The sequence below is a fragment of the Magnolia sinica genome, chromosome 6, assembly GCF_029962835.1.
Source record: "Magnolia sinica isolate HGM2019 chromosome 6, MsV1, whole genome shotgun sequence".
NCBI classification, from domain to species: Eukaryota; Viridiplantae; Streptophyta; class Magnoliopsida; order Magnoliales; family Magnoliaceae; genus Magnolia; species Magnolia sinica.
In genome coordinates this window covers 46,928,483-47,000,571 of record NC_080578.1, presented here as the reverse complement: position 1 = coordinate 47,000,571, position 72,089 = coordinate 46,928,483, and the positions used below count along the sequence as shown (strand labels likewise).

At 40.3% G+C, this 72,089-nt stretch overlaps 2 protein-coding genes across 41 annotated transcripts; one reads left to right on the top strand and one right to left on the bottom strand.

The window, feature by feature from the left end:
* Positions 1-27,952: 27,952 nt before the first annotated feature.
* On the bottom strand, positions 27,953-37,540 carry LOC131248741 (uncharacterized). Of its 38 annotated transcripts, XR_009172384.1 has the most exons (11): positions 37,139-37,540; positions 35,116-35,149; positions 34,619-34,710; positions 33,831-33,930; positions 32,587-32,647; positions 31,180-31,251; positions 30,952-31,018; positions 30,705-30,743; positions 30,539-30,588; positions 29,891-29,961; positions 27,953-28,343 (listed from the first exon to the last, which is right to left on the bottom strand). XR_009172384.1 is itself a non-coding variant. In XM_058249180.1 (8 exons), exons 3-7 carry the CDS (start codon positions 34,643-34,645, stop codon positions 29,899-29,901), a joined length of 279 nt encoding a protein of 92 aa, XP_058105163.1. In that variant the 5' UTR covers positions 34,646-34,710; positions 35,116-35,149; positions 37,139-37,540; the 3' UTR covers positions 27,953-28,343; positions 29,891-29,898. The 38 variants fall into 38 exon arrangements, 3 of the variants coding, with proteins under 3 accessions (XP_058105163.1, XP_058105161.1, XP_058105162.1); XR_009172386.1 differs by having other exon boundaries at positions 30,539-30,743; positions 30,952-31,042; XR_009172381.1 differs by having other exon boundaries at positions 30,539-30,743.
* A 21,692-nt stretch (positions 37,541-59,232) lies between these two features.
* LOC131248740 (probable ribonuclease P/MRP protein subunit POP5) lies at positions 59,233-66,340 on the top strand. 3 transcript variants are annotated; one of them, XM_058249177.1, is made up of 4 exons: positions 59,233-59,639; positions 64,009-64,203; positions 64,512-64,649; positions 65,795-66,340. In XM_058249177.1, the coding sequence occupies exons 2-4, from the start codon at positions 64,026-64,028 to the stop codon at positions 65,941-65,943; spliced, it is 465 nt and encodes a 154-aa protein (XP_058105160.1). In that variant the 5' UTR covers positions 59,233-59,639; positions 64,009-64,025; the 3' UTR covers positions 65,944-66,340. The 3 variants fall into 3 exon arrangements, with proteins under 3 accessions (XP_058105160.1, XP_058105158.1, XP_058105159.1); XM_058249175.1 differs by having other exon boundaries at positions 59,233-59,807; XM_058249176.1 differs by having other exon boundaries at positions 59,233-59,829.
* Positions 66,341-72,089: the final 5,749 nt, after the last annotated feature.

Here is a 72,089-nt window from a genome sequence, read left to right as displayed (position 1 = left end):
TACATTACAATGGGCCTTGCCCATATGCCACGAATACATCACAATGGGCCTTGCCCATGGGCCTCAAATACATCACAATGGGCCTCGACTATGGGTCGCATATGCATCATGTAGGCATCAACAATAGGCCTTGGCAATCGAAATCGGCCTTAACAATTAGGTTCGACACTCGGAACTGGCCTCGATACTTGGCCTCGGCAATCAGAATCGGCCTATACAATTGGCCTTGACAAATCGAAATCGATTGATAGTCGGAATCGGCAAATCGGTCACGTCAATCGGCAATCGGTCAGAACAATCGGGGTCGATCGATAGTCAGAATTGGCAAATCGTTCATGTCAATCGGCAATCAGTCACGACAATCGAAATCGATAGATAATCGGAATCGGCAAAATCGGTCACGATAATCGGGATCGATCGATAATCAGAGTTGAAAAATTGGTCACGACAATCGGATTGATCGATAATCAAATTAGCAAATCGGTCACGACAATCGGAATCGATCGATAATCAGAGTCAGCAAATCGGTCACGACAATCGGGATCGATCAATAATTAGAGTCAGCAAATCGGTCACGACAATCGGATTGATCGATAATCAAATCGGCAAATCGGTCATGATAATCGGGATCGATCAATAATCAGAGTTGGCAAATCGGTCACGATAATCGAGATTGATCGATAATCAGAGTCGGCAAATCGGTCACGACAATCGGGATCGATCGATAATCAGAGTCGGCAAATCGGTCACGACAATCGAAATCGATAGATAATCGGAATCGGCAAAATCGGTCATGATAATCGGGATCGATCGATAATTAGAGTCAGAAAATTGGTCACGACAATCGGATTGATCGATAATCAAATTAGCAAATTGGTCACGACAATCAGAATCGATCGATAATCAGAGTCAGCAAATCGGTCACGACAATCGGATTGATCAATAATCAAATCGGCAAATCAGTCACGATAATCGGGATCGATCAATAATCAGAGTCGGCAAATCGGTCACGATAATCGGGATCGATCGATAATCAGAGTCGGCAAATCGGTCACGACAATCGGGATCGATCGATAATCAGAGTCGGCAAATCGGTCACGACAATCGGATCGATCGATAATCAAATCGGCAAATCGGTCACGACAATCGGAATCAGTCGATAATCAGAATCGGTAAATCGATCACATCGATCGGAATCGGCAATCGGTCGTGACAACGTGGACATTAAACCATCATTGCCCAACAATGTGGCCATTTAACCAACATTGCTCCCAAGGAGTGCCCCATATAAACATCATTACATACATCACACTGGGCCTTGAGTACACAACAGGTGGGCCCTGCAACTGGGCCTCAAATACGGGCCGCGTATACATCACGTCGGGCCTTGCCAAAGGTCACGAACACATCACAGTGGGCCTCCTCATATGGACCTATATACATATCAAGTGGGCCTCATACTTGGGCCTCATGTTTATTAAAGCGGGCCACATCTCATGGGCCCCGAATACATCGCAATGGGCCATGCCCATGGGCTTCAGTATGCAGCAGGTGGGCCCCATCATATGGGCCTTAAATACAAGACAGGTGGGCCCTATCATGTGGGCCTCAAAATACAAGGCAAGTGGGCCCCATCACATGGGTCAAAATACAAACAGGTGGGCCCCACACATGGGCCAAAAATACATCATGATGGGTCTCTATTACAGGCCCAATGCACATCACAATGATCCTCAGCGCATGGCCCGAAAATTACATCACGATGGGTTACACAAGTGGATGGCATAGATGAAACACGTACAACATGGTGGGCCCACACCTAGCTCGTCTGGACGGATGGTGCAAATACATAGCACATACTACAAGGTGGGTCACACATCCCACGGACAGAGTGGATAAAACATACATCATGGTGGTCCCCCGTCCCTAGACGGTGTGGATGAAACAATATATCAAGGCGGACCACACGTCCATTAAAATGGACAGACAATGCGAAAACAACACATCATCAAGGTAGGTCCACCGTTCTCGACAAATGGACGGAGCTGATAAAGTACATAAATCATGGTGGGCCATGATGGACCGCCTGAATGATCAGATGAATAGTGTGGGGAACACATTTACTATACATTAGGGTGGATTTCCACCGTCCAGGGATCCTGGACAGTGTGAAAAATACATACATAGGTGGGTCCCACCGTCCCATCCATCTGGACGATGTGGATAAGACCCATACACCAAGGTGGTCCTTGCAAAGCACCGTCCAGCAATGGACGGTGCAGATGCAACACATAAAATCAGGTGGACTCCACCGTTCGGAATGTTTGAGAGCATGGTGCGGTCCACAGCACACCGTCCAATTGGACGGTGTGGATATACAACGAAGTGGGTCCCATACGTATACAATGAGTGTACAGATATATAAAATAACATTTAATATTATATTAATATCAGTTCAAACGTCTAACCCTGGACGCCATTCAACAAACGGCTGGGATATAGGCTCCATGTGGGACCCACTACCCTAGCTGCTGGACGGTGGGGTCACACATGGTGATCAAGGTGGGTCCACACAATCTGGACGGTCCAGATTATCAGATATATAAGGGTGGCCCACCAACAGATGACGGTGTGTATAACATCATCAAGGGTCCCACGTGCTGCACTCAGCACGAACGCGCGTGGATATAAATCACATGCGTCATGGTGGTAGGGTCCACGTGACTTGCTAGTGTTCAAGGCAGCAGCAGCTGCCCACTACATGGGACCCGCTGTCCAGATGGACGGCCTGGATCTAAACACATCAAAGGTGAGCCTGCAATGGACGAACGGTGTGGATTTTGCATACATCTTGGTGGTCCCCACCGTCCAGAACACTGGACGGTGTGGATGAAAGGCACATGCATCATGGTCAGGGTCCCATGGACCTGCTGACGAACGGTCTTGGTATAACGTACCTCATGGTGGGGTCCACCATACCAGTCAGTGGATGACTGGATAAGATACATGCATTAGGTGGTACTCAGCACCGTCCATCCATATCCAGCACAGATGGACGGTGTATATGTATTATAAATGCTTCACGGTAGCGATTAGAACTGGCTGACGTCGCTTACAGTAGTTGTGCTGCCCGTACAATCAGATGGACGGAGAGGGTTAGAATAAATACATCACGGTGGGTCCACACGATCTGGGCGGTCCAGATTGATACAAACCTCGTGATCAGACCCGGGGAACTTGCAGGCGTCCATCCAACAGCCGAATGGATCGTGGGTTGCTGGCCCAGCATCAGATGAATGGAGGAACACATTTGCCATGGTGGCCCACTTGTTAATAGCAATACAGCAGCCAGTAGCTGCCGGGGTCCACACGTCCATGTGAACTGTGAACAAAACACTTACATCACGGCTAGCCCCACCGTCCAAGGTCTGGACGATGGGTAGCATGGATGAAATGCAAGCATCATGGTGGGCTGCCACATGGGTGTGGGCCACATGCGCCAACCTGATGGACGGCTGGATACATCTGGTGGGTCCCACCACCCCATGTAGTGTACGGCATGGATAAACACATTCAACATCGGGTGGGCCACACATAGAGAGAGAGAGAGGGAGATGAATGGGAAGGACCCCGCCACTATGGGCCCTCCCTTATAGTGCATACACCAAGATGGGTCCCACCGTATGTGGGCCCTCAAATCATGAAATCAAACAACAAAATCACCCACCTATGATCTTCTCCTCCTTCCGCCAAAGCATGATAGAGCTCTAATGGATGGACTTCAACGGTTGAGATGGGCTTAGGATGGTGGGATCGGGTGGTAGGAAGGTGGGCCACACTAGCTCTCTCTCATGGAGCTTGGACGTGGGCTCTCCCATGGGATTTGCTTGAAATGAGAAAATGAGAAAGAGAGAGGAGATGTAAGGGAGATGGGATGGGAGGTATGGGCTCTTTTGACTTGTTGGTAAGAAAGGGAAAGCTAAGCATGGGTTGCCTTGACTTTGGGTAAGGAGAGGTAAGGGTGAGTGATGGCTTGTGATGGGATGTACTTGACTTATGATTGATGTGATTGATGGGACATATCGTAGAGATTCTCTTCGAATTCGCAACGCGCGGCGTTTTTCTCAAACTGAACGCGGGCCCACATTTTCTAGCCCGAGTATCGCCTCGATGCGTAATACGCGGCATCGGAACCGCGGCGACGACGCGGTCGCAAGGGTACAAGTCTCGGGTCAATCTGACTCTAGAATACGGGATACGACTCAGGGTTACGCGCAAACACTGATAACAGATCGCGGGTCGTCGGAATTCAACCGGTAAGACCTTGAAAGCCTATAGAACGGTACGGGCTAAGATGTGGGTCTTACATAGGATGCCTAGGGTAAGCTTGGGATGCACTAAGGACTCTAGGATGCCTTAATCCATCATTTTTATGAAGTTCTAGATGCTCCTTTTATAGAGAAAAATCTCAACGGATATATAACGGCTATAGTTCGGTCCTACCGAGGGATCAGTCGGTCGCACTGAACTATTGTCGGTGGGACTAAATTATCTCTCAGTGGTACCGAATTAAGTCCTAAAGTTGCTGAAAGATTTTAATCATTTTCGGTGGCATCGATGGTTGTCTTCAGTGGGACCGAAGATGCCATTTGGTGGCACCTACTCCAACCGAAGTTTGAGACAAATTTTCCAGTTTAAGTTCTTGTCCTGCAATTCTTTTAACAACTTTGAACCGACTAAAGCCAAATCAAAGGATAAAGGATTTTTGGACCTTTTTATAGCTTAAAGGGATGATCTAGCAGATGATTTTTAGGTCAAGATCATCTAAGGGGTATAGTTTGTTTTGAGGATAAGAGCACCTTTCTACCCTTTGAATATTACTTAATTCTTCTACTCTAGTTGTGTCTTCGATCTTCATTTTCTAAGCGCTCACTAGTCTTACTTGACACAACGATTCACATGATTGATAAACAAGTGTGCAAGATGAGTGTACTAATAGAAAATTGAGCGAGGCTTGCCTGATTCATAGGATCAGTAGTTCATAGAATGTAGATGCCTAGTGACCAACTCAGTTTCATTTTTTTTGCTTTCATGAAGGCCCGCATCGTAACTTAATTTGGCTGTTTCTTGGAAAATTTTAGTTGACTGGAGGGAATTATTATAACTAAAAGATCTTGTTAAAGTATTTAAATGAACATGCTTTATGCATAACTTTTTGAAAATGTGTTTGGAGCACAATATTGTTAATGGTCATTGCACTTCATTTTTGTTATTTTTGCTTCTTTTTTCATTTGTGCATCGAATTCCCAGCCATTGAAGTATCTCTGAATGCAACTCAGAGTAGTGCAAAATTTCAACCCAAATTGAGTGAGGCATACATGGAATTCAGCAGTGTGATGGGATGTCAAAGGCATGATTTATTTCCATAATTAACTATAAAATTAGTTATGCATGGCCCGTTCTTCTAGTTTAGTTCATTACAGTTTTCATTTTGAAGACAAAACTGTTGCAATAGTCTTTATTTTCATTCCCTTTCACTAACATGGAGAGGAAGTGTTCAAGTTCCGAAATCTATTGCCTAATAGTACCTTCACAGACTTAATTTTACATGGACCTAGGGATGAGATGTTCCTCGAGGCAACCTAGAAATTGAGCAAGGCAAACTACAAAATGAGTAAGGTAAGCTAGAAATTGAGCAAGGCAAACTATAAATTGAGCAAGGAAAACATGGAAATTGAGCGAGGCAAGCTGAAAATTCAATGAGGCAACCTAGAAATTCAGTGAGGCAAGCTGAAAATTGAGCAAGGCAAACTTAGAATTAAGCGAGAGCGAGGCAAGCTGAAAATTGAGCAAGGCAAACTTAGAATTAAGCGAGAGCGAGGCAAACTGAAAATTGAGCAAAGCAAACTTAAAATGAACGAGGCAAGCTAGAAATTGAGAGAGGGAAGCTATAAATTGAGCGAGGCAACATAGAATTGAGTCAGGCAAACATGAAAATTGAGAGAGGCAAGCTGAAAATTCAATGAGGCAACCTAAAAATTGAGCTAGGCAAACTAGAAATTGAGTGAGGGAAGCATGGAAATTAAGCGAGGCAACCTAAAAATTCAGTGAGGCAAACTAGAAAGTGAGCGAGGGAAACATGAAGTTGAGCGACACAACCTGAAAATTGATCGAGGCAACCGACAAGTTCAGTGAGGCAGGCTGACAATTGAGCGAGGCAAACAAGAAATTGAGCGAGGGAAACATGAGGTTGAGCAAGGCGAAGTGAAAATTGAGCAAGGCGAAGTGAAAATTGAGCGAGGCAAGCTGGAAATTGTACCAGGCAAACTGAAAATTGAGCGAGGCAAGCGGACTGCACCATGTTTCTTCTTGTGGATTGAATTTCATATTTAATTACCTTGGAGAGCAAAAATGGAGCCCATTTTTCTTATTGTGGATATGCATCAAAGGTATAAATTTGGAAGATCAACTACATTACAATTTCAAAATCAGAACATAACAATGGAATGTGAGTGTTCATACTGGTAATTCAGAAGCATTTGTCTTTATGTAATGAGTTCCATATGGAGTTCCTTTCTTGTTTCCTTTAAATAAAATAAAATTTCCTTGGCAGAATACATATCAAGTGTCTAAGTGGAATGGGATGAAGATTATTGTCAAAATACTTGATAAGGACTACTATACAAATGCAGATAGCATATAGCAGCTAACCATAAAGCATTCTTTTTTTCAATTTGCATGTATTTCTTTGTCTTTAAAAGGAAGATGTCATTTAATATTATATTGTTTAATAGCATAGGAAACCAACATTAATATATTAATTCCGTTTCTAGTTCTCAAATCAGTGAGGCAAACTAGAAATTGAGCGAGAAAACTAGAAAATGAGCGAGGCAAACATGAAATTGAGCGAGGCAAACTAGAAACGAAGCGAGGCAAGCTAGAAATTCAGCGAGGGAAACTAGAAATTGAGCAAGGCAAATTAGAAATTGAGCGAGGCAAACTGAAAATTGAGTGAGGCGAGCATGAAATTAAGCAAGGCAAACTAGAAATTAAGCGAGGCAAACTAGAAATTGAGCGAGGCAAACTGAAAATTGCGTGAGGCAAACTGAAAATTCAACGAGGCAAGCTAGAAATTGAGCGAGGCAAACTAGAAATTGAGCAAGGCAAACTGAAATTCAACGAGCCTCGAATGAAATGGTTTAGTGCAATGCTCAATTTCTTGTAAGAGAAAGCTAGATTTCATCATCCACTACAAAAAGTTTAGTGCATCAAGGGAGGACATCAAGACATAAAATACATTACAACATACATCATAGAAAACACAAAATAAATTACAATGTTATTCATCGGGTATAAGAAACTTGCACTTCCGGCGATTATGCCTTATTTGTTTGCATCTCCCACACTAGACTATTGTTCATTCCTCTCCATGAGAGAGAATTCTTATGTCACGCTCCAAACTCGGAAACCGGGCTCACAAAATTTTCGATCGCCGAATCCGAATCCGACGCCGAAAGCCTCCGTAGAACTCCATTCTCGGCTCCCGGCACCCATTTACCATGTTCCAATCCTGGGATCCTATAAGGAGGATTTCTAATATCAATTTGATTCGTAATGAGCATAACCATAAGCATAACCCACGAACAATAACCACAAGAATACCATCACAAAATTCACTATGATCGAAAACTTTGAGAACAATGCGTATGAAAGGAAAATACAATATAATGAAAGTAACAAAAACTCCAGAAGCTCGGCTGCATACTCCAACTGCGACGAGGCTACGGCTGCACCCTAGCGTCACCTGCACGCATCAATCATGCATAAACTTATATAAAGCTTAAAGGGTGGTGTAAGTGTGTGCGTAGTATGAACGTGCTTAGAATGTAATGCCAGAGTAATGCGAAATCATACTAATGAGTACATGAATGCAATCAGCCGTACCAAGGCTATGCGGTGCAAGATATGAATGCTATTGGCCATAACAAGACCATGCGATGCAAGATGTAATTCAACATACCAATCCTTATACAACTCATCACATATCAGTACAGTTCTTATTCTGGATAATCACTAGGGTCTAGTACACTCTATGCCAGCTTGTCGTCCCTATCCGAACGCACAACTGGGAGAGTGGAAAAGACCTCACTATCCGCCTGCCAATATCAGGCCTGGCTCGTCGATGGCGGACCCATTCCTCAAGCTGGTCAAACTCAATCTAGAAATTATCCCCTCACTCAGGCAGGTAAGGTCACACCCCTTTCCAACCGACCCGACATAGTGGGAGACGCGACTTACTAGTATAGGCTCTCGCGCGCTCATGTATCCACTCGGTCTCGACGTTGAAGTCATCCTTTGGTACCATCGGGTTTAGAAATTTTCATCTAAGGACATCTATGCAACCCCGATGCTAGAAACAGTGTTTCAAGTATCCAATCCAGCCATCCACGATGTGTCTGTGGAAGCTATGGCCCTCATATCGCTAGGGCATACAATAATCATAATCACACAAATGCAAGTATATGAATCACTCTACCAAACATGTAACAAATCTTGCGCATACCGCGCACTCATGAAGGTCAACTCCGCATATTAGGGAGCCCATAAACAATCTGCCCGAGGGTATATGCTATGATCAATCACTCCTCATATCAAGCATACATATGATGTGTATGATCATGAATCATAGATCTATTCTAAGCATGTTATATAGTAATGGACTCTGTGCATAGCGAAGATGGGCCTAGACGGCCTACACACTACAAGATGGGCCTATCCATGAGCCTTAGGGAGAGTGACAATGCGGACATTTAACCAACATTATCCTTACAATGTGGACGTCAAACTATCATTGCTCCTAAGGCATAGCCCGCTATAAAGGTCAACACATAAACCATGGTGGAATCACGTTATAATGGGCCTCATGTACATCCCACTGGGCCTCGACCCATGGGCCTCCAATACATTAAATGGGCCTCATGTACATGGGTCTTGCATACATCACAATGGCCTCACAACATGGGCCTCATATATATATATATATATATATATATATATATATATATATATATATATATATATATATATATATTAAGGTGGGCCTCAACAATGGTCCTTATACAAATCAAGGTGGGCCTCAAAATTGGGCCACGCGTATATCAAATGGGCCACACCCAAATAGAAGTGGTGATAAGGATTTTCACCATTAAAATTTTTAAGGGTTTAATGGTTGGACGTCCAAATCCATTATTTTCTATAATGTGGTCCACCTGATCCTAGATTTATCTTATTTTTAATCTCAAGAATTAAAATGATTTTTCTAAAAATGGTTGGATGGCTTGGATGCAACCCATGCATCATGGTGATCCCATAGGGATGGGAAGGATGGACGGCATAGATGAGGTACATACCTTATCGTGGGGCCCACACTAATGGAAGGTGTGGATCACAATACATACACCAGTGGGTCCCATGTGGGGCCCACCACAACGTTTATCTTCCATCCAACCCGTTGGCAAGGTCACAAAAACATGGGGCCCACTGTAATGTTTATTTGCACCCAACCAGTTGATGAGATCACTTAGACCCTGGACCCACCATAACGTTTATTTACAACCAACCTGTTGATAAGGTCACACAGACCTAGGGCCCACCATAATGTTTATTTTCCACCCATCCTATTGATAAGGTCACATGGACCTGGGCGAAGAGTAAAAACAAATTTCATATGATCCAAAACTTCTAACCCAAAGAGGGTTTTAATGGCAGACGTTCATTCCACTGTTTCCTGCCGTGTGGGCCATTTGAGTCACAAATACAACTGATTTTTGGGGTGGCCCGCTGCCCTAAGGGGGCCCACCAAATGCAAGGTGTTGATGTTCAACGCACGTCACGCTGGGCCCTACAAGTGGGACCTATCTCCCTGGCCCCCTTCACGTCTGTGGCTGCACGAGCGGCAGTGTCCTGCTGACGCTGCAGCAGCAGGCGCTACTGCATATATTCATTAAATTTTAATTTTTATTTTTTAAACCATTTTCCCACGGGCCTACATCAGGTAGATCCGACCCAACCATCGGCTCCTATGGCTTAATCCAACCCATCAAGCCCAATATTCGATGGGTTTTTATGTACAGCAACATCAGGGTGTATTTCAATGGTAGAAAACTTTGTTTGCTATGCTATGGCCCACCAGAAATTCAGATTGAGTTCGTTTTTCAGCTCAACGCCTAAAATGATCTGAGGAAAATGATGGATGGCTTGGATTAAGTACATACATCAAGGTGGGGCCTACATGAGTGGCCCACCATTTCCTTTTTTTTTTAAAGCTGGTTAATACACTCTAGTGTCTGTGCCTCACAGCGGATCCACGTCCGGTGTCCCTGGACCCTGGACGATCTGCATGCAACTCAGGCACCACGGTGGGTCCCACGTGGACGTGGCCGACCATGAATATATATATATATATATATATATATATATATATATATATATATATATAATATTAATATAATATAAAATAAATATATTATAGTATATGTCAGTGTGGGGATCTCCACAGTCCCCAAAAAAATGGATGGTGTGGACCACCACCTGCAATAGGATGGGCCACACCGTTGATGGATATTTATATAACACATATTTGTGGGGCCCACCCAATCATGATAGAGAGATAGAGAGAGAGAGAGACATGAAAAGGGGAGGGACCCCGCCACTAATGGGCCCTCCCTTAAACAATGCTTACATCATGTGGGTCCCACAACAAGTGGCCCCAAAATTTGAGATCAACGGTAAATCACCGACCTTATTGGCCTCCTTCTTACTCCCTTAGGCTTGTATGCTCCTATGCTCAACTTGTAACGGTGGATGATGGAGTTTTGATCGTGGGGATGAGAGATGAGAGGGTGGGCCACACTTGTGGTTTGAGAAAGCTTGGGGAGAGTGCTTGGGAAGGCTTGGACGTTTGGAATTTTGGTTGCTTGAGAGTGAGGAGATGGAATGAAAGAGAGAGAGGGAAGTACTGGCTTAAAGGGATGGGGTGATGTGGTAGTTGTAAGGAAAGATATGGGTTTGTTTGAAAATGTGTAAAAGAGGAGTGGTGAGGGCAGAGAGAGGGTTGACTTGTGGGAAAAGAGAGAGAGGCCACATGTACTTGTTGTTGGGTGAGGTGGCATGGAGGTAAGGCGGTGTACTTAACTTGATTTGATGTGACATGTCGTAGAGATTCTCTCGAAGTTCGCAACGCGTGGCATTTCTTCGAAATGAACGCAGCCCACATCTCCTGGCCTAGGTATCGGATCGGTGTGCGAGTCGTGGTATTAGAACCGCGGCGACGGCGCGGTTGCTATGATACAAGTTTCGAATTGAGTTGACTTTGGTATACGAGATCCGGCTTAGGATCATGTGCAAACGTCAGATACGGGTCGAGGGTTGCCAGAATTCAACCGGAAGGATTGCAGAAGCCTACGGAACGGTACAGACTATGATATGGGTCTTACATCTTAGCTTTTTTGGTCTTCCGGATGACCTCTTTTATCACGGGGGTTTAATCTGCTCACAATACTCCTTGGAGGCAAGTGATATTTCCCATTGGCTCTTATCACGTACTGGGTACACCGATTCGTTATACGTGGTCAAGTAATTTTACACGTGTAGAATGGGGAGCAGTATGAGTAATGAGGAAGATTATAGTTTATACAAATTGAAAGGACATGCATATAAGGGAACCCCTTGACGTCAAACTCGCGACATATACATGAAAGCTCACTGAGCTTGACTGTATCATTATAATCTCCCACAACATAGTACTCATCTCGAGAAATTACATGACAACGGACATCTCGCGCCTTTGGCGCAAGATCCTTTAACTGTTCCTCCACCCATGGTGTCAATGGACCTACAAATGATGCTCCAGATTCTCTTCTCTTGTAAAAAAATTTCTATATCTTAAATCTTACCGCCTCTATCAATATAGTAACGTGGTATTCGCGTGTTTCTTTGAAGAGGGCATTAACTCACTCAGATTTGTTTGTAGATGGATGGGGTGAATTTTTTTCTTGGAAAGTGTGAAGATGTCAATCTTTCATACCCGGTTTCTTTCAACCATACATGTACTGGGGGTTGGCCATTTCGATATCATGCATAACTTTTCGAACTCAACCCTCCTACAAGTCTTCACAGCCCGCCAGTAGTAGATTTTCAACGACTTGTCTTTAAAAGTGTCCACCAAGTTTTTATATATATGGTACACGCAGTAGCCATGGATTGCATTTTGAAAGACTTGAGGAACTTCTTTCGTTAAACCTTTATGTTGGTCGGATATAATCACAAGACTCGGAAGAGCCCCTAATGTACAATTGAGGTGGTTAAGGAACCAATTTCAACTGTTATTGTTCTCTGATTCCCTGATGCCAAAAGCAACTAGAAAAATATGATTGTCACCATATAAGGCTGTGGCAATGAATAAAACACCCTTGTATTTAACCTTTATGTGTATTCCGTCAATGGCCAATACCCTTTGCATAGAATTTTGAAAACTTCGAACGCATTATCCAAGCGTTACAAAACATCTCTCGAACTTGAAAGTCTCTAGGTTAACAACCACGGAAGTCACCGTCCTCGGGTTGGCCATCTTCAACTCATGTAAATACATCGTGAGTTAATGGTAAGAGTCTTCTTAGGACCCCATCACGCGATTTATTGCAAGCTCCGTAGTTTTTCATGTCTTCTTATAATTGATAAGAGTATTATATTTCTCTTACATGACAAAGATAATATTACTCAGCCTTAACCCTAGGCGTTGCCCAATACAGCTAACAACTAAATCACATGCTAACTTACTGCTAGCTTGCCGGTGATCGCTCTTCATCCATGACATGCCGCAGTGTGTTTGGACGTAGAATTCCGTATCTTGAATATCCCCGCATCATTCACCCGAGATGCATGAACCCTCCATTCGCGTATATCTTCGAAACACACCACGGTGAATCTTTTGGATGATGAGTACAAGACCATATACTGGAAGTTATTGCGAATTGTAAATTGGCTCAAAACATACTGGCACTAGCTCTTGTCCTTAAACGTTTGCCCAATAGCTATATCGATCGGTTCATCCAATGAATCCGTATATTCCAACAGTTCTACTTTGGTGAATGCAGCATCTTCGAACGGCACGGGAACTTGATGAGTGATGAAGTTTGATGTTCCAGGAAGGTCTGGAAAAGGAATGTCGCTTACACATACAGATCGAGTGGTGGATGATGATGACAGATCTACTATTGTTGCTAAAGGCGGTGCCATGTATTCATAAATGAGGTTAAGGTCAACTGCCTCGCTGACTTGGCTAGTCACAAAGCTTGATGTTTGAAGCGGCTTGGGCAGTTGATCGTTGCTTACTCCCACTTGTAATGGTGATGCCATATATTCAAATTCCACACCATACTCCTCACCCACACGGTCTACATGTATTGTCCTATTAATGTGTTGTACTGTCTCGATGATTAAAGGGATGAATTTATCTGAATGCTCCAACTGTGTTGCCAAGAACACTCTCACGTCATTGTCGTCTTCGATTTCGGTTGGAGGGATTGATTTGTTTGAGCAAGGGTACAATACTTTCATACTAATTTCACAATTTGTTGGTTTACTCTTAATAATCCTGTAAGTTATAGATAAAAGCTCCTCGTATATAGTCTCAACACCAATAGTAATAGTTTTTGACTTTCCACCCGTGTACGAGTATCGCTTGTTTTCACATACTAACTCTCCGCCATAAGTGCATAGGATGATTCTCGTAACCATTATTTGAAAACCAATAAAATGACGTATTATCAATGAATCGTTAAACAATGGAAGCATACCATAAGATATAACTCGGTTAAATAATAGCGGACCGAGAACTCACTTTCCATAATAGATGAGATGTAAGACTCGTGTCCTAGTTCGTACCGTTCCATTAGCTTCCGCGGTCCTTCCGGTCGAATTCCGGCAACCTTCGCACTGTATCCGACGTTTGCGCGCGATCCTAAACCGGGTCCTGCATACCTAAGTCGGTTCGAACCGAAACCTATACCTTACCGACCGCATCGTCGTCGCGGTTCCAACGCCGTGACTCACGCACCGACCCGATACCCAGGCTAGAAGATGTCGATCTGCGTTTATTCCGAAGAAACGCCACGCATTGCGAATCTCGAGAAAATCTCTACAACAAGTCTCATCAATCAACCATAAATGCATCCCTTATCCAAGTACAACCACCCCACTCCTCCTTTTCTCACAAGTCAAACCTCTCTCTCCCTCACCATTCCTTCTTTAAAAAATTTCAAACTAAACCATCCCTCTTTTACCCATTTTTCAAACCACCCCATATCATCCATTCTTTTTCTTATTTTATTCCTTTATTCCATTTTCTTAAGCTCTCTCCCAAGCAACCCAAGACACTCCATACGTCCAAGCTTCCCTCTCCCTCCCAAGTGTGGTCCACCTTCTCATCTTCCATCTCAACCATCCAAACCCCATCAACCTCCATCAAAGTTGAAGGCAAGGAGCTTAGGAGCCTAAGGGAGCAAGGAGAAGGCATAAAGGTGGGTGATCTACTATTGTTTTTTATTTTAAGGGCCACTTGTTGTGGGACCCACATGATGTATGCATTATACAAGGGAAGGCCCATTAGTAGCGGGGTCCCTTCCCCTTCACGTCTCTCTCTCTAGTTATTATGATGGGAGTGGGCCCCACAAATGTGTTATAGATATCCATCAAACGATGTGGCCCATCCTGTTACAGGTGGTGGTCCACACCATCCATTATTTGGGAATGTGGAGATCCCCACACTAGACTAAGGGTATATGTCATATTATATTAATATATATAAATATATATATATATATGTGTGTATATATGTATATATATGTATACATATAGGTGGGCCACGTCCAAGTGGGACCCACCACAATGCTTGTGCCACATGTAGACCGTCCAACGTCTCTGGACGCTGGACGTGGTGTGGTAAACAGAGAAGCGTGAACTGATGCTGGTGCACAAGTCAGCTTTAGAAAAAAATAATAATAAAATAAAATATTTTTTGGGCACTCATGTAGGCCCCACCTGGACGTATGTATAAAATCCAAGCCATCCATCCTCTTCCTCAGATCATTTTAGGCGTTGAACCAAAAAATGAGGTTGATCTGGTTTCCTGGCGGGCCATGGTATAGGAAACAGTATTCCTACCTTCGATTTACTCCCTGATGCTCCTGTATATCAAAAACAGCCCAATATTGGACTCTATGGGTTTGTATCAAGCCACAGGGACCAATGGCTGGAGTGGATCTTGTTGATGCGGGCCCCATCTACTAAAAACCGTAGAAAAACATATATAAAAAAAAACAACAAACAGCAGTAGCGCTGCCTGCGGCTGCGTGCGGGCGGACGGTTGGGTTGGGGCTCACGGCCCCAACTGTGGGCCCCACCTTGATGCGTTTCGGCCATCAACACCATGCATTTGATGGGTCCCCACGGACCAGGTGGCCACCCCAAAAATCAGCCGTATACGGAACTCAGGTGGGCCACACCATCTAAAATCATGTGAAGACATGCCAAAAACATATAAAATTACTTGTGGGGCCTACCTGAAATTTGGATGCGGCTGAAACTTGGTCTGTACCCTCACCCAAGTGGGACACACATGATGAGTGGGCTGGATTTGTGAACCACATCAGGGTGGGCTCCCTGTCCACGTGATAAAAAATAATAATGATAATAATAATAATAATATAATAATAATAATAATAATATATAAATAAATATTACGGTGGGCCCTCCCCCTGACCGTGTGACCTTATAAACAGTTTAGGTGGGAAATAAACATTCCAGTGGGCCCCGATCCAGTGGGCCCTAACCCAGGTCCACGTGACCTTATAAACAGGTTGAATGGCAAATAAATATTATAGTGGGCCCTACCTTGGTCCACGTGACCTTATGAATAGATTGGATTGCAAATAAATATTACTGTGGCCCCAGGTCTAAGTGACCTTATCAATGGGTTGGATGGAAAATAAACATTATGTTGGGCCCTAGGCTGGGTGAAAAATAAACATTATGTTGGGCCCTAGGTTGGGTGGAAAATAAACATTATGGTGAGTGTCACGCCCCAAACTCGGAAACCGGGCTCACAAAATTCCCGATCGCCGAATACGGTGCTGACAGCCTCCGTAGAACCCCATTCTCGACTCCCAGCGCCCATTCGCCAGGTTCCGATCCTGGGATGCTACAAGGAGGATTTTTAACATCAGTTTAATTTGTAATAAGCATAACCAAAGGCATAACCCACAAACAACAACCAAAAACTCCATCACATTTTCACTATAATAAAAAACTTTACAAGTACAATGAGCATAAGGGAAATACAATGATGATAGACCAAAAGCTCCAAAAAGATCAGCTACGCGCCCAAGCCTCAGCGCAGCTGCGATCCAACGTCACCTGCACGCAACGGTCGTGCATAAGCTTATAGAAAGCTTAGAGGGTGGTGAAAGTGCATGCTTAAGGTGATAATACAGTATCAGAGTAATGCGGAACATGCTGATGAATGCCAAGAATACCATTAGCCGTACCAAGGCCATGCGGTGCAAAGAATTATGTCGGCCATACCAAGACCATGCAATGCGAAATGCAACTCAAGCATGCAAATCCTCATCTAAGTCCACATATCAATACAGCTCAAAAATCTGGAATATCACCGGGGTCTAGTACACTCCAAGCCAGATTGCCGCCCCATCACGCACAATAAGGTGAGTGGAAAAGACCTCACTATCCGCCTGCCAAAATCGGGCTCGGCTCGTCAATAGCGGACCCATTCCTCGAGCTGGTCAGACTCAGCCTAGCATTGCCCCCTACTCTCGGGCGAGTAAGGCTGCACCCCTTTCCAACCGACCACGACACAGTGGAAAGCGCAACCGTCTGGTAATCGGCACTCAGCGCTCATGCATCCACTCGGTCTAGACGTTGGAGCAACCTCTTGGTACCATAAGGGTTTAGGGACTTTCACCCAGGGATATCTATCGCACCCCATGTAGAACGGTATTTTCGGTATCCAATTCTGCCAACTACGATACGTCTGTGGAGGCTACGGCCCTGATGTCGCTAGGGCGTACAGTAACCATATCACACAATGCGAATGCATGAATCACACTACTCAGTCATGCAGCAATCCTGCGCATATCGTGCGCTCATGTAGGGCAACACCCCCTATATGGGAGCCCCTAAACAATCTGCCCGAAGGCATATGCTATGATCAGTCATTTCTCATATCAAGCATGCGTATGATGCATATGGTTATGAATCATGGAACTAAACATATTAGATAGGATGAATGATGTGCATAACAAAGATGGGCCTAGACGGCCTACACATAACACGTACGAGCCTAACAATGGGCCCTAGGGAAAGTCATAATGCGGACATTTAACCAACACTATACTTGCAATGGGGACGTTAAACCGCCATTGCTCCCAAGGTATAGCCCGACGTAAACATCATTACATAACCCATGTTGGGATCACACATTGCAATGGACCTTAGGTACATCCCATTAGGCCGTAAATACATCAAATGGGCCAAATCATATGGGCCTTATATTCATTAAGTGGGCCACATCAATGGGCCGCACCAATGGGCCTTATGTACATCGCAATGGGCTATAACCCGTGGGCCTTAGAATGCATCAAATGGGCCTAATCTTATGGGCCGTATGTGTATCAAATGGGCCTCGCCAATTGGGCCCCATATGTACATCAAATGGGCCTCAACCCATTGGCCCCATTACATCTTAATGGGCCTCGACCCATTGGCCCCTAATGCATTAAATGGGCCCGGACCCATGGGCCTTACATATACATCAAAGTGGGCCTCAATCCTGGCCCATAAGTGAACTAAAATGGGCCTCCCCCCCCCCCCCCCCTTATATTATATATGATATAATATCCCCCCCCTTTATATTATATATGATATAATATATAATATATATACATTACACATAATATTATATATAATATAATATTATATATATATATATATATATACACACACACATGCACACACCACACACGCACGCACCACACACACACGCACGCATAAGGGCCCCCAACTGTGAACATCACAGTGGCCCCACACAATCATCACAGTGGGCTGCCTGGACGGTGGACATTAAACACATACATTTTGTGGGCTCCATGTGGGGCCCACCGTAATATTTACTTTCCATCCAACCCGTTGGTGAGGTCAAGTAGACCTAGATGGAGGGTGGGAACAAATCTCACCCTGATCCAAAACTTCTGTGGGCCCCAAAAAGATTTCAAAGGTAGAGGTTCAATCCCACTGTTTCATCCGGTGTGGGCCACCTGAGTCTTGGATCAAGCTGATTTTTGGGGTGGGCCCACGTCAGGTAATGGCCCACCCTATGAACGGTTCAGATGGTAGGTAAACATCAAGGTGGGGCCCACAGCCACAGCCGTGGGTGGCTGCACGTACGTCCGTCCGCCCGGACGCTGGCGCAGGCAGCGCCTGCTGCCGTCTGACACAGCAGCAGCGGCTGCTGTGTGTTGATTTTTTATTTTTTATTTTATTTCTGATTTTTCAGGGGATTTTGCAGGTGGGGTCCATATCCAGTGAATCTACGCCGTCCAGTGTTCTTCCATGGCTCACCACGAGCAAAACAAGTCCAATATTGGACATATTTTGGGGTATAATAGTTTCAGGGAAGGTTTCAATGGTGAAAACTACCATTTGCTATGGTATGGCCCACCCGAAGATCTGATTGATCCCATCTTTCGGGTCAACGCCTAAAAAAGGCTTGGGAAGGGAATGGATGGTGTGGATTTAATACATACATCAAGGTGGGGCCTACATGAGTGGACCACCCAAGCTTGAACCAAGCTAGTATTTATGTTTTCCCATTAAAACGTCCAGCGTCCAGGGACGCTGGACGGTCTGCCATACAAGGTGGGCCTGCTCAGGTGGGCCACCACTGATGGATGGTGCAGGTACTACACATATAAGGTGGGCCCCACTTATAATGGTTTGGATAAGATACCTACCTCATGGTGGGGTCCATTCAAGTGGGCCACATAACCTCATTAACATAAAAGAAAAAAAAAATAAAATAAATAAAATGAAAGGGAGAGAGATAGAGAGTGAGACCCGCGTGATGGAGGGACCCCGGCACTATGGGCCCTCCCTTGCACTAAATCATACATCAAGTGGGTCCCATTACATATGGGTTCATGAAATCGAAATCCAACGGTGGAGATCCATTCTCCGACGGTCTAGATGACCCTAAGCATGCAAGGAAATAAACATCATGATGGGGTCCATGGAGAATGGCCCCATCATGGAACGATCATGATGATCCAAGTGGGCCATCGGCCACATCTTAGGGTCCAAAGTGAGATCCAAACCATTGATCGGTTGGCCTCACTTGGCCCATCTTAAAAATATCAAAATCTACCCTATCAAGGCACCCACCGCTAGATCTTCTTGCTCCCTTGGCTTCCTTAGCTCCTTGTGCTTCTCTTTGATGGAGGAAGATGAGAAATGGATGGTTGAGATGAGAGATGAAGGGGTAGGAAAGGTGGGCCTCACAAATGCATTTTTCTCTCCATGGAAAATACTTGGACGTGAGGAGCTCTTGCTTGGATTGGAAAAAAAAGGAGAGAGAGAGTTGTAAAGGGAGAGAGAGAGGGAGTGATGGGTGATGGAGTGATGGATGGGAGAGAGAGGGATGGGTGTAAGAGGCTTTTTTGACTTTTTTGGCAAAAGGTGAAAGAAGAGTTATGGGTTGTAAGAAACTTTTTGACTTTTGGGGCTTGCTTGGGAAAGGGTGAAAGTTGATGTGTACTTGAGATGATGGGATTGATGGGATTGATGAGATTGATTGATGTGACACCTTGTAGAGATTCTCTCGGGATTCGCACGCGCGGCATTTCCTCGCACCGAACGCTGGCCCACAACTCCCGACCAGAGCATCGCATCAGCGCCCGAGTCGCGGCATCGGAGCCGCGGCGACGACGCGGTCGCTAAGGTACAAGCCCTGGGTTGAGTCGACTCGGGTTGACAGCACGAGAATCCAGGTCGCGCGCAAATACCGGTTAAGGGTCGAAGGTTACCGAAATTCGACCGGAAAGACGGCGGAAGCCTAAGGAACGGTACGGTCTAGGACACGGGGCTTACAGTGAGTCCTACTTAGAACCCACTTATGTATGTATTGTAAACCACACCCTCCATTAGTGTGGGCCCCACCATGATGCATGTGTTTCATCCAACCCATCCAATCATTTGGAAATTATTTTAAAACCATGCGAAGAGGCCCACTTTGATTTGTATAGGGCCCATTGTGATGTGTGCAAGGCCCATGGGATTATGGCCCATTGCAATGTACATATGGCCGTTTATGAGGCCATATGATTAAGCCCATCTTAATGTAGTTATGGCCCATCCACTGAGATATATATAAGGCCCATGTTGTGAGGCCATTTGATGTATTAGAGGCCCATGGGTCGAGGCCCAATGGGACGTACATAAGGCCCATTGTAGTGTGATTCTACCAGGGTATATGTGTCGACCCTTATAGCGGGCTATGCTTTGGGAGCAATGATGGTTAGAGGCCCACATTGTAAGGATGATGTCGGTTAAATGTCCGCATTGTCACTCTCCCTAGGGCCTATTGATAGGCCCATACTTACAGTGTGTAGGCCGTCAAGGTTTATATTCGTTTTGATCAGAGCCCATCACTATATAACATGCTTAGTATAGATTCATGATTCATGATCATACGCATCATATGTATGCCTGACGTGAGGATTGATTGATCATTGCACATGCCTTCGGGTAGATGGTTTATAGACTCCCTGATAGGCGGAGTTGCCCTACATGAGTGTGCGGTACGCGCAGGATTGTTGCATGTCAGATGGTATGATTCATGCACTTGCATTCGTGTGATTGTGCTCATTGTATGCCCTAGTAACATCAGGGCCATAGCCTCCACAGACACATCGTGGGTGGCTGGATTGATACCGAAAATGTTTGGTTCTAGCATACGGGCGCCATAGATGTCCCTGGGTGAAAATCCCTAAACTCGATGGTACCAGAGGATAACGTCGAGACTGAGTGGATATATGAGCGCACGAGGGCCGAATACTAGGAGGCCGCGTCTCCCACTGTGTCGTGGTTGGTTGGAAAGGGGTGTGACCTTACCCGCCTGAGTGATGGGACAATTTCTAGGTTGAGTTTGCCAGCTTGAGGAATCGGTCCGCTATCGACGAGCCGGGCCCGATATTGGCAGGCGGATAGTGAGGTTTCTTACGCTAACTTGGACTGTGCGGCTAGGAGAGCGACAGTGCCATTTGGAGTGTATTGAACCCCGGTGATTATCCAAAATGAGAACTATACTGATATATGATGAGAATTAGCATGCTTGAGTTGCATCTCGCATCGCATGGCCGTGTTATGGCCGATAGCATTCATATCTTGCACCGCATAGCCTTGGTACAACTGATTGCGTTCATGTACTCATCACTATGATTCTGCATTACTCTGACCTTACATTCTGAGCATGCTTATATTGCGCACACACTTACACCACCCTCTAAGCTTTCTATAAGCTTATGCACGATTGATGAATGTAGGTGACGCCTGAACGCAGTCGCAGCCATAGTCTCGCCGTAGTTAGAGCGTGTAACTGAGCTTCTGGAGTTTTGTTACTTTCGTTACATTGTATTTTTCTTTCAGACGCATTGTACTCAAAAGTTTTTGATCATAATGGATTTTGTAGTGGTGTTTTTGTGGTTATTGTTCGTGGGTTATGCTTTTGGTTATGCTCATTATGAATCAGACTGATGATTATAAATCTTCCTTGTAGTATTCTAGGATCGGAACCCGGTGAATGGGTGCTGGCAGCCGAGAATGGGGTTCTATGGAGGCTGTCGGCACCGGATTCGGCGATCGAAAATTTTGTGAGCCCGGTTTCCGAGTTCGGGGCGTGACATGAGGATGATGCAAAGTTTAAGGAAATAAAGAATAAGCAACGCGTTAAAATTTCAAATAAACAACTAGAGCTTAAATGGATTAGAGCTTCAAAGATATGAATGATTTCATGTGGTGCTCGTTAAATTAAGAGATGCTATCTATCATAGAATTGAGCAAGGTAAGCATGAAAATTGACCCATGGGAAACTAGAAATTCAGCGAGGCAAGTATGAAAATTGACCCACGGGAAACTAGATTTCATGCATTCAATATACTTGTATTTTCCTATTCTATAAAATGTATATAGACTACTGTTAAAGTGCATGGACTACAAGTGTAAGTTTGACATAATCTAAACCTTATTGAGTGCTCAACGTTCATAGTCTAATTTACGATGGAAATTGAGCAAGGAAGACTGGAAATTGAGCGAGGCAAAATGGAAATTTAGCGATGCAAAATGGAAATTGAGAGAAGCAAACTGGATGTTCAGTGAGGCAAAATGGAAATTCAGTGAGGCAAACTGGAAATTGAGCAAGGCAAGTATGAAAATTAACCCATGGGAAACTAGAAATTGTGGGGGGCAAACTGAAAATTGTGCGAGGCAAATTGAGTGAAACAAACTGGAAATTCCATAAGGCAAACTGGAAATTCAGCGATGAAATTGAGCGAGGAAAACTAGAAATTGAGTGAGACGAGCTGAAAATTGAGCGAGGCAAACAAGAAATTAAGCGAGGCAAAAATGAAATTGATTGAGGCAAACTAGAAATTGAGAGAGGCAAAATAGAAATTGAGCGAGGCAAACACGAAATTGAGCTATGCAAACATGAAATTAAGCGAGACAAAAATGAAATTCATCAAGGCAAACATTAAATTGATCGAGCCTAGCATGAAATTGAGCGAGCCCTAACATGAAATTGAGCGAGCTTCAAATGGAATTGAGTGAGTTTCACATGAATTTGAACGAGTAATGCATAAAATTGACTAAGCCTAACAAATGAAATTGTACGAGCCTCACATGAAATTCATACCGAACTTCACATAAAATTGAACGAGTAGTTGGTCAATTGTCATTGACTTAGGCTCGTCTCAATTTCCGTGAGTTCTTCTTCAATTTCAAGCGTGTAATGGTTAAGTTTGACCAAGCACCCTTAGTGAATTACTAGCTGAATTTGCACAAGTAGTCAATGAATTTTCGTTGAATGCTACAAAGGGAAGTAACTACAAACTATTTCTCTAAACCCACTAGCATTTTTTTTAAGATCTGTACCTCCTACAACCGTAGTACCGGTCAAATGCAAGTTGAGGAAGGGTGCTTTGGAGTGAAGAATATTTTGAACCTTTTCAAAGATTGCAGATAACCCAAACGAAGATAACCCAAAATATTAGAAGTGTATAAATGCAACCAGTTTGAGGGATTTCACATAACCCTAACAAAGATGGAAAATGGCAAATGTAGAATGATAATATCTAAATGTTCAACGGAGATTTTAGTAAGAAAAATGATCTAAAGAACGTGCATGCATGAGTTTTTCGTTACAAGGGAGTGAAAGGAATGTATCTTGAAAAGTAGGGGTATTTTCGTCCTCAATTAGTCTATCCCTACGTGAAACATTTAGACTGGGAAAGTAAGTTTGGGAGGGTTCAGAAAAGACGTTGGATAAAAGGTGGCGTTTACAGTGGTCAATTTCTCATTATAGCTGCTAAGGACGCGTTTGGATGGTAAGTCGATTAAGATAAGCTACTTATTACACAACTTAGCTTTTACTTATTGAGAAGGTAAGTATGTTTGGCAAAACAACATACTTACCAGCTTCTCCTCTCTTAACTACTCTCTTCAACAACTTATGAAAAGTGAAAAAGCTTAAAAAATAATAATAATTTATGTGATTATGTACTTTTAAGTAAAAAAGTTAATTATAACTAATCATAAACCGAACTTTCTTATTTGAAATAAGCCACTTATCTACTGTTGTAAGTAGAAAAGTAACTTATTTGGTGGTATCCAAATATGCCCCAAGAAATCACCATTGTGATTATTTTAAAAAACCATTCAACGGTTCTTAGATATTAGATGGAAAATAAGAGAAAATTCTATTTATAAAGTATTATTTGCATAAAACTTTTGTATTAATGTAACACTATGCACAGGCTTGGCTTTGTAGGAAAATTGGTCTTGAAACCAATCAACCAGATGTGTGTGCCTAAAATATTCAGTGCATGCAGACTTGATCGATTTCCTTGCTTAGAGTCTTAATTGGCTAAATTTTGTCAAAATCTATGATAGCTTTTCTTTTTTACCATGGCCATTGGATATGGCTCGCTCATCAGAAGATCATTTTCCATTGTGTGAGGTGTGCCTAGGCCTCCTAAAACGGGTGCATCTCAACTAGGGCTGAAAGTTGGGCGGGTTCAACCTGACTGACCAGTGACCGACCCAACATTGGGTTGGGCTTGGGCAGGATGTATTGGGTTTGGGCTCGGGCTTGGGCCATACAAACACCAACCCAATAAAACTTGGGTTGGGCTCGGGTTGAGGTCTCGGGTTGCCCGACCCAACCCAAACCCAAACAATATATAAGTTCCTTAAAAATTAATTATAATTGAGTGCGGATAATCTGTGTTGAAGGCATTGGAAATTCCAATGCTATCAAGTTTCATTGGTCCATATCATTTCCGATGACTCAAGCTAACAAGATATACCGGATTTCTCTCTCCCAAATAGATTGCTTGATACACAATACGGCTTTTTAAGGAGAAGTCCTATATTTTAGCTTGTTTGTTTAGAAAAAATGAACTTCTTTAAAATAAATAACTACATATATAATCAATAAAATTATAGGTATAAAAAAATAAGACGTTTATTGAAAATATAATAGACTAATGTAATAATGAAAATATTAGCATATATCTACCCAGCCAACCCGACCAAGCCCACTTGGGTTGGGCTTGGGTTGAGAATTCCTAACCCGAGGTTAGGTTGGGTTGGGTTGGGTTGGGTTGGGTTGGGCTAGGGTTGAGTACCAAACCGACCCAACCCGCCCGACTTCCAGCCCTAATCTCATTGGATGTGACAAACCTTATACGGGCGCATTTCCTTGTATTTTAGTTAGATTCATAGTGGAAGCTTTTTTCCTTTTATAAAAATGGAGCTTTTTTTTATTGGAAAAATATATAAATAAAAAGCCCACATCATGCCCTACACTTCGGATACAGAGTGTGTGCCCTCAAACCTGAGTTACAATCCATGACTTGTACACGTGTAGTTATTAAGAGGTGCAATTTATATATATTTTAGATCATCACTACATTGACATTCATACATCCAACTGTTTTCAATTCTTTTATTAACACTATTCATAACATTCATATTTATAAAATAAATCATCAAAATCAGTCTAAGTCCACCTATTTGGGACTTTATTAAACTAAAATAATCAATCATAACTCAACAACATTATACTATGAATAATTCTCAATTTAATCCATATAACAATGTATATTAAGAATGGAAACTAAACATCGTAATAAAGCAACAACATTAATGTATCAACCATCTAATGCAATGATCTCATCCTCTACCAAATACGACCATTGATCTTGAGCATCATCCACCAACCCAGCCTCATTTGTCGACAATTGACTCATATTTCTTGTCTCATTTGTGTCTTTACCGTTGTCAATTCACAATGTTAGCTGGCCAAGCTAGTGAGTGAACTCAACATGATTCATATGTAGCACAATCAAATTAAAATAGTGTGTTTGCAGTATGAACATGGATGCAGAGATGTCATGAGATACATGTCAAGTGGGATGATCATCTACTTGCTTAGATTGGATATCCGCCAACCCAAAAAAATGTACCCGACAGAAATCCACCGTAAGTAGGCATGGGCAATCTATACCCGTCATATATCCACCTAGGTAGGCATGGGTAATCATACATCTACTCCGTGAGTAGACTTCTACTAATATGAGCATCTTGTAACGAATCTACCAGGCATAACCATCCAGGGAGATTTTTTAGGAATTCAAGGCATGAGGTGTGCATGCATTCGTAATAGATGCATGTAATGTATCCTCATTGTCTATGCATCATCATGTACAATCAGTCATCTATGTTTCTCTCTGAGAGGAATAACATATCTATGATAGCAATGATTGGTATGTTTGTATGTTCAGCATTCATCCAAATCTTTCAAGGCATATATCATAAAGTAAGGATCATAAAGAACGCAACACTTCAATAATTACATCACAACTGTAACAATCATAATAAACACAATTAATCATATCATATATCTTAATCATACATGTATGAGACACATTGGGATCAACTCACCTATTTGTAATAATATCGAATCCATTTGAATAGTCTGACGCTTTGGAATCTAGAATATGAATCCTTAAAAGAATGATTTATGATTTAATTAAACTATCTCACTAAGAGGGCTCCACCTTTGATCAAAGCAATGTGACCCAACATAAATTCTTAAGTTTAAGTTCAAAAAACAATAGGGTCTATCGATCAATGCATTCGATCAATCAAGCCAGCTTGAGGACTTTCGATCAATCGACCATTGATTGATGGAAAATTGAATTTTTCAGTTTAAGTCTCTGGACAGTTTTGCCTCCCTTCGATCAATTGAACCCTATGCGTCAATCGATCGAAACTGGCCAAATTAAATCAGTTTGATTGCTGGACAGTTTTAGTCGCTTTTGATTAAAACCCTTATTTGATCGAGATCACTCAAGGAGACCCCGATCAATCAAACTTGGTCATTGATCAATCGAAACTCAACACAATTCCATGCTTTGGTCTCTAGACAAAATTTGACACATTTGATTGATCGAGCACTTTGGTCGATCGATCAACCAAGTCGGATAAGTTCTATTATATAGTTCGATTTTTAAGAATTTTTAGGACTTTTTTTTCTTCTTCATTCATTTTGATAGATTCCATTGATCATGGAATTGGTTCCAACCCATCTAATGGCTTTTCTTTCTCATAATCAAATTCATAAAATCAAACAATCGCTCAAATCCAAATATTTAGCATCTAAAACTTGTAGTTGAAAAATTAATTTTCAACAAAATTATGGTTATTTATACAATTTTGTATATCATTGTGGGGAATCTATTTGTCAATTCAATCTAAATTTTAAGGCTCTAAGACGACTTGGCCTTAAGATATATTTAAATTTCCTTAAACTGAGATGAATGGATTTCTCATAGTTGATCGTCCTTGTTACATAAACTCATTCAAAAAACGATCTCTATCATTCAAAACTCACCCATAGATCAAAACAATGATTGTAGGGTTAATCCATTTCACTCATTATGTTAGATTTGTGCTTTTTAGATAAATTTGCAAGAGTGCCTCTATCCCTACGATGTGGGGAGGAAATAATCCATTGACCTATCCCTCTATTAAGAGTGCTTCTACTATCTGGGGTACAACCATAAAATAGGATAAAGGCTACGTTGTAGCTGAATACCTATAGCTACAGTTCCGTCTGTAACACAACCGTAGCCATTGATACCGTAGCTATAGGCTTGTTATAGCTACGGTTTAAATCCGTAGCTGATAAATAGCTACGGTTAAATCCGTAGCCATATTTTCCATAGCTGGCATACAGCTACGGATTATATTTGTAGCTAAAACTAGAAGTGAGCCATAAAAGTAGGCTTAAGTATGTAACAGTTATGATTTCGGATAAAGAGCTACGGTTAATAGCCGTAGCCAATGTATTTAATATATATATATATATATATATAATTGTATCTATTACCATTGGAGTACATGCCTTGATAGATCAACTCATCTAAGCTAATACAGATAAATACTTAATGGCCAAATCATTCATTCATTCAATCAAATATAATCATTCATTTTAATTCATTCACAAACCCATCTACCCATCTTAACTAATACCAATAAAGAATAATAGAAGACATATATCATACTTAGAAATTAACCTCAAAGTAGACATTAGAGCCCCATGAGCAGCCAAAAATGACTGTAGTTCCAGAAGAATAAGCAAATTCGTACAAGTAGTGTAAACAATCTAATTAATTGAAAAGAAAAAAAAAAAAAAGTGAAAAGCACACCAAATTCATATAATGGCTAATCTGGTACTTGGATGAGTTCCAGAGTCATGAAGGACAGATCGCCAACCATTCTGGCACCCTTGCACATGAGCATCTGCAACTCCAAAAGCTCCACTAAGGCCACATGTGCCAAGCAGGATTCGAATTACTACAATCACAAGCAGCCATAGCACTACCCATTTGAAAATTCAAACAGAAGAAATTATCCCTGCCACTTGTTAGGACCTGCAAAGGAAAAACATGTCGCCCAATTACTTCACTGGAAAATGTTCTCCAGTAATGCTGTCATAATTATGGACATAATTTAAGTTCATCATACCTTAACCAATCTCACAGTATTATACAATCATAAACCTTTTGTAGATAGATAATGCAGAGATATTATTGAAAAAACAGCAATACAACACTAATTAAAGCAATGGATAATAGACAGCTTTCTATCCATTGGCATGCAAAGCAACACTAAAATATATTACAATAACATTAACTTTATTCAAATGAAAACTAGTTCCAGCTCATCCTCCTTATAAGTAAAGGAGGGTGTCAATGGAGTGGTGGTGGATGTTGAAGTGATAAAGTCCCTCAATATACATTGATACACCACACTTTGACAGCTTAAGCTTCTAGAGTACATGGTTGTTTGACATGGTATCAGAGTGGAAGGTCCTATGTTCGAATCTTAAGAGTAGCAAATATGCCTCGCTAATATATTATTCTCGCATGAGGGGTCAGGAAAAATCAGATCCGGCCCAGGGACAGAGAAATCAAGCCCAGCCTATTTATGGTGTGAGTGTCCCTCCACCCTTGTCAGTATGTTCCCGTGCGAAGTTCTCACCCCGCACATGTGGGGGAGTGTTGAAGTGATAAAGTCCCTCAATATGCATTGATAAACCACACTTTGACAGCTTAAGCTTGTGGAGTAAATGGTTGTTTGACAGTGGAAGCCTTGCTCGAAATCTTAAAGAGCTAATTACCAGGCGTGTCACCAAGTGGGAGCCAGACCAGCAATGGTCATCTACGATGCCAAGAAACCATGAGAAACCAAAGCAGGACTGCACCTCCAAGTGGAAAATTGGTCCAACTATACTCGACATTCAAAAACCTGGACTCATCTTCGTAACAGTTCTTCCAATTTCTCAGTTCAGTTCACATGAATGAACCGAAAAAAATGAATAAATTTACAGGAAACAACAGAATCGGCTCAAGATTTTATTTAACAGAATCAAAGTTGGACTCCATATCTGGACTTGACCAAAAAAAGATTCAACAGAGTACCAACCACCAAGTCAATAGGAGTCTTTTTGTGCACTGGAGAACTATCTCAAGAACTCCTAGGCACCAATGACTCTAAATAAGTTTCTTCTTTTTTTCCTCGTTATTTGAATGCAGATAAATAAATAAATAATAATTTAAATTTAAAATTAAAAAAGAAAAAGAAAAAAGGGTGTAATCATCTAAAACTAATGCCTTAGTGCTTGTGTCTCTAAAGTCTCTAAATATGCATGGGATATAATCAACAATCAGATTTCATTTTTTTGTCTTAGTAACCCCCTTAAAACTAACATCAGTGCATCAGATATGCAGTTGCTAGTTTTGCATAACTCCCAGTTGCACCTTTCCAATCCCTTCACTTATTTTCTTCAACCACCGACAATGGGCATTATGTAATGTTTTAGCAAGTTCAATTTCGGGGTAAACCAGTTCCAATTGAGTACAAAACTCAAGACTAGCTAGCACCAAGCACATCAAAATTAGCAAAACCAGTAACATACCCCACTATTCACATGAAAATTGTCAAGTATGTAGGGATCCTCAAATTCATCAAAGAGGAGTACTCCAGTATCTGTGAGGAAAATGCAATTTATAATGCTCAATATGTGATAAGCAAGGCTGAAGATGCACAAAATTGACAAGCATCGAGTTTGAAGTAGAAATAGCACAGACCATTGCAGCACGTGTGCATTGTAGGCCATACAAATAATTTTTCAAGACCAACTGGTGGTTCCATGGGCTAAAAATTATAATATTGGAGTTCCCAGCTGAGAAATGTGACATATGCCATTGCAGCACGTGTGCATTGCAGGCCATTCATCAGGTGAGTGTATCTGTCATGGCAGGTGGTCCCGTTTGATCATTTGGTGGGCCATGCATGTTGAAAAAATGGACAGTCAAAAAGAATTGACAGATGGTCCATGTACAACGTGCATGTCTGGCCCACCAGATGACCATATCAGCCTGATTTTCAGACCATGGCACATAAACAGCGATGCCCAACTGCTGAATTGCCTGGACCTTGTGACATGTGCTACATTGTCACATCTGAGGAGAGTAGGATTCTATATTTCTACTTATATCCTACTCTGCCAAATAGCCATAGCAGAGCTCTTCCCACATAGTTAAGCTACAGCGTGTGTACTTACATTATGCTTTTTTAGAGCAGGGTAGGTTCTTCTTGAAGCATGAAGCAATACTACAAAAAAGAGAAGTAGGATGATACTAATCAGTTTTAAATCAAAACAAGCAAAGTCAGAGGCAGTTCTTGGCAGCTCAAATGCAATCAGAAGTAGAGTTGGGAGAGGATTTTACAAGCTGTTTTCAATAGACGAATAACTGGAAACCAAATTCCTGCAAGTGATAGGAGATGAAAGTCCATAAAAGAAACTTAAACACAAAAAACTAATTAAGGTAGGACAAATTAACATGACACATTTCTCTATGTAAATATTAACTGCCTCAAAAAAGAGCTCAACAGTCTTATAAACCAATAAAAGAGAGAGAAAGATGTTAAAGAAAAATGATATGAAGATGGAAGCATTTCATGATCAATACGTACATGCGTGTTGTGCTTCTCAATATCCACTTGGGGTATATCTCCGGTCATCTTATTGTTAGTAAGGTACCTATAGTAGACAACAATATTGTATCTTGTAATTGGAGAGATATCCAAAGCAAGCCCGTGAAACATAGAAATGCGACCCAAAACAAAGTAAAATTATCTGTTTATTAAGCATATGGTAAGAATATTAAAAAAAGAAGTACATAGAAATATGAGATTGCTCACATAAAATTTATTGAAGGCAACAAATCAGAGTTTTCAGGAAATTTTCCGGTCAAGTTGTTAAAACTCAGATCTCTGCAAGAGAAATCAACACAGGAACAAACATTAGATCCAATCATCCCCATAAAAATTGGAATATTTTGAAATTGGATTTTTTTTTTTTTTCCACCTAAGAATACATGGTTAGCATTGATGAGAGATGAAATTCATGAACCCAAAGCATTGTAAAAGGCCTGCTGGAAGTAACTATTTCGACCAGAAACGAAAAGCATTTGCTTCGGGGAATTATCTTACTTAATAATGACAAAGAGAAAGAATAGAGAGAATAATCATCAAATTTATTCATTCTGAGTTCGTTACATCCTTTTGATCCTTTGATTCCAGGATAGAGTTTCTATAACAAAAATACAAGTACTAAATAGATTCTAATATAAATTTTGGCAGCATTCCGGCTCATATCATTTATGTCTCCATAAGAGATGAGTTGTGCAGATCTTCTCCATGCATACATCTTCCTTCATTAATGTAGTAAAGGAGTCTCAAAAATCCCTTGAAACATTTAGAACAACTTGAGACATTCCAGAAAAATGAGTATGATACGGCCTTGTAGGGATCAGCGCAACTCCTCCATGAGTTGCGCGGGCCCGCGCAACTCACAACGAGTAGCGTGGCCCGGCCTTCTTCTTTCTCTCTCTTCTCTCTCCAATACCTGTCAGAGGTACTAGTCTTCTGGAAAATCCGATCCCTCAAATGAGGGGGTAAGGGGGTATTTATAGGCTTCCGCACGTGTGGGCCCTCGAATCCCGTGTTGTGGACCCCACTTCATGTTTTCAACCCAACCATTCCTGAGGAGAGTTGTGCAGGTCGGCGCAAGTATGATGAGTTGCGCGGTCCCACGCAACTTGAGATTCGCGCAACTTGGCTTTGAACTGTGTATTTCTTCAATCTTCTTCCTTTCTTCACTTCCTTTCTAACCAAATTTTATGCTCCAACAGTAACTTACAGGGATTTTAGATTCTTCATGTTGTCAGCAATAAATTTTGCAATTTCACCATAAATCAAGCAATTTCTTAGTATCCACGGTGCAAATCAAGTAGGATGGGTACTTCCAAACACTACCTAAAATGACTCTATCTCTCAACTGAAGTTTGAAGTATATGATTTGGACAACCAAAACCAAAGGTAGGATGAAATTTTAGTATGTTTTACATCAGTTAGAAGCTCATTAGGCAAAAATCACCAGACTCAACCACACATCAAAATAGGGAAGAATAAATGGAAGAAATCCTTTCATCAATGGTAAAACCCAAGTAATCAGCTCCCATCCTGAATTCAAGCAGAGCATATTTGCATCCAGCAACAACTATAATAATAATAATAATAATAATAATAATAAAATCAAGCACATACCTTCCATTAAAAAGGGCAACATGTGTAAGCGTAGATTAGCCGGATTGAATCGTGTCGGGCCCTGAAAATTCAAATTGAATCCGGATTAGCGGTTGGTATCCTCATAACTATTGAGTTGTCCAGTATATAGTGTGTGCATTGATCAATGTGTGTTTGCAAATTGAGGGCCTTGTTGGCACATGTGATTAGTGGGTAGAGTTAGTATGCCTCCTATGAGTCCTATCCTTATTTTTTGAGGAATTATCCAGCATATCTGTTGATTATAGAAGATGGTTAGTTAAAAAAAGCAGCATGTTCCTCTTTGAGCCTTGGCATGATAAACTTATTCTACAAGGTTGGCATGATAGGTTTGAGATCCAATCTATTCATACAAATGGCACCACTATATTGATGCCCTAGTTAATGAATCAAGTTGATCCACTAGCCAAGTGGGCCACAGTTTGTAAATAAAAATAAAAATTAAATGGACGGCTTTGAAAAACTTAGCTGAAGTTGTCTAGCACATCCACCAGTTTTAGTATTAGGGCTCACGTGCTAATTGGACTTTAAAAATAAAAAAAAAATACAAGTTCCAGGTTAGACGAACATGATGGGTGGATTAGACCTCACCCTTCTTTGGCATGCTGGAACATGTGAGGCGTGTGCACAAGCTTTATTGCACAGGCATGTGCACTTAGCAAAGCTCTTGAGGCTATTTTTCTTATGAGAAAAAGAAAAAAGATAAGAGCCCTGGGTTGCAAAGCCAGACTCGAAAAAGAAAACGGCAAGTGTTAGAGCTCTAGGCCTTCCTAACTTTAAAAGAAAAAGTAGATACAGAGTTGGGGGTTCTTGAGTGCATTTTGGCCGATGTGAGAAATTAGACAAAGTTCATCTCAAGTGGGCCTCTCACCATGGATGGCCGGATTGAGGAAAAACCAGTTGAAAGGTTGAAAAGAGGACAAACCCACCAAACAAGGGTCCACAATATAACAACAGCAGCTCGAATCACGCATCCATAGGAGTAGTATATCACACTCCAAAAGCTGGCTGCCAAGAACTATTTGTCTATATAAAGAAGAAAATAGCACGTGCCAAGCCCCACCCAACAAATGAACCATTTTCCATCATAAAACAAGCAGTTATTTCTCTGCGGAAAAAAAAAGTTACAGAAAATGAGGAGAGAGTATGATTTTCACACACCTCATCCAATCACTTTGCCAAGCCCCACCCAACAAATGACCCATTTTCGCAAGCTGATCACTCACCAGATTTCTGCCCAAGCACAAAGCCAATTACAGCCTCTGTTTCCTTCCTATTCGACCCGGTGCTCTGCCCCGATGGCTTGATTGACACCAACGTTGCACCCTGCATGATATATGGAAAATCAAGAGAGAAAAAAACAGATGATTACATATATAAAAAAAACCAATATATAGATCAGCCCAATGCAAAACCTCCCTCCTATCAAGAATTCTACTCAACAAACATCGAAATACTATCAAACAGATCCCAAACCAATTTCCAAATAAACCCAACTTCAATTAAATTAAATCATCAATGAAAACAGGGAATTCTGCCTCCTCATGGACCAATCTTTAAGTGTTCTAGATCGTTTATCTCATGTGCCTCCTCATGGATTGGTGATGGACTAAAATCTCCCCAATTAAATAATCTCAGCCATCTGACCATCAGAGTTCTTCCCACTGAATCCAGCATACATAGCTGCTCCTCAAAGCTTATCTCAAAGCTGACGACAAATATATCAGCCAGCCTGTGTACAGGGACTGTCTCAAGAAGAATTTTCGTCTTATTGATAGTTCTGTTTCTGTAATCAGAAATCAAGATTTATTCACTGATACAAATATGATTTTTTTTTTTTTTTTTTTTGAGAGATCACTGATACAAATACAATGAAAATGTGATTTTAAAGTCATGCATAAAGGAATCTCATTAAGCATACCCATGGCTAGCAGAAAGTCATATGAATATGATGAGTCCAACAAAAACAGAGTTGTTGTACTCCTAATCCATAATTCAACACAAAATGCCTAACCTGCTCAAGAACGGAGATCAGCTCCATGGCGGTAACTTTAAATTTGTGTGAGAGTGCTATAAGATCTGGGGCTTATTTTGCTTGCTCCATCACTAATTAAAAGAAAACATGAGAAGTAGCCCAGCATTTCAACAGATGAAGGAATGCAAAATCTTAATATTCATCAAGTCACTAAAGTATAATCAAGAATTTAGAGCAGATGAGGGAAAATATATTCCTCCACGATGAGAAACATGTCTCAAATGGTTCACTATATTTTACACTAAGCATGAAACTTTCAACTTAATCCCTTGGATCCATTAGGTAGTTGATTGATAACAGACTTCAAGGTACTTGCCAGTGATGTGGATAACACACATCATTTCATGATCATTTGCAGCATGAAACCCAATTTCTATTACAAATAATACTTTTTCTCAGGGTGGGGGAGAGGAGTATGGCTAGTTTCATGGCAATACAAGGAAGACAGACCTCATATGTAAGAGGATAATACAAACCTATTTGTGTATTTTATGAAGTCATACCCATATCCTGCATAGACAAGAAGCAATTTAGACCAATTTGAGCAGTACACACAAAAGGAATAGAAAAACATGGTGAAGTATGTGCCAGTTATGCTACAACAATGCCCTCAATACTTTGCTAGAAGAGATGAAGAATGGTTCTTGCTGCTACCATTGGCTATATATTACTTGCAATCAACCATCAGTAGGACAATCAACAAACAACTAGGGTTCACTGACGGGAGTTCTTTGCAGTATAACCCATACACATTGGGGCCAACTAGACTAATGATCAAGATCACCAGCTATCTTATTAGTAATTCTTTAGTTTCGAATGGATTGTCCACTAGTATTACTTACAACACAGTCCATCTTTCAATCATCTAGATGTTTTATATCACAGGCCCCATCATGGATTGTGGACAACACTAATGAAAATGGAGAGACCCCTCATTCTCCTTGTACTGTCAGTTGTGGACAACACTAATGAAAATGGAGAGACCCCTCATTCTAGTCAAGGCCATCTCCTCAGATTCAGCATTAGATCGAAGGTGGACTGATGTGGTGGACGGAGATCCTCGATCAGAGCAGTTTTTGCTCTTTTTTCTTTCTCAGATCTGAAGGAGGCAGATGGAGAGATCTTCGTTTTTTTTACAAATCATGGAATGGGTTTATTCCTATAAAAACAAAAAAGAGAATGTACAAAATCCATTAGGGCCTGTTTGGATGCCTGTAAGTTCTTTTAAGTTGTAAGTGACTTACAGGTGAAAGTTACTTACAGGTAACCTGTTTGGATGTAAGTTGTAAGTCACGTACAGGTAAGTTACTTTTTCTGTTTGGATAACCTGTAAGTTACTTACAGGTAGAAAGCTGTTTATTCACATCGAGCATAGCTTAGATTGGGGAATCGTTCTAAAATGTTATAATCATATAAAAAAAACATGGGATCAAATATGTTATTTTGTTAAGCCCATCGAGACGAATATTTGAGATAATTATTAAGCTAAACCAATCATCAAGTGGGCTATAAAAGTGGGCCCACGAATTCAAAAAATCTATACTATGGAGTAATAACTCAATTTAAGCATTGAGAATAAACTTAAAAACATTAATAGAAAATCTAATAATTAAATTACTTGCATTCCAACTGTGCAATCTGATATAATTTCCAAGGGCCAGCGCATCATCAATCCCACTCTATCATCAAAGTTTTTCTCATTCTCTAATGAGGAGTTTGATGCTCAGGATCTAACAGATTCACCAACACCGATGTAGATCGTTAAATTACTTGCATTCTAACTGTGCAATCTAAGAGATTCACCAACACTGCGAGTACATCACAAGATCACCAACCACAGGCCACAGTGAGACCAACCAGATAAACGATCTACAGGATCACCAACCACAGGCCACAGTCCCTAACGGTTTCATGGGATGCTGCATCACATGGTCTGTTCGGATTAGAGGCCCATGACACATGTGAAAAAATACACAGGTGCGTATAAGTGACTATTTGGATGCCAGTGTGCCTTATAGAGTAACGTCAAACCACTCCCGTTTTCAAAGGAGAAAAAAAGGGTAGATGAAACCCTACCGTTTTAGGAGGAGAAGAGACAGAAGGCAATAACTGCAGCGAGAGATTGCAGAGACGGAGAGAGATTTGGTGGGTTGGTGCGTTTCTCCCTCTTCCCCTCTTTTTAAAAATCTGACCGTTGAGCCTGTAAGTGACTTACAGGGAAGTGACTTCCCACCCTCATGCCCCTGCAGTTTTTTGGTAGATTTGCCTGTAAGTGACTTACAGGTGATTTTTCTCCCCCAAACACCACCTGTAAGTGACTTCCCTGTAAGTAACTTCCCACTTAACCAACTTACAGGCATCCAAACAAGCCCTTACCGAATATATGTGTGGGGATTCCTGCCTACACATAAATCTATCAATATGGGGAAAATGTTTTACAGCTTCTCAAAATTCCTCAAGAAATATAAATCCAAACACCCAAAACGATAAGAGCAATACCTAACAACGCATGCCAGACACATGTCTCCTTGCCAAGGGCCATGACCGCGATAGCTGTCGTGATGAACATCGTGGCATTGGTGAATGGAATGGTGAGAGAGATCAGGACGTCGCTTAAGATGGAGAATAAAGCAGCAGAGGCTGAGAGGTTTACAAGGAAAGGGATGGAATACTGCAGACTAGGAGAAGATCCATCCATTTCTTAAGATGCACTATGGTCCATTCGTGGAGGAGAGATGGACGGCGGGGATTTGATACAGTGGCTGCGTCCAGCTTCTGGTCGCAGAGGAGCGCACCCCAGTGCATCTGGGGCTCGATTTCTCTCTACGACGAGAATGGTGGAGGACTCTCTTCTGTTGGAAAAGAAAAATAGAATGCCTTAGAAGTTAGAACGGGGAGAGAGAGGGATAAGAGCCCGCCTGAAGGAAATAAATATCGCAGCACTGACCGCTCCTTTCTCCCTTTAGCTACGGTTTAAATCCGTAGCTATTTAGAAACGGTTTAAACCTGTAGCTAAATGCCAAACATGATCCGCAGCCTTCGGTCTATTTTTTGGTAATGGCTGAACATCTTGACTGGACGATGGCCCATTTCTGTATGTGATTCATGCCTGTTGTGGCCTATTTGAACTCAGAAGTCTGTTTAAACTATCACATTTTCATGTAATAATTAGAGCATTTGATTTTCAAGTAGAAGTTTGCTGGTTTAAGGCTTGACTGATGTAGTTGCATTTCATCTTATTGTGACCCAGACAGCCATGATTGCCAGTTTCATTCCAAATTGATCTGACAATCCGGTCCAGTCTGGGTTTTAAAACAGTGCTACATACAACTATTTTCCATAAGCAGAACTGCTGTGAGTATTACTTGGTAGTGGAAAAATAAATAAATCTAGGACGAAAGCATTGGGTTAAAAGCATTGATTGAGGAAAGGCTGTTTGATTACATCCCAAATAACAAAAAAATAATAATTATCTATAGATATGTTAGATGGTGTGAGTTGGTACAAGCTGTTGTTTCCAAGAAACCTGAAAATCATGATGATGAAATACATACATCGAAGAGAATTATGTAAAGAACATTTGATTGAGGAAAGGCTGTTTGATTCTTACAAGTAAACACGTGAACTTATATTGAAGAGAGACTCTGAAATTTGTCCACTTAAATTGTTGAAGCTCAAATCCCCGCATAAGTAAACAACTTAATATGGCAGAAGAAAACAAAAATGAGATGGAATTGCTAAAAATGCAAGTCATGTTGGGTGCAAACATTGATATAAATGTTGTGGTGCCTTCCTGCTTCAAATGCAAGCACCTGCCATATCAGAAAATGTTATAAATACAGCCCCATTGGCTTTGGGAAAATATAGATTCTGCGTTGAATGCAGCAGACCGGCCAGCTACAAAAATCTCACCCTGGTATCACTCTCTAGAGCAGCTTTAGCTGAACTCATGCCCCTATCATATCTGCATGCATTAATGTATAAAGAACAACACAACAATAAGAATCATTTCTTTGATAGTTCTGGTTTACATGGGCTGCTAAAATAACAGGGTGTGTAAATCAAGTAACCAGGAATGATCCTTTCGGCAGCAATGTATGTGAGAGAAATTGATGCACCACCTACAACATTACATGGACCACATGTTCAGATGGTAAGTTGACTGCACATACATACAAATATAGATGTTGGCTAGGCAGCCCATCTACACAACAATGATGCCTCAAATTCACTATTAACTTTTCAAAGTAAATTAAAGGGTTAGTGCCTTAAATTACATTTTCTCAGCAGCGGGATAAAAAAGTTCTCGTTTCCACACTCGATCGAGATGGCAGCTGATCACACTGAATCCATGATCACAGATAAAAAAGTAATAATAATTAAACTTTCATGATCTCGAGATTATCATATGTGCATTGACTATGGAATCACAAAAGGGCATGTGGTATTTTCTTTTGTTGGGTATGAGTAAGACTGACAAACAAAAGGGATAATTTTGAGAGTTATGGATAATAAAGTATGGGCTACATGATGGTTGGTCTAGATAATGATCAAGATGATTTGTAGTTTGATCAATATGGATCATCAATTTCTCCAACCATTGAATGGCAGTTAGGATCATCCAAAAAGAAAAAAAGAAAAAAGAAAAAAAAAAATCTTCTATAATGAGGGTAATCAGAAGTAGACCCACGTTATGGATGATCTAAATCAATGATCAGAACTTTAATTTTGAACTCACTATTCTTCTGAGCAAGGATGGGATCATCCCACTCATTTTTTGGGCATGCTCTATCAACAGTGGGGCTGTTGATAGACCATGACACAGGAGAGTTTGCCTTACAATGAAACAGAGATTAGCATACAATCATACATAAATTAAAGTGGAGGAAAAGGCTTATCTTAGCCATTAGGATTGAAGTTTAGGTTTCTTTAATTAATAGTAGAAGACTCGTAAAGGCCGATATAACCTTGCCAATGAGAATGTGAAGATGATCTTTCTTTGTATAATTGAATGAAACTTTAGTTAATTATTGTTTATTGAAACTGGATTCAATTTCTAATGGTACAGTACCTTAAAAGTGCCCAAGGTATTGGGTGTTGTGGAGTGATTCCACATAGTTATCTCTTCTTCTTCTTCTTTTTTTCTTTTAATTTTCTGAAATTAGAATGATTGGAAATCAATCATCTAGTTGTAGCATCAACCTGCAACCTTGAACCGCCCTTGAATAACAAGGAACACATTTGATTTATTTATTTATTTTGAAAGATGGCAAGAGTTTATTAAAACAAGCGAAAATAAATAAATGAAGATACACATGAAGCACCACAAGAAAGAATATGGGATGATGACAGATCATCCCATCCCCACAAAAAAGCTTCGAAATTTTGGGGAAGAAATCATAAGAACTTCCAACCTATTTTCTAAGTCAACAGTGAGATTGTCTTCATTTTCTTTCAGCCTATAAGGAATACATCTGTTTGCATTGCATGGATGAAAGGGTAAGAAAATTAATCCGGACTGTTATAACAAATATTTTTTTTTGACGTACAAAATTATTCAAGAAACACCATGTATAACAAAAAAGTTACATGTAACTATTTTTTTTGTATGGTTGAGCAGGAAAAACACATGACATGTAAAAAGAGAAAGTGGGGATATTTATTAGAAGGTTAAAAATGAAATTATCCACAATTCTACTACAACAAACAAGTGTTTGCAAATCAGAGGTGAGGATTGTTCAAAAAAAAATCTGATGTTGGGATGACTTGGGGATAATACTTCGCACAATTTCTAAATGCCTGTGTATCAAGCGTCATATATCAAATATCTCAAAAAAGAAGATGCAAAAAAATGCTCTCACGCTGGCATCCGACTATAGGTTTAAAATGTATGTACGAACAATGCCATCATATACCCAAGTTCTCAGTTGTAAAAAAGTTTTAAAAGCATGCATGACCAATGCCTAAAGTAGGTGCATCAATTAGTCAGTTACATGGCCCAATCAACAATCAATGGGTAAAAGGTAGCATCCCACTGGCAAGGGGAGTGATTTGGTACGCTCGTAGAGTGTGATTGCCTATAGAAGGTCATAGCCTATGGATAGTTCTGTCCATAGAAAGGGTTGTCCCTTCAATGTAATTTTCAACCACGGGCATTCAAATGCTCATGAATCCACAGGAAGTTTGAATGATGTTTACAAAAACAAAGAGACTAGCTATTATGTAGCTTGCATCATAGAAGTTCTATGTAACTTCCTCCTGATGGTACATGGGAAACATGTATGGTGATCAGAGTTGTTGATCGGCTATGCCACCACAAGGAAACGACTTATTCTAATAAGCAAAGGTGTTGGACTGTGATAGCTAGCCATACAATCAATGGCTTGAAAAAGGAAAGGTTAAAGCAATAGTCAACATTCAACAAATGTAACTAACAACAACTGCATGGCCACATTTGTCAGATCACTCTGATTCTTGGTCTATAGCAAATCCATGCAGTAGCCCACCAGATCAACAGTCAACACAAACTTTCGCCGCATTTACAGTGAAAGGAGCCGCATAGAAGTTAGAAGACACACTCTACATAATTGATTGTAGCATTTCTCAAACAGAAACACCAATGTCTAACAGCGTATAAAGTTTTTCAGTTGCTAAGATCTGAATGCCAATTTCAACAAATGGCAGATCTAAACCAAAATTGAAAAATGTACGTTCAAATGAAAATCCAAGGACTGTGAGTAGAGTACACGGTGCATATTTTCTATACTATTTTATCCAACAGTTGCTCTGCATGTTGGCCTGTTGTCCCAGCCTGCACTCCACACAGTTGGGCCAAATGAAAATCCAAGGGCAGTGAGTAGAGCACACAAAGCTTATTTCTTATAGCTATTCTATCAAACAGTTTCCCTGCATATAGAGCACATGTAAAAACTCAGTGCTCACCTAATGGGGGCAAAAACAGAACCAATGGGGGCAATATACAACGCTCAACAAGACCTAGTGGCATCCATACACCGCTTGGTCCATGAGATTCCCTGGACAACTTAGATGATCAATCTCTTGATCTGATTGCTTTAATAGGACCCACATGACCAATCACATGGCTCAAACTATTGGATTGTTGGCCCCACAATTCCAAGCAACATCCTTAGTAGATTTGTATACAAGTTGCACATCCCATATAGGCTATACGGTCGAGCACTTTTGAATGAGTCTTTGTTAGTTCAGAATCTTTAATGGTTAGTTTTCTCTTATTACAACTTGTTAGACGTAGAGTATCTTAATTAGTTAAGGTTTGAAATAATAGGATGCAAGGAGGATTATATTTTAATTGGGATTTCTGTTTCAGGAATTTCATCAAACAACTGACATGCTTGTTGCTCACTGGAATTTCATCAAACAAAGAAACGTAAGGAAAAGGATAACCAAGCTAAGGCCGAATGTTACCAAGGTAGGAAGGTTCGAACGCTTCCCTGATCTCTCATTTGGGAGATATTCTGCTAGAGGATGGATTCCCGCGAGATGCCACATTAGTTCCAGGACATTGCGCCACATCAGCGGGGCCATCGACAAACCAAACACGTCCACCATTTCCATGGACAAGATTCAGCAATTCATAGTCGAATGGAGAACATGGCAGACAGAAGGTGATGATCAATGGCAGAAATTTTCATCTGGATTGGGAAAATCGTGGTGGAAATCAGTCCAGTTGAAGACACAATCGAGGAGATGGGGTTTTGATGGAGAGAGGGGGAAGGGAAATGGGGTTTTGATAGGGAAATGAGGTTTTGAGAGAGAGGAATAACGCCCATAAAAAATTACCCCCAAATTTGGGCACTCATTTGGGTTTTTTACATCTAAAACGGTTTGGGATCATTCCAAATTTGGAACAGCTTTAATCCTTTCCTAAACCAAACACCCAACCATTCCCACTCTACGATTTTGGTGTAGTGCAACTCGGGTACATGTGCTCGCCTAAGAATTTAAGGGGCATTCATTTTTCCAAGTTGTTTGATATTCTAAAGAATTTCACATCATATAAGGCAGTTGTATACTTTAATAGATATCAAAAAGAATCAATTGTAACAAGTAGAGGTGTACACGAGTCGATCCGAGTCAAGCTTTGCCCACCTTGGCTCGACTCGGCTAGCAAGATACCCCAGCTCGAACTCAGTCCTCAAGCCTGGAGTGGCAGCTCAACTCGGCTCGGTCAGTAAATTGGTCTAGTTCGAGCGAGGGGTGCACACGGGTCAGTTTGGTCCAGTTTTGGGGTGAAACTGGAACCAAACCGTTTCTAACGGTTCTAGGATATTTGGAACTAGACCGTTAGCAACCTATAATCGAACCGGAATTGGACCGTTAAAATCGGATCAATTCTACCAGTGGTGAATGGCGAGAGAGAGAGAGAGAGAGAAACAACAAGAGAGAGAGAGAGAGGACCAGCGAGAGATAGAGTAGCGAGAGAGAAAGGACCGGCGGCGGCGAGATAGGAGTAGCGAGAGGGAGAGGACTAGTAGTGGCGAGCGAGAGGACTTGCGAGAGAGAGAGAGAGAGAGAGAGAGAGAGAGAGAGAGAGAGAGAGGATCGACGACAAAGAGAGAGGACTAGCGACAAGGAGAGGGCAGCTGCATGCAACAAGGTTGGGTATTGTTAGGGACTTAGGGTTTAGGTTTTTTTGTTTTAAATTTAGGTTTGGTTCCACGGTTCGATTCATGATTCAGTTCGGTTCGATTCTACATACCCCCAAACCGAAAACCGAACCGAACTAAACGGTTCTTTAATTTTTGGAACCAGAACCGATGCACTCTAGAACCGGACCATTTTGTCAGTTTCGGTCCAGTTCCACGGTTCTACCGGTTCGATGTGCACCCCTAGTTCGAGCCGAGTTCAAGTTTGAGTTCAAGTTATATATTGAGTTTGATTCGAATTTGAATTTGATTTCATATTTGATTTTGAAGTTGAACAAAACAATAAAATATATATAATGCATAAATTATAATTATAAAGCTTCGATAATTACATTGTTCACAAATTACAACTAATAACCTCTATAGGATTAGTGCCTTCCTGTTCTTAGCACATAATTATAAGTTCCTGCATCGTCATCCGATCCATCCGAACTATTATCTAATTTTTCATATACATACTGGTTCACCTCTTCGGATTCAGAAGGTGAAGAGATGTTTCCTTCATGCTCTTTTATAGTTTGAACTAGATTTTTCAAACTTTCTTTATGTGAAGATTTGTTCGTAGTATTCAACGCCTTATAAAAATCACTGAGACGAGTGAGATACTTGAATTTGTTGCTCTTCTTCTTTTTATTGTCGTGCTTGATCCTGCTTCAACATCATGTTGTCTTGAAGGATATCGCCGAAGCTTTGAAACCTCTTCCATACTACATTTTAAGGAGAGTTAGAGTTGTTCTTCCTCCAAAACTTTTAACCTAACTTCTTCCTCTGCCTCTTCTATGGAAGTATTCGTGTACCAAATCTAGAAGATTTAGATGGAATGGAAGGTTTCCTATTCGAATCTAAAAGAGCCTGAAAAAGAATTTGGCCATCCTTTGGGGCATCAAGACACGGTTTGCATCACCACCTCGACATGACAAGTGTAACCGAAACCGATTAGTCTTGTTCTGTAACGCCCCGGGTTTTCGGAACCTGAGTATATGACTTGTTATCCAAAAATCCGAGTGTTAACTTTTAAAGATAGTCAAATTCGGGTATTTTTTTTTCTTTTCTTTTTCTTTCAGAGTTAGCAGTTTAGTGGAAGATGGACAAATCAAACATAAAAGAAATTTGCACTTACATTCAGAATATACGAGCGGCTGCCCATAATGACTTATACAAATCAATGTCTCTATATTAACAAATACAAGAATTACACAATTTACACATGAGAAATAATAAAATGCATATAAACTTGAGCTGCAAGATCCGCAACTTCTCTTGGCAGATACAACCATGCATCCCTGATAATCGTACCCTGCTCTTTATCAATCTAAACATGAATAACTTTTAAGCCACCTATATTACCTATGCGGATATATATTCAATGAATGAGTGACCAACTCAGTGTGAATTCCCCTCAAGATTACACACTGCCGCCTTACTTAAGCATAGTTAAAAACAATAAGGCATTCAAAACAATACATGATATAGTTTTATTTAAATGCATGGATGCGTGAATGTACATCGACATGGGGATGCTCATCCAGTCGGACTTGGGCTCGTCACCCATGCATATGACTGGTCACCAACGTAGCACATCAAGTGCATGCATCACGTACAACATAATGACCAAGCAATCATACATCACGTACGTGGGTCGATAGTCGATGGTCTGGGAGCTAGCGAAATAATACCACACAAAGCCTAAGGGCACATGCTACAACATCCAGAATTAGCCACCTGTCATCGCCCGTATGCTATGAATGCATGATTAGCCAAACCATTATTATTCCAATTACAATCAATTAATTTAAGTAAACTCAAAGGTCACTACGGGGGGGACTCGTCACCCAGCGTAGGCCGACAGCTTGGGCATAGTGTCTCATTCCCACCATCCCCGGCTCATGAGATTTCACGCCTTAGGATATTTAATAAATGCCCATCGACTAGTGGCCAATCAAATTCATTACATGGAAATTACCATCGCATGGTTATATGGGAATGAACCGTCGAGCAATGCAGGGCAAATATCAAATCATGGGACGAATACTAAATTGACGCGGTAAAGGGTTGCACGAAATAAATGTTAAAACGAAACGGTAAAAAGATTATGTAGGGCAGCGTTAAATTGGAGCAGTAAAGAGTCATCCTCAAAGCCATGTAGGCAAGACAACCTATGGATGGTAAATCCACATTGGTATTCCACATCCCAGATAACCTCCAAGTTGAGGGTCCATCTCTAACACATTCAGTCTTATTACATCCTAAGTGTGGGCTCACATACACAAGTAGAATATTTTCACTATTAGGTGTAGTGAAATGAGTTCCAAGCGACTTACAACAATTCATTGACATACGAAAATGTATGGATACAACATGTCAGATATGTGCTCAACATTAAATTCATAACTATCGCAATAGGTCATGATTCAAATATATAATCTATCAATTGGAATTTTAAAGGAAGTTATCGTGTAAGTAACTGTTGTATGCAATTATAGTTCATAAACTACCAACTGTAATCCAAATGTAAGCCATACCTTAAGAGTTGATAACTAATGTAAAGTGACCATATGTTATAATGTGACATTTGAGATTCTAAGGAAAACTATCCCTTGAACTAAATTGGAAATGGAAAGCTTAAGAGAAGAAGTCATCACCTCATGTGTCGAATTGCCTACCAATATTGCTAGAGAATGCTTGAATCCTTAGTTGACTCGGTAGCTCGACCCGACAGTGTATAAACTGACATTAGACTCGATGTTTTTGATTGACTCGGTGACTTGGTGAGTCGACTCGACTAAACAACGACTTCTTCTTCTCTCTTTTTAATTCTTGCTCACCGCACATCCAATAGGGACAACGAAACCCCCAAACTCAGTTAAACTCGTCACAAGTTAGTGAGTCAACAACTTGACTCGATTTTACATCGAGTTGACTCAACATCTCGATTCTCTACTTGCTCTTCTTCTTCTTTTCCTCCTCCTTCATTCCTCTCTTTCCCTTTAAATAGACCAGTAAAAGAATCCGGGTCAATCGGATTACAACACAACATGACTCAGCGAGTTAACTTAGCCCTGAGTCAACTCGACCTACGGCTCCCTCTCTCTCTTTCTTCCTCTCTTATTTTTCTCAGGAAGGACCCAGACTCAGTTGGAACTCAGTCCATCCACGCTCAACTCAACCCACGACCCTGCCTAACTCAAGACTCGGCAATGAATCGGGCTCCCAAACCTGGTCGGTTTCCAACAGCCGAACCATGACCCACTACCTTGCCTCTCTCTCCCTCTCTCTCCATCTTCTTTTAGTTGGAAAAAGAGGGGGGTGAATACAAAATCTAGTTGTTCTAAGGACAGCCTTTCACTATAAAAACCAAGGGTTTATGACAGGACAACCTTACTAGAACAATTAGAGAATTAAAAGCTAAAACTATAAAGGAACAGAAAGGAAATAGCAAAAATTGAAATCTAAACTATTACAACATTCCCCACGGTGCTTGAAATGTAAATATTACAACATTCACATCCACACATACATCCCACAATTTTGAATGATAAATGATATAGAAATTAAGCAAACATTCAAACCACAATAAACAAAGAATTATAGTGGTTCACCTGTGTGTTCACCAACTGTTAAACAACAGCCACACAGATTGCTACTCCACTCCTAATATCCTCACACAAGGGATATCAGCGTTCACTATGAAAATAGGTTTCACAGGTTCACCTAAAACCTTCACAATTGTGTCTTTCAATGGGCTTACACAATTCAAAAACCCCACTTCTGAGTTTTCCTGGCTCTCCTCAAATAACCAATAGATTGAGATTTTTCTAGCTTAATCTCAAACAAAAACCAAAATGAAGGAAATTTACAATACAATAAAATACCTGGATTTCTCCTTTTGTAGCAGCCTGGAAGAATCAATCGGAGTAGAAGTTCGAATGTGGAAGTTCAATGTTCAATACTCACTTTGAAATGGTTCTAGGTTCTAATTGATTTTAAATTAAACCAGTTGGGCTAGCTATATTTGATTTTGATTCCAAGAAGAAGGAATACAACAATTCCTCTTTTCAATTCAGATTGGAATATAGAAATAAAATCAAATTAATAAAGCTAACAAAAGAGAATATTAAATATGCACAATTAGCTTAAGAATGAACACAGACTTATCTTAGAGTGATTCCTTGATTTTACTTGAATTCGATATAAAACTCTGAAATTCGTGTTCAATTTATAGTTGCAGAAATCGCATCTACGACTGGTCCTGAGGACACTACGACTGGTCGTAGACCGAACAGATTTTTGAAATTTTAAGCACGATCGGATAAAATTGTTTCACGACTGGTCGGAGGGTGTCCACACCGGTCATAAGCCCTCCACGATTGGTTGTGACGTACCTGATTTGATCGCTGTAATTTGAGTCGAAGGTGCACGACTGGTCCTAGAACGAGTCGACACTGTTCCTACAACCGGTCGAGTAGTCTCCAGGACTGGTCGTAGCTCAACCAAAAAATTTCAAAAATTTACAACAACTTAGGACTGGTCTAGGAATTTCTTGGACTGGTCGAGCCAGAGCTAGGACTAGTCGAACAGAGTTCAGGACTAGTCTTAGAACAGACCAAACATCTATAAAATGATTCAATTTGAATTATGTATACAAAATGACATACCCTAAGGTCAATCTAAGGTCAATCGTACCTTGAAAGTGAGGTATGAACATTGAGACTTCATTTCTTTAGATGATAGTTGACCTTTGAAGATTGTGAAGCTTGAGATCTCTCTACTTGATGTAACATTGAACTTGAGATCTTCTAGAGCTTGAATTACACTTCATCTTGCGTTGTACACTAACTTGAGTTTTTGAACAAGATCACTTCTTTCGTTGTAGCTTGTACTTGCATTTCTTGAAATGGTTTTAAAGTAGTTCTTCGTTCTTGACTTGAAGCAAAGTGTTTAGAGAGGTGATGCAATGTCTTGATCATATATACCAATGAGTTATATAAGACATAGATTGATGTTTTGGCACCACAAAATTTGACAACCAAAGGAGCAAAAACCATAGCACTTACAGAATGCCAGCAAGTTGGTCCCACTGAGTTGATCTCTCTCTCTCTCTCTCTCTCTCTCTCTCTCTCTCTCTCTCTCTCTCCCATTCTCTTTTCTCCTTCTTCTCTTTATCTCTGCTTTGCTAGAATCCAGCAGGGCCTCTAGCCCGAACCAGGCTTGCAACTCGACTGAAGAGTCAACTGACTCGAACCAACGAGTTGACCCGTCTTGCACAACATATTTTGGTGCAGCTACGAGACTTAGTTGCACCCTCCATTCCTCTCTCTCCCTACCTACCTCTCTCTACCTTCTCCTTCTTTTGTTTAAACAGGTCCAGCAACTCCTGGACTCGGATAGAGTTTGGCCTGGTACAAGCTGGGCAGCGACTCGGCTCGACTCGAACTCCATTTTCTCTCCTGTTTTCTCTCTCTCCCTCTATTTTTTTCTTTCCTTTCCTAGATATTTGGTGGGGATCACGAGACGGATGGGTCCATTTTATAGGCCTAGGGTTTCTGCTTAGCCACGACTGCATGTTGTTATATCGCGCCACACACCGCTTAGATGAACCAGTTGCACTCGCTGATCCTCTTTGCATGGCATTGATCCAGCGTGTGGGACGGATTCCTGCAGTCATGGCCCACTGGATAAGCGCCCTGGATCAGAAATGGGGCCGACACCATCGTGGTGGGGTTCTTCAGTTGGACGGGGAAGATGAAGCCGACTTCGTGGCGAATTTCGTTTCCTGGCCCATCAGGGGCGATCTGAACCTTGTGGATGGACTGGATGGGGTCACTAATTGTTGTGGGGTCCACTAATCTCATCCTTTATGGCCATCCAATCATCTCACAAGATTTTCCCCACCGCAGCTCTTTTTCTCGTACGGACGAGAGATCATTACGGGGGAGCTGCTAGGGTCATTGTTGCCCTAGTGTGAATGGTCAAGATTGTGGAAGGCTTGGATCGAGCTAGCATGATTTCCATAATGGGAAAGCTTCCCCACACTGCCTCGCCTAGCAGACAGTTGCCTGCCCTTTTTTGACTCTAAAAGGAGAGCTGGGATACACCCAGATGGAGAGCTGAAATGGCTCAAAAGCTAGCGCACGTGGATCGCCATCGTGGCAAGGAGAAACGGAAATTTTCTATTTTCGGGAGGTGTCGCACGGACTCCTTATCTAGGCTCGGGTTTGAGTGCATGCGCGTGTGCATGAATGTGTATGGACAACGTGGATTTGGTCGAGCCCACCTCCTGGATCAGATGAAAGGTTTGGATTAGATCAAGGTGGCTTACATTAATCACAATGGGTTGGTTTTGAAGGGGTTGGAAACACAATTCCAGAGCACGCCAACCCCTTACAATCGACGTTGTGTGCACATGTGGGGCCACCAACATGATAAACTCATTAGGGTTGGGCAAAATGGAGGGCCACACATTATGGACGATTCAGATCTAACTACTGGGCTGTGATGGTGGGCCACATCTCAATTCAAACGAACGTCGTTTGTTTTTATAAAACTGAGCGAGCGGGAAAGGACGTGGAATCCCTTCCTCTTCAGGCGTCCCTAAGTCAAACTAAGTTGACTGGTTTGGTATCCCCTAGGTGCACGTTTACTGGTGTACCCACAATATAAGTGTGGGGCCCATGTAGATGTTTTTGGCGAATCCACTCCATCCATTTGATTTGTACGGCTTCATTATGACCCTAAATCATGGATGGGGCCAATCCTCAACTTGGATGGACCATATAATCTAAATCACGATCTTTAACTATTGATTATCGTTGTTACGACGGTTATATTAATCCCAATCTGAGCATCAACGGTTAAAATAGTCCTGGGGCCTATTTAATTGAGTCGTAATGGTATATTTAATTACCACAAGCTGGGGTTGGGATGATCAAATAACGGGTTGTGAACTTGAGTGTTGTAGGCCTGATAATGATGGATTTGGCGAATTGGACCTAGATTTTAAGATGGCTTAAGGTCAAAGCCTTCCATAGCCCTCATTGAACAATTTTAGTGGTCTCTAGGATTGTTCAATTGCAACCTAAGGATTTATTTTATAACCCAATGGCTGGATTAGAGAAATTAGGTATTAGAGCGATTGATGGGACGTTGTGGATCTAATGAACAGTGGATCTCGTGTTTCAGACTTTTAAATTCTAAGATTGTCGATTAGATCTATCTGTCTATGAAACTGAAATCCTAAAAATAGGTTTCTCTAACAATGTGTTGGTACATCTTGAATAATAATGGGTGGATAGCTTAATATATGAATGGAGACTGCTTTCAATGGTCGGATTTACACTGGAATGCACGTGGATTTTTGCTTAAGCTAGGTTTGTATTTATACTAAGTTATGTTATACGGTAACACCCAAGAATTGAAAACTATGGGGTGTTATATGTTCACAAACTTTACCCCGCACAAATCATACATAATCTTTGTTCTTTTAAACCTTGGTGGTGATTTAACTAGGGAAGCGTAGTTTTAAATGTCAGTCGATGGGTCAGACGATGACATATTTACACTCAAATTTTTATATAAAAAAATCAAAAGTTGATGAATAATTTGAACTTGATATAATAAATAAAAGCAATATGAATATATAAAAAGATAAAAGCAAATAAATAATAATGAGTAAATAAACATTACAGAGTCTCACAGACTCGCATTGCACCACTTTCAAGTTTCAAGTTAAATAATATTATATAGTATTCAAGTTTCAACAAAAAAGAAAATAATTGATAAACGCCTTCATGTAGTTGTTGTTGTAGGTAGAGTCTCGTCATGAATCTTGATCTCTTGATCTTTCTCATCATTAATATCATCTTCTCCCCATATCGGACGCAACCAATCTTCTGTACAAATTTATGCTTCGACTATTTTTTTATGAAAGTGAGCTTTGATACTTGCTCATAACCCTACTTCCCGTGTTAAATGCAGATTCTTATGCCACTGTTGAAATCAGTATTGATAATGTCCCTTGCCATCACAGATAATGTAGGGTATTTTGATTCAGTCGTCCTCGTCTTCCACCATTTCAAAACATCAAAGTCGGATCGCTCTATGTTTGACTCTTTCAGGTATAATTTTAGCTCTGATTCCTTGGTCTGAACTCCTATTTGTTGTTGTGCTAAGTAAGACATGTATTCATTTAACACATCGTCATCATCAATTATAGAAACATTTGTATCTCTACCTTCTTTAACACCTGCTGTAGTAAAGCAGTAGCATACGAACTGTATAAATCTTCGAGTGCTTGACGAACCTTGAAAGTCTCTGTTACCACTCTTTCAGCAGAATAAATCTTCATAAAAATAAACTTGACTAAGCCCATATTACAACTAGGATCAAGAGCAATTGCTAAGGACATCAACAAATGACATTCATCTCAGTATTTGTCAAACTTCATTTGCATAGCAATTGTCATCTGTTATATAAAATCTAAACCCTCACTGGCATTTTTTTTTTAAAAGCATCCTTAATTTTCTAAAGAGACGGAAAAAACAGATTCGCAGTTGGATAATTATTTCTAGAAAAAATCTTCGTGGAGTTGTAAAAAATTTTGAGAAAGCTGTGAACTTGTTTTGCTTTGGTCCAATCATCTGCACTTGGCAACCAAGAATACGTTCTGTCATGCGCTGCATATTCAGAAAATGTAAGCACTAATTCCATTGTCGTATCTAACATTTCATAAGTCGAATTCCAACGTGTACACACATCTAACTTCAACACTTTTTTAGATGGCACATTCAAACGTGGATGATGTCATTCCATACACTCAGTCTCGACAGTGACCCCCTTATATATTTCACACTTTCTCTTATATTATATATAGTATGGTTAATTATTTTCAGCCATTATTGTACAATTATGTTTAGAATATGGGCACAACATTTGGCCTGAAATATTTTTTCATGAAAAAATAAATTTCTGGTTGCCCTGAACTGGTTGCGTAAACATGAAATTACACTGTCATTTGCTAAAGCGTTATCTAATGTTATTGTTGAAATTTTCTTCTCAATGCCCTAATCTTGTAAACAACTGTAGATACAATCTGAAATAAGTAAACCAGTATAAGAAGGAAGATGGTGGAAGTTAAAAATTCTCTTAGAGAGTTTTCAATTTTTATCTACGTAGTGTGCAGTTAATGAAATGTATCGTTTTCTTTGATTGAACGTCATCCATAAATCAGACGTCAAACTTATTCTAAATACTAAAGCCAAAACTTCTTTCAGTTTCATCTTGTCGTTTATATACATTTTCAGGCACTTTCTCTGCACAGTGAAACGGGAGACGTTCTCAGCTTGAGGGTTAAGGAATTGACAGAAAGACCTAAAGTACGTACTTTTTATCATTCTAAAAAGGTTTTTTTTCGAGGATCACTAATCTAGCATACCACTCTTTCAGCTTTTCTTTATCAAACTTATGAGTGGATAATACACCTTGTGAGTCTTTCCTTTCTGACTTGATAAATGACAACAACTGTTGGCCTGAAGGTGGGAGTCTTGGTCTCTTAGAACAGTTTGGCTTATGTCTATTCAAATGTGTTGTTGATCCCCCTGGAATCTTACTTTATAGTAACTTGCAATGAATACACTTGATTTTCAACACACCATTAATCGTGACTTCTTCAAAGTCATCCTACACTGCTAATCTTCTCTTTCCTTTGCCTATAGTTGAAGACGTGTCCATTTACGAGAAGAGTAGATGTGGCTGATGCACCCACACCAGGGGTATTTGAGGCTTCCTCTTCACCAGTCATCTATAAAATAAAGTTCTTGATATGCTATAATCTTCACTACACCACTCTATAGAATTGAAGGACATAATGCTTACCTATACCTAGACTAGACGGGCATACTTGCCTAACTGTGTAAATCAGTCACCCATTTAAGGTTGGATAGATTGTAATGCTTTCATTTTCTAATTTAAATGGCACGCAAAAATTTCGATAGCATCTCCTCTTATCTCTCCAAAATATATTTATCCTGTATTTGATTCTCATACTAAGCATCAAGACAAAATGTGGATATTTGATGATGGAAATAAATGAAGGAAATATATCTAGAGAGAAAAATGAGAGACGAAATTGGAACATGCATATGCATTCAAATTGGAATAAATGAAGACATTACAATCTAACCCTGAACTGTCCAAAAAAAGGATAATTTGATAATTTCTATGTCTCTAAAAATACACTATATGTATATTTGACAATATAGAAATCCTCAAATAGGTAACTGATTATTTATCCTCATTCCTTACAATCTATTTTAAAAAAATACAAGAAAACTAATGTCACAAATAACAATCTAATAGTAACAGATAAAAAAAAATAACTTAACAATTTAACAAATTAACAAATTAAAAATAAATTAACAATCTAACTAATTAAAAAATTAACAATCTAGCAAATTTAAATCAATTTAACAAATGAAATCAATTTAACAAGCTAACAGTTATATTTATTCAATCATTCAACCACCCAAATAAATCATCCATATATGATACATCCATCCGTTCATTTACTTCACCCAACTATCCCACACATCCATCCATCAATCAATATATTTAATATAAAGTCAAGTTATTTGATAATATCAATATAGTAGAGTATGTCACTTGATATGCAAGCATTCAAATTTCAAATGTTGTACAAGCATAATTATGTGTTCATAATATTAATATATCTAAATATGTATATATATTATACACATATATAAATAAATAAATGTGTATATATATTAATAATTTAATATTATATAAATCTGACTAATATATATATATATATATATATATATATATATATCTGAATATAGTATATTATATTTGGCTATAAATCTGATAATAATGTATATTAAATTAATATATATTATATATATTAAATATTTATATTTATTTATTTATATATATATATAGTGGCTTAGTGGGCCACTCGATCACAACCATTGGAGTTTGGAGGAGAGTACCTGAAAGAGGGTCGCGTGGTCGGACGCTGTAAGGTGTAGGCTGGAAAGAGGGCAGTCGCCTGGTCGGGTGGGTTCGTCAAACAGGCGAGCAGGGCTGCAGGGGCGAGGTGAGTAGGGTTCGCTGGTCATGAAAACAAATAAGCAAGGCTGTAGGGGCGACCAGGCAGGGCAGGGTCTACCGGACAGGTGAGTAGGGGTGACTGGATAGGCGACCAGAGACGACCGGCAATGGTTGATAAAGGGAGAGAGTCGAGAGACAGCTCAGGAGCAGGTGAGCAGGCTGGGCAAGCAACAGACAGATGACTAGAGACGGCCGACCACTGGCTGAGACAGAGGGAGAGAGAGAGAGAGAGAGAGCTTGGGTCGGGCGGCATGGGTTTGAGTTGAGAAAGGGGTAGGGTTTAGAGGTTTTAAAAAAATGTATTTATATACCTTAACTGAGTTGAGCTGAGTTCGAGCTATATATCGAACCGCGTCGAGTCGAGCTCGAGCCAACTCGAACTCAGTTCAAAAAATTTTCAAGGTAAAAAAACTAGCTCGACTCGGATCAAACTTAGTTTTGAACCGAGTCAAATCGAGCTGAGTTGAGCGAGTTGACCGAGCTAGCTCGGATAGTGTACAACTCTAGTAACAAGCAAATATACATGATATGACATGAGATTCCAATTTCATCTCGTTGGACAATTTTCTCTTTTGAGATATGACTATAATTAAAGGATTTAGCTAATGCACTACACCACTCAAGTACTTATACACTAATATACTTATAAAACAATAATCAACAACAATATAACTATTGATCTGCAAAACTGACCCCTGATCCTTAGATCCACACCTTAATTGTTTCGTTATACTATCATACATCATCATTCATGCGATCTAAATCGTTCAGCAAGTCTACTTCTTATTGTTATGTCAAGATCTTACATTAAGCTATGTTGGGTGCTAAAATCAATCGAAACCAACTAATTAATTTCATGATTCATCTCAATTTTAGATTTATTGGTTTGAATTTATAGATTATGTCATGTGAATTTTACTTTCCTTACATAAAATCTTTCAATTTAAGTGTCTCTACAAAAAAGATGAATCTTAACAATCTATATATGCAGTATTCAGGCGGGTTCTCATAGACCGTTCTGAATCGACGGGGCTTCAAGGTTATACTTGTAGTGGACTATTACATTTTTGACATTTTGTATTTTGAAACAATACATGTAATTATTGACCTGGCAATGCATACATACTTTGGGGACTTATACTGATTTGTAGAGTTATACATATTTGAGTCAGTCTTCCGCTTGCGTATTACAACCGTCCCTGAATTATGTTTTGCTGATTTGGCTTAATCTTATTCATGTTTTATACACTAATACAGATTTAATCATCATTAAATATGTTACATAAGTGATGCGTTGGAACTCGGGAGTTAGACTTCTACTCGACCCCCGATTTCCAGGGCATTACAGACCTAAAGTAAATACTTTCTATCATTCTAAAAGGGCTTTTCTTCGAGGATCACTAATCTAGCATACCACTCTTTCAGTTTTTCTTTATCAAACTTATGAGTGGATAATAGACCTTGTGAGTCTTCCCTTTCTGACTTGATAAATGACAACAGCTGTTGGCCTGGAGGTGGGAGTCTTGGTCTCTTAGAACAGTTTTACTTAAGTCTGTTTAAATGTGTTGTTGATCCCCCCGAAATCTTGTTGTATAGTGACTTGCAATATATACACTTGATCTTCAACACACCATTAACCATGACTTCTTTAAAGTCATCCCACACTATTAATCTTCTCTTTCCTTTGCCTACATTTGAAGACATGTCTCCCTTTACGAGAAGAGGAGATGTGGCTGATGCACCCACACCGGGGGTATTCGAGGCTACCTCTTCACCAGTCATCTATAAAATAAAGTTCTTGATATGCTATAATCTTCACTACACCGCTCTATAGAATTACAGGATATAATGCTTACCTATACCTAGACTAGACGGGCATACTTGCCTAACTGTCTAAATCAGTCACCCATTCAAGGTTGGATAGATTGTAATGCCTTTATTTTTCAATTTAAACGCCACGCAAAAATTTCTGCAACATCTCTTCTTATCTTCCTAGAATATATTTATCCTGTATTTGATTCCTATGCTAAGCATCAACACAAAGTGTGGACATTTGACGATGAAAATAAATGAAGGAAATATATCTAGAGAGAAAAAGAAGAGACGAAACCGGAACATGCATGTGCATTCAAATTGGAATAAATGAAGACATTACAATCTAACCCTGAATTGTCCAAAAAAAGGACAATTTGAGAATTTCTATGTCTCCAAAAATACACTATATCTATATTTAACAATATAGAAATCTTCAAATAGGTAACTGATTATTTATCCTTATTCCTTACAATCTATTTTAAAAAATACAAGAAAACTAATGTCACAAATAACAATCTAACAGTAACAGATAAAAAAAAATAACTTAACAATTTAACAAATTAACAAATTAAAAATAAATTAACATTCTAGCTGATTAAAAAATTAACAATCTAGCAAATTTAAATCAATCTAACAAATGAAATCAATTTAACAAGCTAACAGTTATATCTATTCAATTATTCAACCACCCAACAAATCATCCATATATGATACATCCATCCATTCATTTACTTCACCCAACTATCCCATACATCCATCCATCAATCAATATATTTAGTATAACGTCAAGTTATTTGAGAATATCAATATAGTAGAGTGTGTCACTTGATATGCAAGCATTCAAATTTCAAATGTTGTACAAGCATAATTATGTGTTCATAATATTAATATATCTAAATATGTATATATATATTAATAATTTAATATTATATAAATCTGACTAATATATATATGGCTATAAATCTGAAAATAATATATATTTAATTAATATATATTATATATATTATATATTTATATTTATTTATTTATATATATAGTGGCTTAGTGGGCCACTCGATCACAACCATTGGAGTTTGGAGGAGAGTACCTGAAAGAGGGTCGCGTGGTCGGACACTGTAAGGTGTAGGCTGGAAAGAGGGCAGTCGCCTGGTCGGGTGGGTTCGTCGGACAGGCAAGCAAGGCTGCAGAGGCGAGGCGAGTAGGGTTCGCCGGACAGGAAAACAAGCGAGCAAGGCTGTAGGTGCGACCGGGCAGGGCAGGGTCCGCCGGACAGGCTAGCAGGGTTAGCCGGACAGGCGAGAAGGGGTGACTGGACAGGCGACCAGAGACGACCGGCAATGGTTGAGAGAGGGAGAGAGTCGAGAGACAGCTCGGGAGCCGGTGAGCAGGCTGGGCAAGCAACAGACAGATGACTAGAAGCGGTCGGCCACTGGCTGAGAGAGAGAGAGAGAGCTCGGGTCGGGCAGCGTGGGTTTGAGTTAAGAAAGGGGTCGGGTTTAGAGGTTTAAAAAAATGTATTTATATACCTTAACTGAGCCGAGCCGAGTTTTATAACTGAGTCGAGTTAAGCCCAAGCTAGCTTGAACTCGACTCAAAATTTTCTCAAGCTTAAAAAACCAGCTCGACTTGATCGAACTCAGTTTTGAACAAAGTCGAATCAAGCCCCATTGAGCGGGTTAACCGAGCTAGCCCGGATGGTGTACAACTCTAATAATAAGCATACATATGATATGACATGAGATTCCAATTTCATCTCTTTGGACAATTTTCTCTTTCGTGATATAGTTATAAATAAGGATCTAGCCAATGCACTACACTACTTGAGTACTTGTATACTAATATACTTATAAAAAAATAATCAACAGGAATATAACGGTTGATTTGCAAAACTAACCCCTGATCCTTAGATCCACACCCTAATTGTTTCGTTATACTATCATACATCATTATTCATGTGATCTAAATTGTCCAACAAGTCTACTTCTTATTGTTATGTCAAGATCTTACATTAAGCTATGTTGGGTGCTAAAATCAATCTAATCCAACTATTTAATTTCATGATTCATCTCAATTTTAGATTTATTGGTTTGAATATATAATGTCAGGTGAATTTTACTTTCTTTACATAAAATCTTTCAATTTAAGTGTCTCTACAAAAAAGATGAATCTTAACAATCCAAATTGGTCATTTAATCTCTACTGTTTTGTGGTATGGATCACGAGTTTGGGATTTGCCTGACTTTTAAAATTCTATCCTACAGTGGTCTTTCAAAATAGATAAACGGAGTGGATTTGTCACGGTCGTCTCTATGGCTCCACACAACCCAGGCAGGGTCGCAGGCAATAGGGTCCGATAAAATGTGAGCCCCACAGAACCCTGGATGGAACAAGTCCCTTGGGCACAGGACACAATCTGCACAGATGGGATACCATGATGTATGGGTTTTCTCCGCACCGTCCATCCATTTTGCCCTATCATTATATGTACACGTCCAAACATGCGCAAATCTAAGGCTCAAGTGGGCCACACTATGGAAGCAGTGGTAGGAATGACATCCACCGTTGAAACCTCCCTAGGACCCTCCACGATGGTTTACTGCCATCCAACCTTTTGATAAAGTCACGTCCACCTGGATGAAGGGATCCAAAACTTCTATGGCCCTCAAAAAAGTTTTCAATGGTAGACATATAATCCCCACTGTGTGGTCCACTAGAGCCTTAGAACTGCTTTTTTGGACTTTGTAACATGAAATGATACGACAAAATGGATGGACGGTGTTTGATAAAACCATTCACCACGGTGGCCCCTCATACCACCCTATACGTTACTAGCTAATGATGGGCGCGGTCGAACCTAATTCGCATCCGTTTCAAAGAATCATGGTTTCGAGGTAGCATAACTCTGTTATTTCCCCAGTTGCCTCTCTCTCTCTCTCTCACTCTGTCTCTCGCTGCTGCTCTTCGAAGGATTCACTCAGTCGCACGCCGCTCGAGTGCGGCTCTCCGTCGGACGCCTTAACAGCAGTGTTCTTCGCCGCTCGAGGAAGGCTTTCCTTCGTCTTCGTATGCTTTAACAGGCTCGAGAACGCCGTCTCCTTGCTTTCTTGCGCGTCTTCGCTGCCGCACGCAGATCCGGTCTCGCCATTCGGTGTTTCCATCTCTGAAATCGCATCGCCTTGAAGATGCAGATGACCTCGAGCGCCCCTTGAAACCGCATCCATCGTCCGCACCGTTCATCCTCGCGGCTGTCATCTCCGTACATCCCCACTTTTGCTTTTCGCGCAGATTCCGACTGAGTTGGGGATTTGGGGAGATTATACGAACTGGAAAAGGGGGAGCTTTTGGCGACTCACGGCCATTGGAGCTTGCAGGAGGTGAGGAAGGGGTCTGGTAAATCTGTCCGTTGAAACTTCATAGGAAATTTGGGGATTTTTAGACCGCAATCTGATTTCGCCGCTCGCACGCGCGGGCGACACGTCATTCTGTTTGATACGTGGGGAATTCTCCTGTACGAGAAAAGGATACGTGTGGGCTTGTTCCTGGTACTACTATCGTCACTTGCTGGTCTGAACTAATTTTATTTATATATATTTTTTCAGAGTTTTTATTTTTATTTTTGTTTTTAAGATGAAGACAACTTTTGTTTGAATTCAGTTGATTTAAAAGAAAATAAATGGTGCTTCATCTTCAATAATCTTCATCGTACATATCCTTAATAATGTCAATTATCCACTTGGAACTCCTTTCTTTCCCAACACGCACTAGATTAACTCTTTAGGTCGTTTGGATGCCTATAAATGGGGCTGACTGTAAATGATTTACATTCTGTGTTTGGATGCGGACAAACCTGTAAATGCTTTATAGGCTGTAAATCATTTACAGCTTTCAGCTCCATTTGATTAACAAGCAAAAAGCTGTGATTTCATTTACAGCTGAACGACTATAAATGGAAAGATTGGCTATCCATTTACAGGACTAAACAATTTACTGTCCATCCAAACGCAGACAATCATTTACTTGTAAATCATATATAGCTTACTGCCAAACAGGACAGGCTGTAAATGATTTACATATGTAAATTGTTTACCACTTAAAACGATTTACAGGAATCCAAACGGCCCCTTAGGGACCCTCCTGTTAGCTTTTTTGTGAGTCAGTAAAGACCATGTGGAGATCCTTCCTCCTCTCCCATTATTTCTGCATTAATTGTCTAAGTAGGAAAATAGTTTCAGTGGTTAGATTTCATTGATATAATTGAGAAATTGGAATCAATGTTATCGTAGGATTTCTGGTAATTATTTCTAATATGGAATGAGTCAATCATTCATTTTAGTATCTTAGGGCTCGTTTGGATGCCTGCAAAATTTTTAAGTGGTAAGTGATTTACAGGTAAATACTTTATAGTTTAAATCATTTATAGCCTATCCTGTTTGGCTTTAAGCTGTAAATGATTTATAGGTAAATGATTGTCTGTGTTTAGATAACCTGTAAATTATTTATATCCTGTAATTGGGTATTCACACCCAACAAAACTTGGAGAGGTAAATCCTTAAGAAATATTCAAATGACACATAACAGCTTCATTTAAGAAGATTCATTGGGTTGAACCCATCTCAATAAAGCTTAGGGCAGAACATCACGTTAAACCAAGCATTAGGTGAGCCATAGAAGTGGGTCCACGGATTCAAATGCCATTTTATCAGGACAAACCACTGAATATAAATAGTTAACCATAAACACATTAAGAAAAACACAGTTAATCATGTCTTCATTAATTCAAATACAAAACAGCTCTAGAAAATAACATTTAGAATAAATTTACAACGGAATATTTTTCTATAGCCATATGTGTTTAAGTTCAGGGTCAATACCAAGAAAAAGCGTAGCTAAATTTGGTTGCCTTGGAAGATAGCTGGAGGCCTTCCACATCATATCAACCTTGTTGCTTATGAGATTTTCCAAATCCTCCCACACCTTTATCAGCAAATCCATCTCCCTTTGGGCATATTGTTTGATTGTCTTGCATAGGTGGTCTAATATTTGCATCACAATCCCTTGGGGAGTCAACTTTTTTTTTTTTCTCGTCTTGGAGCTGACATTCCTACATTTGGTGGAGCACTTCTCCAGCTTGTTCAGCCTGTGGATATCTCTCCTCCGAGAAGTCATTGCCAAATGTTTTTTTTTTTTTTTTTAATGATCCTATTCATTCAAAGTGTGAGGAGGATATTAGAATGTCATCCATTAGATGATGTGGTGGAATCTCTTCTGCAAGTTAAAGCAGTGTTTCCGTGCTTCCAGTCACATTGTCCTCCCTGAATGCCATCTCCATATCGTAGTAAAGTGGATTTGGCTTATTCTTTATTGAGATAGCCTCAGAGTGTGACTGTAGAAAGACGTAGGTCATATATTAAATTCTCTTCACAATAAAGTTAATATTACAAATACAAACAAATGTGAAGGATGAGAGACTCTGTTTCTAACTAATCCCGATGAATTCTTTCCAAACTTCTTCATCTACAGTTACAAACTTATGATCCTTATCTCATCCGAATCCATTTTTACTCGATGCTTCCTTCGTTAGATTGATTTTTTTGCACAAATTTTGGATGCAGTTTCTATAGTTGTCCGCATCCACATGGACATTGGACCCCTTTACCCCCACTACCTTTGTTGTTGCATTCATTGTAATAGCCTTAAAACCATGATCACTCTTAACCCCTAGGTTTACTTGCTCAATCAAGATATCAATCATGCACTTGTCTATCAAGTCTGTCCAAGTGATGAATGTTTTCCGGCTGATCATTGTTGTCAAATGCGATCGAATATGCCATCATGGCACATGCGATCCTGGCCAGTATGCCATGTCATACTTTGATATGCGACCAATATGCGATTGCATATTTCCCAATGGTTAGAAATATGACTGTTGGGAGCTTTTTATTTTATTTTATTTTTTATTTTTTCAATTTGGGGCATTTTTGCCTATAAATAGGCACTCATATTCCCTCCATTTTCATCATTCTTTACTCCAAAGCTTCAAATCTGTCGCTCTTTCTCTCTTATTCTAATACCTCCATAACTATTTCAAGTATGTTTATTTTTTTATATTTTGTAAGTTGTGCTTGTTTCTTGTAAATTAAGTTGTAACTTGTAACTTGTAAGCTATTTCAAGTTATCCATTTATCAATAAAAATTTTATGTTCGAAGTTTTTAATAATTAATTTTCTCTTAAAGTAGCTTGTTGATTGTTTAGTTAAAATTTATGTAAATATAAAGGAAGTAATTAAATATATAAGTTAATGAAACACTTAAACTACAATGTAATGAGTAAAATAACCCAAGCCAATCATGTGTACTAATTAGGCAAGTTTTCCCTAATTTTTAAGATGTTTTTCATTTTATTTTTTTTTTAATTTTATTTTATTTAATACAATGGTATATGTAATGATGCGATCGCATATGCGAACAACATATGTTGATCGCATTCGATTGCATGTGTGATTTGACCACATAAGGGTTTGTTAGGCTCTACCACATCCGCATTATCAACCATGGAGTTGGCAACATTTAGAACTATATTACGATGTACAAATAGCTTGGTTGTTTCACTATCAAGCTTCACAATTGTAGTTTTAGTTCACTTCTGTTTTAACCTCTTTTATTTTATTGTCTCCTTCCTAAACCGAATTGGATCACATGAGGTTCTACCAGGTTCCACAACATCTCCAAACATGCGCAGACTCTTTTCATCTTCACAATCGGTGTGCAATCTCTTTCTTCTATCCATCATGACCTTCTGATCTAAATCTACCCCGACATAACATTCTTGTGCTCACCAACGACCATATAATCGGAACCCAACACCTCCTGTATTTATGTTTGTTCATTGGGCTTTGAGTGACATTATTATGTGACATGTTTTGAGTCTATTGAGCTTTGACATTTTTTGTATTATTACTTTCATTATTTGATGACTTATCACTTACGTTTTGAACCTTTTGAGACATTGGCTATTGTTTTATAAATATAGATAATTAGTTATTTCATTGTTACTATTACATCTAATATAATCTTATCATTGATATTAGATATTTAGGAAATTAAATGTAGGAGTTTTGCAATCACCCCAAGCTCGTTAGGTCTATAAAATCATTAGACAGGCTGAGATATCATTTTTACTAAAGAGTAGACTGTTGCGCTATCAAAACTTTTTTCTTTTTTTTTTTGGGGGGGTGGGGGGGGTGGTGGTGGGGAATTTTGGCCAAAAAAAAGAAAAGAAACCGTTACTCATAATGGTAATCGTGGGGACCATTATGCTCACTGTCACTGTTACAGTATACCTTGCTCCCAAGTGTTGGACTTTTTTGAACCACTCTAGTATCATAGGCTTGATGTGCAAGCTAACTTTTGCGAGCATTTTTATGCTGATCATGTGCAACGTTTTAGCTTTATAAAATTTGAAATATGAATTGTTCTATAGTTTGAGTATATCTGCATCATTGAACTTCTTAAAGTTACTCTCTGTGTTAAATCTTGGTCCAAAATATCAACCAATATGTAGCAGTATTTTGGAAAAACACGCAGTTCATTTCTCATATGTCTCACCGATGTGGGAGTAAATTGGTTAAAATTCATACTGATATTTGTACCATATCGGTCTTTGGGCCGGACAAGATGTGCTCCCTTACTACAAAAGTATAGGAGTGGAGTGAAAAAATTACTTTACTTTTGTATGTTGAACAGCGTTGAAGGAGTGGAGCATGGTGGGATTTAAAAATAGGTACATGGTAATGGAGGTTTTTTTGGATCCAAATAGAGACTTGGCAAGGGATGATCCCGTTATTCTTACCCAATTCAATGTGTCAAAAGCAATCAAAGACAGCATTCTTCTAAACTTTGGCGAGTGTGGTCTAGCTTCTTCGCTTGGATCATTTCAAGGTGAGTAAGACGTTTTATATGGCCGTTGTTTTTAGTAGTTTGAAGATCACTTACAGTGTTTCTCTACACCTTCCCCCCCTTTCATATATAAATTTTCTTGAGCGTGGTTAAGGATTTCTCCATCTATTCATACATTTTCAGCAGGCATGAAATATATGATTCATTTGTAGTCTATTACCTTGTTCCTTTTTCTTTTTAAAAGAAAAAAAAATTTGCTTTCATAAATAAGTACTTGTTCACCTCTGTAAAGGACTTCTGCATCTATTCACATACTTTCAACAATCTTTAAATTTGTGATTCATGTGTAGTTAAGTACGTGAATCCCATAACGAAGCTGTGCATTATCAGAGCGTCGCGTGAGGATCATCAGAAAGTATGGTCTGCAATCACCATGGTCAGGAGCATTGGACAATGTCCAGTACTATTCAATCTGTTGGACTTGAGTGGTGAGTCAACAACTGAGAAGTGCCTTTGAAATTACGCTTCGTTTTCAACAAATTTTTGAGATGTTGCTTCGAGGATTAAAACTTTGTTCATCCAAATTTGAGGCATTATAGCAATGATAGATATTTTCCTAAACAAGGGTAATCACCTGTGCTGTTATTTCTGGTTTTCAAAGCACATGCCAATATGCAGAACTGCCATCTTCTGAAAATTACTTAAGGCTGTTGTCTGTTAAACAACTGGTATGCATCTTGTTAATTTTCTGAAAAATCGGCAGAATGTTTTTTGGTATGCAAGGGGTTTGCCTCACCATATGGTGATCTTGAGTTTTCATCCATTACACCCCACCATGGATACACGTGAAACTCATTGATTGTAATCAACCTGTTATAGTCTATTGGATAGAACTTGATTGTACTCAACCTATGTAATAGTCTATTACACTGCCTGTGGGAGTTTTTGCTCTCATTTCTGATCCCAAGCTTGGATGGAGGGTTGCTTCAGGTTGGTGGCCGGTGTCAACCTTATGCCATAAGTTCCGTCATGAATCCAATATGACATCCAGACTAGAGTGGAATGGCAGAACAGGATTCATGTAGACCCCAGTTAATTGGGATATGGCTTAGATGACAATGGATAGGCCATCTAGGAAAAATTCCATCGCTAAGGTATCCTCGACATCCATACAAAGGTGTTGAAATGTGCACAGTTGTTTCCGAAGGCCTTTGTATGGATCGTGAAGATCTCTGGTAATTGGGATTTTTACCACATGATCCATTTACAGTTGGACCTGCTAGATGAATGAACTTGGAATTCACTGTTCACTGAATGCTGGGTGGCATCTGGTGTTAAATTTAATTTGTTTATGGATTGCAGTTGAACTTACGCCCTGTTTGGTAGACACTTAAAAATGAGTTAATCTCATTTTAGTTGATAGTAATTATGTGTTTCAGAGCTTGATCCTGATGCATTATTACTGTTAACAGCTCATTATGTATTAGAGATCAATATTTCTAATGCATAATTACTGTTAATTAAAATGAGATGAACTCATTTTTAGGTGTCTACCAAATGGGGCTTTTAACCTTTTCTTTTCTGCTAATTGTGAATGGGACCCTAAACATAATTCGTGTTAACTTTGTATTAGGAAGCATCAAAGCCTGTAAAAGTGCTGCCTTGAAGTGCGATGAAGCCAAATTTGAACAATACAAGCTTATGATGGGAGACCGTCTCACGCCCGAGAGTACTCAGCATGTGCAAAATTGTTTTGAGAAAATAAAAATCCTGGAACATTGAAACTGAAACTTAAGGAGTTGAGGTCATATACATTGTCTCGAAGGATATTACCATATTGGAGAAATAGGAAACTGAACTGAAGCTGATCACTCGTCCTTATAAGATGACTTTATTTATTTGAGCTTCTCATTAGTTTCCTTAAAAATTTTGTAGTCCTCTTTTGTATTTTGATAGCAGTAGTGTTTGATTTGAGTTCTGGTCAAGTGATTTATGTACGTTGTTCCAACTAAAGATTGCTTTTGGAAGTTATACAATGAAAGGTGCCAAATATTTTTTAGGATCTGGATTGAACCTAACATCTTCCAATGGAAACAAGGATTGGACTTTGTCATTGCTAGCTGTGTCTGAAAACTGAAAGTGAGAGTTTTATATAGTCAAATTGATTTGTTGTTTTCTATGTTTTATTGTTTGTTTCTTTGTTATCATTTGGACTCTCAGAGAAATGCTACTGTTGTGCTTGGCTAATGAGTTTGAATAATTTGATCAAATATCGATGGAAATATTCCCTACAATCTTTGTTCGCCTTTGAATGTTTGTATCTTTTTTGCATGCTGGTGTTCCATATTTTACAATGCCAATTAGAAGGCATATTTACTTTTTACCATCTAAATTAAGTAGTAAATAATTTACTTCTAGAAACACCATATCATTTGCTTCTTCAATAGTGATCTTTGAGAAAGTCTAGAGCATGGTGTGCCGTAACAGCTGTTATGTAACTATTACAGTTGAACTGTTAGGTGTTATGGAAAATAAAAATAAAAATGACTTGTATCAGATATGTAACGGCCAATGCATGTTTTGTGTGTGTGTGTGTGGGGGAGAGAGAGAGGGAGGGAGGGAGAGAGTAACGGCCGTTACTGCATTTACAAATTTACTGAACTTCGCCTGGTAGCAATTGTACCAGTTGGTCCCCAGCTCGCAAAGGAGGGTTGGTAGACATTTGTTGAACTTTTGCCAGGTTACCTTGAGAATAAGCTGACCCTAGATACTGGGACATTGATATGATGGTGGTGGTGGTAGTGATGATGATGGTAACTCCAATCAGGGGTTGTCTGGATGTCTATAAGATCCTTGAGTTGTAAAGGGATTACAGGTAATCGGATAGTGGGGGCTGTTTGGATACCTGCATTTGCTTGTAAAGGCATTACAAGTTGTAAAAACATTACAACATTTAGTTGTAACTTGAAACCCGGCAAAAACCCATGTTTCATATAACAGGTAAAGTCTTTATGGCTAAAAGGATATTATACATAATAAAACACAATGGTTGATACACACTCTTGATGTTTGGGGTCCACTATAATGTGTACGTGAAAGATCTTAAACCAAGTGTGCACGCTGTTCCTTTAGGTCCCACGGTCTTTCCGTTCAAATTATGGGGACTCGTGACCTATGAATAGTGTTTGCGGTCATTCTCAAGTTCGGTCACGTCGACTCGACTCGGATCGACCTGAAACCTATGCCATTTCGTCCGTATCGGCGCTGCGGTTCCAACGCTGTATCCCGTGCGTGAATCCGACGTGTACATCTCAAGTTGTGAGCAATGTTCGATATAGACTTTTGATGTGTGGATGGTGGACCCTACCCCACACGTTTTCCCATGAGCATATGGATGATAATGTCATGCCTAGTGTAAGGTTTCTAAAAAACCTATTACCCTATAAGCCTACCTCTCTAGCAACCTTGTTTATATCACCATATCCTAATGAGTGTTTCTCTAACCTAGGTAGAGAAAATAATGATTGCTTCTCTACACCTCCCAAGCAATCCTCATTTCTTCTCATTCTCTCTAACTCCTTCCTCTCTCCTCTCCCTAGCAACTCTCCAAACGTCCTACCTTCCCTTTATTTTTTAGCCCTTGCTACCCCAAATACCTCCCAATCCATCCCTTCTTAACTCATCTTAACCTTAGATTTATGATCCTTGGAGCTTCTAGATGAAGATGGTGTAACTTTCAAACTTGATCCATAGGTGGGTGTGCTAGCATTTGTAAAAATTTTAATTTTTTTATTCTTTTCTTATTAGTCATTCTTCTTTTCATGATGGAGCTTGTGGGACCCATCAAGTAATGATGGTTGCTCCAAGTCTCCATGGATGTGACTTGTAGCCCATCCTACATTGCATGCAAGGGATCATTCTCCATGAATCCCTTCATGCTTTTTCTTCCTTTAATCAGCGATCTTTGGGTCATCTAGACCCTTGATCCTTGGTGAAGATTAGATCTCCACCATAGATCCCAAGTAGATAGCCTTTTGATCTTGTATATCTTGTGCATATTGTGATAATGGAATGTGCATGTATGTGTGATGAGGGGAAGTGCCTCAATGAGGCAGAGACCCTTCCCTTGTGGCCGGTTTTCCTTCTTTTCTTGTTATTATGTTTCTGATCATTGTGTGTGACCCACCTTGTAGACCAACAAGATCCAAACCGTCCCAAGTGGGAGGACGTTTTTGACAGTCCATCCCTTGGACGTGTGACCCCCAAAATGCACCTAAATGGGGTGCATGCAAAGGTGTTTAGAAGGTGTGGATGGTTTGGATGTTTGTGGGGCCCATTAGGATGGACTACACCATGATTTTCTGGGATTAAATCCTCTTTTAAATAATGTTTATAATTTATTTATTTCAGATATATGTTGCTGTCCAGAACTGTCTGGACAAATTTTTGGGCCATCTTAGGGCTTGATTTTTGAGCATTTGGTAGGGAGATAGGTACCATGTAATATATGATTCTTGAAGGTATATATCCTATCTATAAGCATGCCAAATTTCCGCTCCAACTGACCCCATTTGAGCCTCCAAAAGGGTGGGCCAACATAGTGGACTACTAGAAATTTCTGCTATGCAGTCCAGCAACATTATTCCATAAAACCATAATTTAAAAATATTTTCTTTAATGGTGGGGCACCTTTCTGGGTCCCACCTTGTTGTATACATGATGAGGGACCTTGACCCTCAATTTCAAGAATTTTAGAGGCCCTGGACCCACTCCATTGGAGTGTCCAAATTCAGGACAGCAACATGTACATTGCAGAATTTCTTTCTACCTTGTTGTTCTCTTCATGTTTGTAGCAGTAATTGGGCCCCAGCCCATTGGATTTTGGTGAATGCTTGTGGGGCCCATCCCTGATGTTATTGAGGCTCTTGGAGGCCATGGTTGTGGGGCCAACTAACTGGACCAGCAAGTCCTACTGGACGTCCAGCTGGTGGACGTCCAGCAGGGTTGGCCGTTCAGACGTGCTGGCCCACCATGATGTATGTTTTCATCCACGTCGTCCCTCTATTTTTTTTGGGGCCCACGTAGGTTGGGTCCACCCTAGGTGGACGTCCCATGTGGGGCCCACTTGGGACGTGTGGAGCCCACCTTGTTGCATGTGTTTGGCTGAGCCATCCAGGCCTTGGACCGCCCCACCCCTTGGGACGCCCATGCCATGGGCTGCTGATGGGCCTGCATTCCAGCAGCAGGCCCACTTAGTTTGGGTGCCAAAACCCCTTCCTCCATTTGGTGGGGCCCCCTATAAGTAATGCTGGTCCTTTTAGAAATGATTCACACATACTTGGACAAGTTTCTGGGCCTCAATAGGCACAATAAATTAGGTGGACTGAAAGTCCAGCCATTGGGTACTAAATGTATATTGTATGGCTGGATTTTCATTGGATGAGGGACCCTCCACATTGAGGGATTTGGGTATTTGCTGCCCTTTTATATTTTAGTATTCTCTTAGGCTTAATTGATGCATGATTGGGCCACTCATTGATGACCATTTGTGGGACACAAATACATACCAAATTTTTGGGACTTCCTTGTGGGCCCAGATTGGGCTAGAACGTCCCACCTTGGCCAACCATATGTTGGGCTTCCCTTCCACCATTTTGATGGACTTATGGGCTGAGATAAGGGTGATATTGGGCCCTTTATTGCCCACTTAAATTGCTAATTATTGGGCTGATGTAGTGGGGCCCATTTCACCCAACTTAGACTTATTTTTAGGCCATGTTTTTGTGCTCATGGGCTGCCCATTCAATCCAACTAAATGCATGGATTTGATGGCCATTAGAACTTGGGCTTTGGGCCTTGATTCCCTCCCTTTGGCCCATGTTGTTATGGATGGATTGGACCCATAGTTCTTAATGCTTTATATGGGACTTATGTACCGGGATTGGATGTTGGCCTTGGGCCTTGTAGCTTATGGTTTGTGGTTGGATGTCTTGAGGTAATGGTGGTTAAATGTCCCCATTTGGATCCCTTTAGGCCTGTTTGTATCTAAGTGTGGTTGAATGCCCACCTTAGTCTCTTGCTAGCCCCATTTCTATATTATTTAGGCCCGTAGCTTGTATACTTAGTCTCGTGGCCTACCCCAGGTAAATGGGCCCCCACTAGAGGTTGTATTGCTTATGAGGAATTGGTTAAGTACCTAGACCCTTCATAGTTAGGTAGAGAGTTCATCTTCACCTCATTGGCACCCCTATTCATCTTCATGACTTACTCCCATACGCATCATATGCATGCTTGGTTGAAGTATGATTGACCATAGTTGTGTCATTGTGTAGGATATGTTGGTATCTCCTCGAGAGATGAAGTTTACTCTCTTGAGCACGATGGATGCTTGGGATTGATGCATGGGTGATTGTGTGATTCATGCATCTAGCATTACATAACATGTGGATATTCACCCTTGCTTTATCAGGGCCGTAGCCTCCATAAGTTTATTCGTGGATGGTTGTGTATGGACACCGGAAATGATACTTGAGCATTTGAGGCGCATAGGATGTCCCTAGGTGAAAGCCCCTAAACGTCCATGGTACCAAGGAGACACCTTAACGCCGAGACTGAGTGGAAATCATGAGCGCTCGAGTGCCTTATACCGTTAGGTCCCCGACTCCCACTGTTGCGAGGTCGGTTGAGATGGGGTTTGGCCTTACCCGCCTGAGTGAGGGGGCATAGCTAGGCTGAGTTTGACTAGTTCGTAAATAAGTCCGCTACCCTCAAGCCTCACTGGTGATTGATTGTTCACAGGTAGGTAGTGAGGTCTTCTACGCTCGTTTGACTGTGCAGGTCTTGTAGAGCAGCAGTCATCCTGCAGTGTATTTGACCCTGGTGGATTCCTTATGATTGAAATGTACTTGATGTGTGGATTGGATATGAGGACTGACATTATTTCGCATTGCATTAGCATCGGCTATATAAGCCTTATGTTGCATCGCCTTGGTATAGCGTCCAGTACTCATGTATTACATTGCATAGCCTTGGTATGACTTACTGCATTTATAGCTTAGCCTTGGTACGGCTTACTGCATTTATAGTTTAGCCTCGGTACGGCTAGTATCATTCATGTTTCCTTCTGCATTCTCCCCTATCTTCTTCTAAGCATCATTGTCACACACCTTCACCACCCTTTAAGCTTTCTATAAGCTTATGCACGATTGATGTGTGCAGGTGATCCTATGTCGGCGCAGTAGTGGTGGGGCATTGGATTGGAGTGTGTTGAAGACCCGTTGCATATTTTTCTCTTCCTTTCTTACCTTATGTATTTCCTTTTGAGCCTTATGTACCTGTAAAAGTTTAAATCTCTAGTGGATTTTGTAATGCGTTCCTATGGTCATTTTCTGAGATTACTGTGTTATGATCTTGGGTATCCTCTATCGGATTAGATTTATGCTATGAAAATCCTCCTTATGGAATTCCAGGATCGGAACCTGCGCCAGGAACTGAGAACGAGGTACTATGGAGGCTGTTGCGGCCAGAACCGACTATCAGATTCCTTGTAAGTTCGGTCACCGAATCTGAGGTGTAACAGTACGGTGCCCGCACCCCCGACCCCACGAGAGGGAAGGATGGGACTTTGACTATTAAAAACTTCTAGACCACTGTGACGGGTGGAGGACATCCAATCCATCTAATGTACGCATACTTTGATGTTCTCTTAGGGCCCCAAGAAAAATCATGTCCTTTTTACGTGATTTGCCCTTTTTGGTGGGATTCACCGCCTCAAGATCTGTGGTGTGAATAGCTACTTTATACATTGTAAACACTTTATAAGTTAGCCAAACACGTAATTTGTTTACTTGTAAACAGATTACCACGTAAAAAACCAAACAGAATAGCATATAACCAGTTTGCACCTGAAACTCTTTTCAGGTGTACAG

What these genes read in the sequence shown, in the direction of transcription:
- LOC131248741 (XM_058249178.1), bottom strand. Translation starts at nt 34,645, where the DNA reads ATGGAGCTGATCTCCGTTCTTGAGCAG. An exon ending in TGATCTCCGTTCTTGAGCAG is followed by an intron (nt 33,931 to 34,618) that starts GTTAGGCATTTT and finishes TATATCATGCAG; the next exon opens with GGTGCAACGTTGGTGTCAAT. An exon ending in TCGTCTATTGAAAACAGCTT is followed by an intron (nt 30,589 to 30,704) that starts GTAAAATCCTCT and finishes TCTTTTTTGTAG; the next exon opens with TATTGCTTCATGCTTCAAGA.
- LOC131248740 (XM_058249177.1), top strand. Translation starts at nt 64,026, where the DNA reads ATGGTGGGATTTAAAAATAGGTACATGGTAATGGAGGTTTTTTTGGAT. An exon ending in TTCGCTTGGATCATTTCAAG is followed by an intron (nt 64,204 to 64,511) that starts GTGAGTAAGACG and finishes ATTCATGTGTAG; the next exon opens with TTAAGTACGTGAATCCCATA. An exon ending in CAATCTGTTGGACTTGAGTG is followed by an intron (nt 64,650 to 65,794) that starts GTGAGTCAACAA and finishes ACTTTGTATTAG; the next exon opens with GAAGCATCAAAGCCTGTAAA.